The 71,923-nt window shown below is 30.8% G+C and overlaps 7 protein-coding genes, 1 long non-coding RNA gene and 2 pseudogenes across 12 annotated transcripts in view; 4 read left to right on the top strand and 6 right to left on the bottom strand.

The window, feature by feature from the left end:
* LOC126657354 (F-box/FBD/LRR-repeat protein At1g13570-like) overlaps positions 1-3,181 on the bottom strand; it is a 3,203-nt gene extending 22 nt beyond the window's left edge. Inside the window, exons 1-5 of one of the 2 annotated variants that reach the window (XM_050352025.2) lie at positions 2,981-3,181; positions 2,443-2,534; positions 1,077-1,922; positions 624-779; positions 1-452 (exon numbers count right to left, since the gene is read on the bottom strand). The exon at positions 1-452 is cut by the window's left edge and continues 22 nt beyond it. In XM_050352025.2, the coding sequence (XP_050207982.1) occupies positions 171-452; positions 624-779; positions 1,077-1,922; positions 2,443-2,454 (1,296 nt within the window). In that variant the 5' untranslated portion in view covers positions 2,455-2,534; positions 2,981-3,181 and the 3' untranslated portion in view covers positions 1-170. The remainder of the gene's footprint in view (positions 453-623; positions 780-1,076; positions 1,923-2,442; positions 2,535-2,980) is intronic. The other variant, XM_050352026.2, reaches the window with a different exon arrangement.
* Positions 3,182-8,502: 5,321 nt separating this feature from the next.
* LOC126656400 (uncharacterized) lies at positions 8,503-10,208 on the top strand. The gene is made up of 2 exons (XR_007633215.1): positions 8,503-8,721; positions 10,025-10,208. It is a non-coding gene; the product is annotated as an uncharacterized LOC126656400 (long non-coding RNA).
* Positions 10,209-10,591: 383 nt separating this feature from the next.
* LOC126656410 (uncharacterized) lies at positions 10,592-16,355 on the top strand. 2 transcript variants are annotated; one of them, XM_050350980.2, is made up of 3 exons: positions 10,592-11,082; positions 11,617-12,122; positions 15,236-16,355. In XM_050350980.2, the coding sequence occupies exons 1-3, from the start codon at positions 11,037-11,039 to the stop codon at positions 16,085-16,087; spliced, it is 1,404 nt and encodes a 467-aa protein (XP_050206937.1). In that variant the 5' UTR covers positions 10,592-11,036; the 3' UTR covers positions 16,088-16,355. The 2 variants fall into 2 exon arrangements, with proteins under 2 accessions (XP_050206937.1, XP_050206936.1); XM_050350979.2 differs by having other exon boundaries at positions 11,528-12,122.
* A 7,387-nt stretch (positions 16,356-23,742) lies between these two features.
* On the bottom strand, positions 23,743-25,756 carry LOC126656223 (protein SHORT-ROOT). Its single transcript, XM_050350736.2, has one exon. It carries the CDS (start codon positions 25,484-25,486, stop codon positions 23,957-23,959), a length of 1,530 nt encoding a protein of 509 aa, XP_050206693.1. The 5' UTR covers positions 25,487-25,756; the 3' UTR covers positions 23,743-23,956.
* A 7,502-nt stretch (positions 25,757-33,258) lies between these two features.
* On the bottom strand, positions 33,259-37,995 carry LOC126655645 (peptidyl-prolyl cis-trans isomerase CYP65). Its single transcript, XM_050349888.2, has 11 exons — positions 37,665-37,995; positions 37,511-37,573; positions 37,315-37,418; positions 36,074-36,165; positions 35,908-35,997; positions 35,714-35,789; positions 35,247-35,620; positions 34,608-34,864; positions 34,218-34,506; positions 33,807-33,914; positions 33,259-33,695 (listed from the first exon to the last, which is right to left on the bottom strand). The coding sequence occupies exons 1-11, from the start codon at positions 37,790-37,792 to the stop codon at positions 33,483-33,485; spliced, it is 1,794 nt and encodes a 597-aa protein (XP_050205845.1). The 5' UTR covers positions 37,793-37,995; the 3' UTR covers positions 33,259-33,482.
* A 10,601-nt stretch (positions 37,996-48,596) lies between these two features.
* On the top strand, positions 48,597-49,747 carry LOC126656687 (rust resistance kinase Lr10-like; annotated as a pseudogene).
* Positions 49,748-49,918: 171 nt separating this feature from the next.
* LOC126656686 (rust resistance kinase Lr10-like) lies at positions 49,919-51,300 on the bottom strand (annotated as a pseudogene).
* Positions 51,301-57,139: 5,839 nt separating this feature from the next.
* Positions 57,140-60,219, top strand: LOC126655656 (uncharacterized). Of its 2 annotated transcripts, none has more exons than XM_050349903.2 (5): positions 57,140-57,475; positions 58,069-58,216; positions 58,894-58,964; positions 59,053-59,256; positions 59,798-60,219. In XM_050349903.2, exons 1-5 carry the CDS (start codon positions 57,275-57,277, stop codon positions 59,825-59,827), a joined length of 654 nt encoding a protein of 217 aa, XP_050205860.1. In that variant the 5' UTR covers positions 57,140-57,274; the 3' UTR covers positions 59,828-60,219. The 2 variants fall into 2 exon arrangements, with proteins under 2 accessions (XP_050205860.1, XP_050205859.1); XM_050349902.2 differs by having other exon boundaries at positions 57,143-57,475; positions 59,050-59,256.
* Positions 60,220-60,398: 179 nt separating this feature from the next.
* On the bottom strand, positions 60,399-64,333 carry LOC126655651 (adenylyl-sulfate kinase, chloroplastic). Of its 2 annotated transcripts, none has more exons than XM_050349897.2 (7): positions 63,779-64,333; positions 63,226-63,366; positions 62,125-62,274; positions 61,884-62,002; positions 61,712-61,796; positions 61,522-61,568; positions 60,399-60,966 (listed from the first exon to the last, which is right to left on the bottom strand). In XM_050349897.2, the coding sequence occupies exons 1-7, from the start codon at positions 64,002-64,004 to the stop codon at positions 60,868-60,870; spliced, it is 867 nt and encodes a 288-aa protein (XP_050205854.1). In that variant the 5' UTR covers positions 64,005-64,333; the 3' UTR covers positions 60,399-60,867. The 2 variants fall into 2 exon arrangements, with proteins under 2 accessions (XP_050205854.1, XP_050205855.1); XM_050349898.2 differs by lacking the exon at positions 63,779-64,333 and adding an exon at positions 63,489-63,597.
* A 7,119-nt stretch (positions 64,334-71,452) lies between these two features.
* Positions 71,453-71,923, bottom strand: part of LOC126655647 (BTB/POZ domain-containing protein At3g49900) — a 4,975-nt gene continuing 4,504 nt past the window's right edge. The window contains exon 4 of the mRNA XM_050349889.2: positions 71,453-71,923. This exon is cut by the window's right edge and continues 357 nt beyond it. Coding sequence (XP_050205846.1) covers positions 71,591-71,923 — 333 coding nt within the window. The 3' untranslated portion in view covers positions 71,453-71,590.

Here is a 71,923-nt window from a genome sequence, read left to right as displayed (position 1 = left end):
AAGCCATTATTTAGTTATACATTTCCAAAATTGGACTAAGAAATGGCCAATTCATCAAGCACAATGCATAATATATATTACTCAAAAGAGTTTTACCATAAGAGTTTTACCATAATTATGACATGTTATGCATCGCCTTTAATGGTTACCCAACAACTCTAAACTCATATTTACGGGTCAATATAAATGATTTCTGATCGCACTGAGGCACGTGGAAAGCGCATTAACTCTTTTGCTAGCTCCCAACATCCATCACCGGAAGCTGGTTTCACAGTCATTCTCTCAAGCACGGGAGAGTTTGAAAGCAGAAAGCTAATGAAATCACATTCGCACTTCATACCACTAATGCCGACAATCTTCACTTGTCGTAGTTGGCCAAATAGATTGTTCCAGTGTTCGTCCTCCCAAAAGTTGATGATTGTTGCGATAACACTCTGTTCCTCTGGGCGAGCCTGCGTGAATTCAAAGATATCAGAAAATTGCAAATTCCTCCATATAGTTCACAGCTATAAGCACCAATGTGTTAGATAAATTAGCAGGAGAAGAAAAACAAAAAGGTGTGCTGCTAAATTGTGGATTGACTAGTGAGTTAGACAAATACATAAAATGATGAAACGGCTTACCAGCATCTCCAGTTCTTGTACGTTAGGGGAGCTTCTTAAAAGGCATAAGGCAGCTGAGTTCTCCTCCATATCATTGAAATTGATCCGTATAGATAGGTAACTAAGATTAATGCATGGTTTAGGCAAACTTCTTGGAATATTACCGATAGCCAAATACTGGTGCAAACAAAAGATAGAGTAGAACCATGGTATAAGTCTATATCACAAATAAATATAACAAGGTAGTAAATGGAGCCCTAAATCACTTTAAAGAGAGTTATTTAGAAGCAAGTGCTTGTACTATAGCTATTGAGTAACACAATTCCAAGGTACTGCTACTACAGCAAGATAGCACCAAAAAAACAAAGATGAATCTGTTGATTTGTGTGTTTCAGCTCCGTCATATAATTCAATGAACTACTTATAAGTTTTCGAAATAAAAATTGAGTTATATGAATGTAGCAGAATGATTACCTTCAGAAAGTAACTCTGGACCTCGAGCCTTCGAATGTGAGGCAAATTCGCGAAGAACCTGAGCAATTTACTAGAACTCCCATGAACCACATTTCGGTCATTTTTGACATTCACATACAGGCCAATAGAGACGAGTGTTAGCTTAAAAGTATTCTCAAAAGTAACATCATCATAAACACCTCCAATGTCAAAAAACTGGAGTTTTGGGGCATTGACATTGAGGTGAGTGAAGCCATCAAAATTCATCAAAGTCAACCTCTCAAGCAGGGGGCAGCTGAATATTAAATTTTCAAATACATTCTGGGTCAGGGTAATGTGTTGAAGGTCAAGGCTCTTCAAATTCCTAAAGCCTTTGAATGTTAAAGGGGGTTTCAGTAAACAATTAAATAGCTCCAAATGAACTAAATGCTCAAAAGTGAATAAAGAAGAAGGTACTTTATAACGCTGCCCTTTCCATATTTCAAGGACAAATTCTTTGAGAGAAACAGAACTTCTGGACAAATGAAGAATCCACCTATCAATGTCACTTACACCTAGAAGATCTCGGTGAGAGAGTTTAAATTTATGTTTCGGTCCATTATGAAGCAAAAGGACATGATCAACTATGTTGACGATCTTATTCTTAACGAGAGTTTGATCTTGAGAAGGAACTGAGATGCATTGGTTATCAAACACAAGATTTGGAATTTTAGCCCATTTGTGCCTCCACTTACTTGACAAAGCACTTGTTCTCACTGCATCTCTAATTGACAACTGTGATAAAATTTGGTCTAAAATGTGCCCAGGTAAGTTGCTGATTCTGTCTACCTCTGTCTCCAAGCATGGAAACTTGGGCGCTTCTCTCTTCTGAAATATTCAAGAGAGACAAAAAAAACTAATCAGATATTGTAAACACAGACTGTGATGACAAAGTTCATTTATTTTCTGTACATTATGGAAAATTAGAAGTATAGAACATCCTTCATCATTGAAACTTTACGAAGATTTTCCTCAATCTTTAGTTGCTTCATTAATGTAACAATGCATACAACATGTTTAATAAAATAAAGTAGAGTTACATCACTATTATGGTACATTGCTGGATGCAAAATGCAAGCATTAAGTATACAAATCAATGTCAAAAGAAGAGACGAAAAAGTGTTGGATACATGGTCCGGGAGACACATATTGAGTCATGACTCGTGATGTAGTGATAATTCAATCCTTTTTGGTTCACTAATTTAGTAGTGAAGCAATATTCGCTAACAAAAGCGATTATGTTTAGAATCTAGCAAATGTCAGTATAACGAGGATCATCACATGCCTACAATTGTCAACAATGTCCACAAAATCTTATATAAACACGACACCAGTCACAAAACCTTACCATTTGATTCATTCAAAATTATTCAAGAAAGAACGTCAAAACCATCAAGAGCTTCCTTCCTCTTTCAGCAAATACTTCCGGCGCCTCAAAACCTAATTCAAAAATGAATAAAGAAAGATTATTTGAAATGTATAGTAACCTTAAAGTCCAAACTCCAGAAATTTAAGCTTAATTACAACAAAATAACATTTTCTAGTACATATCAAACAAACAATTTCACATTCAAATACAAAATTTTGAAGGAAATTAAAATTCTTACTAACTTAACCCAAGTATTAATACAGCATTACTCTTAATTAAACTCTACTAATCATTGGAAAATACAAAAAACTCTAAAATTACAGCTACAAAATATCTGACAGAACACAGCAAAAATATAGAAAAACACAGTTAGAAGCCATCAAATTCTCAATAATAAAAAAAACAATCTAATTTTAGCTTCAAAAAAATTAAAAGAACAAGCAGAGATCAGATTAGATCCCAATCAGCTTTTTTTTTCTGTCTTACGTAAACGATCAAATAATAACAGTCTAAGCACCAAAATGTAAGAATTAGCGGCGGATCTACTTGAGGGCTAAGGTATGCTAGAGCCGGGGCTGCCGTCGTACAAGCAATGGTGGTCCGGTGGAGGCGCGGTGGAGGCGCGGTGGAACAGCAGCGAATTTGTGTTGCGGGCTGTAGTTTTTTTATGAGAAACGGCTGTCCCGTTTTATTTGAGAATTTTGTCTCAAAATATCAAGCTTCTCTAATTAATTCTTATTTTTTTTAATTTTCCAATTATCCCTTATCAACAAAATCTAACTTTTCGTGAGTATAAAACTCTTTTAAGGAATACTAGTTTTTTGGCCACGTGCTACGCACGTTAACGATATCTATATGACCCGTTATTTAATATTTTAATTGTATATTTTTTTAATAATATATTATTATTTAAATTTTATTAGACTTGTATTTTTTATTTGTTTTGTTTAATTATTTTATAAAATTTTAATTTCTTTTATTGGAAATGTTAAAAAGTTAGAATTAAGTAATAGATTTAATTAACAATAATATCAGAATCCACTAGATTTGAATTTTTTTTATTTTCAAAACGAGTTCCAAAGCATCGGATTCAACATAATTGATTAAACTGTAGCATATCACTAACTTTTTTTAATAATTTTTATATTTTATTTTGTTGATAATCGATGAAGTCATTTTATGAATTTATTTGTGAATTTTTTAAAAATAGATTGAAGAAAACTACTTAAAATGAATTCATTCAGGCTAAAGACAAAGTTTTTGCTATAATGTTAACTCTTGTGATAAAAAAAAGGATAATTCGACGATAATTTGGATTAAAAAAAAGGACGTATTGGATTTATTTCGATCGATATAATTCTAATCATGAACAATAAAATATGATTGATGAATAAGCCATATTATAATATTTATTATTAATTTTATTACTATAAATTTTGTTTTCATTTATTTATTATTTGCACATCGTTTAATACAGGCTGGAAAAATCCAACATACATTATGCATGTCCTGGAATGTAGGAAAAAAATCCCTAAACTAACCTGGTCATCTGGACAAGCATTTTTAATTTCAGGTATTTGAAGCGGGTCACTTGTACAAAAGCGAGATATGTTATGCTATAACCCTAACTAAATATTTTTATTATTTAATGTTAATTAATATGGTGGACAACGTCCACCTTATAATTTTAAAGCTTTTAAAAAAAATATTAATTTAGAATTGAATAGTATAATTTTTCCATCTTAAAGATTATGGCTGCACCTTAGAATTTATATTTTACCAATCTTTCTCATCTTATAAATTTTTAATATATCTTCTCTATTTTATAAAATATTTCTAATTCCGCTAGTGCTTTTAAGTGATAAGGCCTAATAAAAATAAAAGATTAATCATAAATTCTGTGGCACATCACAACTTTTGTGTATGGATGAATTTTTTGAAAAGACTTTTTCAATTTCTTTTACAAAATATCAAGGAAGAAGTTGCACTATGATTAGCACTTTCATGGACTTAAAAGTCAAACAATTGGGTTATCCTCCTCGTGTGATGACAACAATTTTCACCTACATTTGAGTCCTAATCAATCAGTTAAATAAGCTCCAATGTGCTACAAAGAAATTAAAAAAAGGTTGACTGTTTGTTATATATTTATATAGAACAATTAAAATTTATAATTTTTTTTAATTTAATTATTTAATTATAATTTTATATAATTGTTTCAATTAATTTAGTCAATTTTTATCTTAATATAATTTTTATTTATTTATGTTATTTATTTTGAACTTCAAATGTTTCTTTTTTCTTCAACTATTGAAAAATATTAAATATTAAATTAAATTTTATTGTTGTTGTTTTATATAAGTTTTGGATTTAAAATTAAATTTTATAATTATGAAAAATTAATTTTGCTAACTAATGAACTCAAATAAATTAGTTTACTAAAAATTAAAACAATTAAATTGATTAAACAAAAATTAAATATATTTTTTTATAAAATAATTATAAATTTATAAGTTTAAAAAATTAAATAGATATATACAAGTTAAAAGTATTAATATATTGGATCTATACATTATTTATTGATTTGGCCTAGATAAAAAAATTATATATGTCCTGTTATCGTTAATCAATTACATAATTTAGTAATATCCAAAACTTCTCTTTTTATATGTCAAAAGATAAAAATGTTCTAGATTAATTATTAGGAGAGGTTAATTATTAATAGAATTAATTACATATAAAATAACCATGTTTACACCATTTTTCAAAAATAACTCAATTAAAACGGATCAACTCAGGGCATTACCTTTCATTTCTTTTCAAAAACAACATGAGCACGTTTTAGATAAAATTTTGCTGACTTGAACACCCGATGGGTATGCCACGTATCCCGTCATATCAGCAAAACGCCACTAAAAATTGCCAATATTGTTTTTGAAAAGAAACGAAATGTGGTGTCATGAATAGACACGTTGTAAAAATTGAATTATTTTTGAAAATTCGTGTATAGGTGGTAATTTTATATGCAATTAACCTTATTAATATTATTTATTTTTAAAAACAGACGAAACGATTGTTTGTGAAGAGTAATGATGGATACCGAATCCTATTTTACGTACAATGGAGCCGAGTCGCAGGAGATCCATTTTCAGAAAACACCATACTCCCGCCTGAAGGGCAGAATCAAACAAACCCAGCGGCCGAATCCATAGAATCCGCCTCGATTAGAATATAACATCATCCGACAAAGATAAAGACCAAATTTCTGAGGACTCGGACAAAGCGCGTCGACCCTAGGGCTCTGATTGATCACTAGATCTACGCATATACGGAGTATGTTTCCTATTTGGATACAAACTCCAATTTTTGAAGATGACCTCCAAGTTAGGAAGACGAGACTATTTAGGAAGACGTTCTAAAAATATGACTCTTGTTTGAATAAGAAAAATCACTCCTAATCAGGGTCAAACCGTACAAAGTAGGATTCACTTTCCTACTGCAATTCTGCAAGGTATACATTCGACTACTATAAAAGGAGTTTGAGATATGTATAAACACACAACTTACAATAAATACACATATTCTCCTTTAAGTCTAAACTGACTTGACAAACCGTCCGATTAGCCATTTACACTGTTTTGCAAGATTAACGCTGTCGAGATGCCGAAATCCATCAAATAATAATAAAACCCCTTATCTATCTCAAGATGTGCGAGAGGAACTTAGCCTCAAGTACTTAAACTTAGACTGTTAGGCAATAAAAATATATAAGAGTAAGACAAGAACGATTCTAATATTAATTTTTTTATATTTTTCGAATCTCAATTAGGACTCATATTACTATCAAAGTATAAAAATTAGTTCTAATGTCTTAAAAACTACTCCCTCAATCTGAAATTAATAGACAAATTAGGACAAATATAAATATTTAAAAAATTAGTTTATCTAAATAAAATGAGTTAATTTATATGAAAATACGCTTATCCTCATTTAATGAAGTAGTAATTTTTGTCTTTTAATATATTTTGTTTTACTTTTAATGAATTCCACTATAATAAATGAGGTACATATGATAATTCATCATTCAAGTAATAAATGACTGCATATAATTTGGACAAAAAAATAAAAATAGTGTCTATAAATTTTGGACGAAGGGAGTAAAATTTAGATCCTTCTGTTAGACGGGGTTAAATTTTACATTTATACTAAAATTCGTTTTCACGCCTTTCAAATTATTTGGGTCATGTTTGTATCTCGGTGGCAATATTAGAGTCATTTATGTACCTTCCGCTAATTTATATCAAAAAATTATTTTTGTTAACTTATATTATAAATTTATCAGGTGAATATTTTTCCAATAAAATAATTTTCTATAAATTTTCCTCCATTATTATTTTTACTCCTTTTAGTATCCATAAAATTAAGGGTGAGGACACGCCGAACCAACCGTAAAATCAAACCAAATCATAAAATCGAACCATACATAACTAAAATTGAGAGTGATTGGTTAAAGTGGGTAGTTTGATTTGGTTTAAAAGTTATAAAATTTCTAGTTTTCCGTTTTGATTTGGTTTTAGGGTTTGGTTCACTAAACCAAACCCAAAAAATAAACTTCCATACACGTCATATATATATATATATATATATATATATATATATATATATATATATATATATATATATATATATATATATATATATATATATATATATTAAAATACTAAATTTATTATTTATTATCACTTTTATTAAAAAATTAATTAAAAAATATTACTAATAAACATTAAATTTAGTAAACAAATTAATTATAAACTTATTTTAATGACGGTTGATTGAAAATTTATGTTATATTTTTATAAAGGGAGACCAACCAAATCAAATCAAATCAAATTAAAATTTTAGTTCACCGAATTGAAATAACAGTAAATTGAACTAGTAAAGTTTGGTTTTAATTTTAATAGGGATAGTTTGGTTCAGTTTTGGCTATTTGAAACTCGAATCGAACATAACTCACCCCTACATGGAATTCACTTGTTTTTTGTTATTATTCTCAATTTTAGACACTCATAAATGACCCTAATGTTATCATCAAAATATAAAAATGACCCTCGATTTAATGATGAAATATAACCCCGTCTAATAACTGGTAATATGAGGGTACAAATTGTAATCCAAAAAATATAAAAAGGTCAATCGGAAACTTAGCCATCACACTAAACCCTCAAATATAATTACCTAAACATAGACAACAAAAATAACTAAACAATAATAATATGGTCAACTAACCAGGCTAAGTATATGCCAGCAAACATAACCAAGCATTACTTTACCTGGCAATGCTTAATTGAGGAGCAAGCTTACCAACTTATTACAAGAAACCCTTCATAATAATGTAACTTTATAATTAATAGAATGATTTTGAAGTTAAAATTGTCAAAATGAATTGATTTTTTATTTTTTTTATAATGATTTCTCTTGTACTTTAAATTACTATCGGTATTACTAAATTTAATTTAATTTGGGGTGACCAACTTTCATAATACCAAAAAAGTTAAAGGCTGATTACTTGTGGCCGAATTTCTGTTACAACTTTTACTAATGTAAATTAAAAACTTTAATTTTTTTAATTTTTATTTAATTTCAAAATTTTTAGATTATAAAATTGAGATAAAATAAATATTTTTACATACATGGCTGCCATGTCATTTATTTTTGCTTGTGTGGTTGTTATTTCAAAATAAATTAATAATTGTTAGTACAATAATATGAAAAATAAAAATAAAATTGATGTACGATGAATAAGGAGAGCATAAAAACTAAACTGAACCGTAAAATCAAAATCAAAATTAAAATTATAGTTTGGTTATTTAATGAATAAAGTTAGATTCGGTTAGTAATTGTATAAAACTTCGGCGTTCGGTATTTTAAAAAAAAAAAAAAAAACAGAAAATCCAATTAAAAATAAAAATAAAAACTTAATATAAATATATATTTTTTCGTTGCTAAAATGTTTAAGAAAAAAGGACCGAGGTATGACAACATCTGACATTCGCCGCTAATATTTACCAAGTGCAAACCAAAGGAGAAAATGCGATCGGAGACGGTTATCTCTCTGGTATCATTTGCCTGCCGGAATCGGAGACTCAAGATTGCCACTACCAAGACCCACGTTCTCTATCTAGAAGATTCAGCAGAGACATCCATCGTACACAAAGAATGAATTAGATAACTGCTATGCGAGGAATCCGGAGATAATGGGTTAGTGATCTTGCACCATATTTTTGACATTTTAACTTCCTAAATTGTTAATTTAATACTGGTTTTTGTTCGTAATACTGATTAATTGTTAATTTTCCTTCCTAATACTGGTTTTTATTCTTCACTAATTTATTTGTTAATTTAATACACCATTCCCCCACCGGCCGGCGAGACATCCAGTAATTTCGCTGGAGATTTTGAAACCCGATTCACCCCATTACCTCTCTTGACCCACTGAACTGAATTTTCTTTTTTTTTACTTTTTAATTAACTGTGATACCTATTTCACACTCTCCCAAACAAAAACCATAACTGTCAAAATGGAAACAGAATCCCAATTGGAGCCTATTGCCCTCTGCAAGTTTGTTGAAACTTATTATTTCTATGAGCGGCATCTATGAATATTTAGCAGCGGCAGCGATGGATAGCGTGCGGCAGTAAAAGGTTAGAGGTTAGAGTTCAACAACAGCATTTTCGGTCACATGGGATTTCCGGTAACCGCCATAATTCTTACTCTAGCGGCCGTTTCAACAACCTCTGTTCTTCAATTCACGATGATTTTATCGATAGCAGTTTCTATTTATTGTCTAAGGTGTGGTGCAATTTTATTAATTGATCATTGCAATTTTGGATGCACTTTTGTTTATTTTTGGTACAGTGGCAGAAAATAAGAAGGTAATTTCTTACTTAATATATCCTCTCAAATAGATTCATGATAATTTCTTCTTCTTTCTCAAATTTGTGAGATATTTTACTAGTTAGTTAGTATGTTTATGAATGTTGAACCACAGTGAATTATTAACAAAAAAGAGATTTGTTGTCTTCCTCCGCCGTTATATTATCCATAATATATTCAATACTTTGGTTATATATTCATTTCATATAATCAAATTCTTGATGGCGGCAGTTTCTAATGGTGGCAGTTTTTTTTGTTTTTAAAAAAAATCTGAAAATTATCAAATTGTCCATATATTTTTTAAAAATATTTGTATACTTATATATTATTTTTTACTCTATTTAGATTTCATTAATTATACATAAAATTTGTCATATCAATTTGTGAAGTTAAAGTACTCATTGTGAGGTTAAAGTACTCCTTGTGAGGTTAAAGTACTACTTGTGAGGTTTTATACTCTTTGTGAGGATATTGTACTCCGTGTGAGGTTAAAGTACGTCGATGAAGGCCTCTACTGCAATGTTCAAGATAAGTTCTGATGCAATTATAAAATAGTAACACTTATTGGTATGATTTGTATGCAAATTTTGAGTTTTATTACTTATTGTAGTTTTTATTATCTTTCAGGAATAATATCACCCGAAGTTGCGAAGACACTGGAATAAGTCGAGAAAGATATTCCATCAATAATAGAAGTCATAATTTTATACCGTTCGCTTACTTTGCATATGTTAAGCGAATGTGTACTTGGATGGCCCATGAAGTGGCTAAAAAGTCCTTAAAGCCTCCTTTTTAGGAGTTATTATTGTAATATTTGTTATCTAGTTCTCACAAACATTATGTACTTCTATTTACCGAAATTAATACAATTGCTGCTTTGCCAAAAAAAAATATAAATATATATATTTATATTTCTTATTTTTATTCTTAGTTATAATTCACATACAAGTTGGTAAATTCCATATACAACATATAAATATGCTAATAAATATATAATAGTTCAGTAGACAATATTTTTAAATATTTTTTTAGAATATTTATTTGTTAACCAAGTCATGGACTACATAGTAGGAAATTTTATTTTTTTTAATCAGCATTTTTATAAATATTCTTTTTGGGATAGTTTTATAAAAAAAATACCCTTTTTGATTATATAGATTATGGAAGTGTAATCTAGATTACCAAAAAAATTGTATAGTTTTCCCATTTGAGAGACAAAAATGGAAACAATTTATGAGACAATCTAGAAGTGATAGAAACAAAAATCCAAGAATCAAAGAAATAAAGAAATTCAAAAGCAAAACGCAAAACCCATCAAATCATCAGTTCACAATTTACAGAAAGAATTAAAACCCACAAAAATCAGTCGACAAATCGTATTTAGACACTCACCTCTTAAACACCCAACAACCGCTGTAATACATTTAACTATAAATTATTCTTTGTTTAATTTGGGTCTGAAGTCATCATCAGCCATCAAACCTCGTCAGATCCAAATTCAGCCTCAAATTAACTGCCCAACTTCTCTTCTTTTGTTTGATTCTTTTGTAATGAAATGAGATTATGAACTCAGCTAAGGACTGAATGTGGATGAGTTAGTTTGATTTCTGAACTCAAAACAGCATCAGTATTTATACCCATGTCTGCAAATTTTGTTCAACTCATGGTTCGTAGTAATTGGTCAGGTAACTTGCTGATATTTTGGCATAAAGTTAATATTTTGGTTTTCCAACTTTATTGGTATTCTTTTAGATGAATTGGGAAAATTAAATATACCTTTTGGGTTCTTGATTGATGTAATTTTAAAGTTTTCTATGTAAAAAATGAAGTTGGGTGTCCAAAAGGACAAGTTTCCGACACGTTTTTGAAACGGAAAAGGTTTATTGAATGAAGTGTCCGTGCTACCTATGATATGAATGAAGAGACATTTAATTTTGTAGATTATGAACAAAATGTTTGATGAAAAGTTTTAATAGGTTTGGCAGTTGAAATTTTGGATTTGTGAAGATTTTCTTTTTATTGGTAGTAGTATTGTTTTTGAGTTCATTCTGATAATGAAATTAGAAAAGTGTATGGCTTTTGTTGTTAGAGTTCATTGGATCCCTATATATTGCATTTTGTTAATTGCAGCATTGTCTTGGAGATAAAAAGAAAAACAAGAGAGAAAATGAGGCTGAGGAACAAATTCAGAAAATCAACAGCTTTCCCTTGCAATGCAGGAAGCAGATGTTCGATGTCTGCTGTGGTCTGGAGCTTGGTCGGATTTTTAATTTTTCTTCATTTATACTCCCTTGTTGGTCACACCAGTGCCGGAAAAGGTGGAGAAATTCAATTTCGTGCCACTCATCGTCCTCTTATCCGTGAACTTGAAGAGGTGGAAGAGGAAAATATCCAAATTCCTCCACCGAGAAAAAGATCTCAACGTGCTGCCAAAAGAAAGCCTTCCAAGAGGTCAACCTCGTTGATTGATGAATTTCTTGACGAGAATTCCCAACTTCGACACATTTTCTTTCCTGGTATGAAAAGTGCTATTGATCCGATGAATGATGCTGGCAACAATAGTTTGTACTATTATCCTGGGAGAATTTGGCTGGACACCGAGGGAAATCCTATTCAAGCTCATGGGGGAGGTATTCTATACGATGAGAGGTCGAAGACTTATTATTGGTATGGAGAGTACAAAGACGGACCTACTTATCACGCTCACAAAAAAGGAGCAGCACGGGTAAGTTAGTATTCTTGTTATCTCCATCAGTTTTTTATTTTTGGTAGCAGTTGCCATATCTTCCAAGTATCGTGTCTTTACATCTGAAATTGCAAATCTATTTGCATGTGCTGGAATGATAATGCTAGTCAATGGTGTTATTCTTGATGTGTTACTATAACAAAGCTTAATCTTGGGAAAATGCTGTCTTTTATACTGAACGCAATAAATTGTCAAGGGCTTCATTTCTAGACATAGAATCTGTTCCCCCACCTAGATCAGTTTCAGGTAGCAGCTTCCATGGCCATTCCTAAGAGGTTAGGGTCATAAATGGTGTTCTGTAAGTTTTGAACAATAACATAGGATAACCTTTCTTGCAACTTTTTCGGGCTTAATTAATCATGTTCCTGATGTTTGGGGTAAATATATTGACATATAAGAAACTGTGGTTGGTATATTTCTGTGAAAGCTGCTCGGCCTCCTTTTGTGCAAGTTTAATCCAAGTATATTTCGGATTGCATAGGTCAGAGTACATTATTGAATTTGTGTGGAAGGGAATTGTTGAAAAACTGGTACTTGACTATAGTACTACTATTATGAGAGGAGTATGTTTTATAAAGATCCGGCCTGATACTCCTCTTTTGATTATCTTGTCCTTTCCATTTTGTATCTATCAAACAACATAGTGTATACCCTTTGAATATAGCTTGCTAGTTGACTCTTAGCATTTCCCCAAATATATCAAGTTTTACATACCCTGTTTACTGGAGAATTATGCAGTTATATTTCTGATCGGACATCTTAAGTATACGGGGTCTAGAAATTCCTATCAAGTCAGAGTGCAATAGTGACTTTGTAGGAAGGAAATACTTTCATTGGAAGATACTGTAGCCATAAGAGTAACACTGGACATTCTAATCTGCAGCAATGTTAATGAGCATGTTTAAGAATGCATTTATACAAAACTTGTATATTTTTCTATGGGATCTTCATTCATTTAATGTACATGTAGATTACACATAATGTAGTCCATGACTTTCCATTTTTTAATTTGGGGCCATTAAAAGTAGCCAGTCTAAGTCCTTGGAAATGACAGCTGCTTCGTTTTTTTACTAGGGCATGATAAAACGACCTGCTAACCACAACACTGGGATATTATTTGCAAAACATGTAAAAGAAGTTAGGATACATGCTTCTATCTTCTTATATATGAAATATAAGTATGTCCCATCTATTGTCTTAATTTTTTAGCACAAAGATTGACTCAGGCCTCTGCTTATTTTATTTGCTCATTCAAATCTAATTGGCTCTTGTATAGGAAAAAAGTATTACAGAGAGTGCTTGTGCCCTTGTAAAGTTTGAGTTATTACTAAAAGATGTTTATGCAAATTTGAGCCTTTATATCGAGCATTTCCTTATATGGTTTAAAAAATTCTTAGTCAAACTCAAATCCTCTTGACATGCTGTACTAACCAGTATTGGTTGTTTATTTTTTGGGGAGTGTGTCAATAGCATTTAAAGAAGTTGCTTTTGTCTATCGCGTGTTAAATAGTCATTTTGACATTTGCTTAGTTATATCTGCCATCTTGACGATGGATCCTCGTAAAATTATTTTAAAACTTAAAAAAGTAGCATCTGTGAGGATTGTTTTTTTGAAAATAAAAATTTTTACCTAGACAAGATGTCTTATTTGCAAGACCTGTAGATATGGTCTTCAACCCATTAGGAGTACCTTCACGAATGAATGTAGGACATATATTTGAATGCTCAGATGTTTGAAAGTGTAGAAATGTTATGTTTTTTTTACATATATTGAAAAAAAAAGATATATTTTCCAGTTTGAAATAGTATGTTTAACCTGATATTGTTCGTTTTGTAGAGTTTGATAAAATGTTATTGTGCAGTACTAGTTTAAAAATATTGTGAAATTATCTTCATGCCTGTGAAGGCTATCTCATTTTGATTGTAATTAAATTTTCCAATTAAAAGATTTTATATTCTGATTTTCATCTGTATATGTGAAGTTTTATCTGAGGGTGAGTAAAGTGATATTATTTATGCTTAATACTCTTAAAACAAAACCATTATGTGTTTGTAAATGCAGTATGATTCTATTGCTCATGTGATAGCTTTTATTTTCTTCAACACCTAATAATGTAATTACATATGCTTGCTTAGGTATAAGCATCACAATGATCATATTGTAGTTTACTTAAATATGTCCAGTGACGATTTTGATTCATCTATTTTGCATCTGACACTTAAAAGTCCAAGTTCAACACTATACTCACTCCATGCATATAGGCAGCATGAAAATGGGCTTTGATAAATCAGATAAACTGCCGTCTGTCAAAGTTTAGCCAGGGACTGTGTAAGATAGGCTTTCCTTCTATCTTTTGTTTCTTCATAAGGCTTAGTTGCAGTGTGCCGCGTAATGCTGTTTTTCTTAATCGGATTTGAAGATGCTTTTGTAAATCATCGTGGGTGTTCTGTCTCAGGATTTTCACGTGCTTGAAATTTTGGCTGCTTCTTTTGTATCACTTTTGATGTCGTGGTTGTGAAATGTCCCTACTGTTTTATACAGCGATGTTTCTAAAAATAAAATTTAAGAAAATGAACTCGGATTCTTAGTAAGCATTTTATTTAACCTTCCCTATGTCTGCAGATTTTTTTGTCTTGTACATCACTTACTTGATGTACTTTGTAGAATTTATCTAGGCATTTAATGGTTTCATGACATAGATGTGAGTCCTGGTATATCATTAACTACATGCATATTCACGATGTCAGGAGATATCTGTGAAAGCATTGAATTTATATCCTCTGCAGTTTCACTACATGATTGCAATTATAGTTTTAACTGTCTGTAGAACGAACGGTCCACTACATTCATAGTTTTTTTACGATTCCCTATGATGAATTTAGTCCTTCAATACGTGCATGCAAATTTTAATGATGTTGCAACACATTCTAGAACTTATCATGCTAGAATTGTTATCTTGGTTTATCCGACTGTGTTTCTCGTAAACCTGTTTATTATGTGTCTTAAACTGTTCTTGGCATTCTTATTAGCACAGACGTCAAAGATTTTGTTCTTGAAATCTACTTATGTAACTCGTTACGGCTTTATTCAGGTTGACATTATCGGTGTTGGTTGCTACTCCTCCAAAGATCTGTGGAAATGGAAAAATGAGGGGATTGTATTGGCAGCAGAAGAGACAGATGAAACCCATGACCTGCACAAATCTAATGTGCTCGAGAGGCCAAAAGTGATATATAATGATCGGACTGAGAAGTATGTGATGTGGATGCATATTGACGATGCCAACTATACTAAAGCTTCCGTTGGTATTGCTGTTAGTAATTCCCCCACTGGTCCTTTTAATTACCTCCGAAGCAAAAGACCCCACGGATTTGACAGCAGAGATATGACAATATTTAAAGATGATGATGGTGTTGCTTATCTTATATATTCCTCAGAGGACAATAGCGAGCTTCACATGGGACCTCTTACGGATGACTATCTCGATGTCACCCCTATTATGAGAAGGGTCCTCATCGGACAACACCGGGAAGCCCCTGCATTGTTTAAGTATCAAGAGACTTATTACATGATCACGTCCGGGTGCACCGGATGGGCACCAAATGAGGCCCTAGCACATGCATCCGAGTCGATTATGGGGCCATGGGAAACTATGGGAAACCCGTGTATCGGAGGTAACAAAATGTTTCGACTGACAACATTTTTTGCTCAAAGCACATATGTGATTCCATTGGCAGGGATTCCGGGTTCTTTTATTTTCATGGCAGATCGGTGGAATCCCGCTGACTTGAGGGACTCGAGATATGTATGGTTACCGTTGATAGTTGGCGGACCTGCCGATCGGCCTCTCGAGTTTAATTTTGGATTCCCAGTATGGCCAAGAGTATCTTTATACTGGCATAGAAAGTGGAGGCTTCCTTCTGGATGGAGAGGGTTAAAATGAGAGGTTTTTGCATCTTATTTAATGTATAATTAGTGAAATGATGTTTGCTTATTCATTATAATTGGCTTAATAAATTTTGAGAAGCCTTTACTTTTACATTTAGGTGATGTTAATATTAGGCAGGAGGATTCTCATGTTTGTTGGAAGAAGTAATTCCTGAGAGTTGGAAAATTTGGCAATAATAAGCATTACTCCACACTGTGTATAACAATTACTAAAAATGTTACTTATATCAATTTTGACAATGATTTGAAGAATTTTATTATAATTACTGTTGATTTTTATAAAATTTAAATAAATATAGTCTTTATTGATGTACTTGTTAGTTTGATCAATTTGTATGCAAACGTAGTATCCACTTTTTTTTTTTGATCGCTCACTTTTACTTTTCTCCTAAACGACAAATTTCTTTAAAGTGTAAAAATAAAATAAAAAAGTAAGATTTTATCATTATTTTTTATTGTTTAATTTTTTATATCATTCAGTTATGAATTATAAATATATACTGAAATGACAATCATGTAAAATATATGACATGTCATCCATGTAAGCAAAGAACATATGTCTCTCTTGATTTCTGCAATTGGAATATAACTACGAAATTCTTCAAGTCAAGCTAAATTAACAAATTAATTTTTGTAGTTAAATTAAAAACTGTAAAAGTTTAGATTTTTTTGGTACATTAAACATATCCTATAACCGACTTGAAAATTTCATCAATTTTTACTAAAATTTAAATAGATATAACCAGCTTTATAGAATTAAAAAAAATACAAATATTATAAATATTGAGATTTTTTTAATATATATTTATACCGAAAACATTTCAATATTAAATAAAAAGAGTTGGAAATGATGTGATATGGGAAAATGTTAAAAATAAAAGAAGTCTATCAGCTACCTAAACTTTTGATAGGGACCATAGGAATAATTAATTTAAACACCAAAGGAAAGAATTGGTCCCAAATTCTATGTCAATAAAAAAAAACATTTAAAATTACCATAATTGATAGATGGTTCCACAGAAAATGACCCCATTTCAGTTCTGACCCCATGGGAGTGATTAGATTGAAATTCGTTTTCAGAAAAATAATATTCTTATATGACTTGAGTATCAATGTCACAATGTGCCTATAAACTTGTACACGACGGCCATTAGTAACAAAAATTAAAGTTTTTATCAATTAGATCGAATATAGTAATTTTGAAGCAAACAATAAGGGATTGATTGATAATATCATAATTTAATTGATTAGAATTTGAACTAATTGATAAAATTACATATTCATGAATTAATTAATTTATTGTTAGTTTTTTTTATTATATATAAATTTAGGAGTAAACTGATATTTAAGTTTGTTTACATTGTTTTTCTTTTGATTTCATGCAATAATATCGTCATACATCTTACAATTTAGTTGACGTGTGCCTCAATCTAAGTAAAGAATTAGGTTTGAGTGGGTTTTTCTTTTGAGCTAAAGATCATCGTGATTTCTATATTTATATGTCGGAATCTACTAATTCATACTAGATAATTTTAATCAATTAAAAACAATATTTTCTAATATTAATTTTAAATTGTACAAAAATGAACACGTCTAAGGATGACCCAATTTAGAGGTTAATCGACTTAAAAGGAATATTATTTTTAAATAATTAATGTATTTAAGTGTGCATTAATTAATACTAATTTATAAATTCGGGAACCACCCAACCTTTATTCCTTTTATTTTGTACAAACTTATAAGAGATAGATGCCTCATTTAAGGTGACAAATTTGGGTTATTGGCTTGGGCCAGGTCACATATGTAGAACACTGAACACATATGTATCCCTTGTTGATGAAACAAAGTATGAGGATCAAACAGGGGCGGAACTAGGGAGGGTCGAGGAGGGTCGGCCGACCCTCCTCGCCGGGAAAAAATTAAAAAAAAAAATAGAATTTTTTGAGTTTTTTCTCGTAGGGGCGGTTATAACCGCCCTAGAAACCGCCCCTACATGTGTTGGGGGCGGTTTTCCCTTGTAGGGGCGGTTAAAACCGCCCCTAAATCTATAAATTAACAAATTTACACGTATTTGCTGCTGTTTTATTTTTCTAAATAGCCGAACATAAAAATTTCGACCCTCCTAGATTGGAGTCTTGGTTCCGCCACTGGGATCAAATTACTCCATTTACCAATAAAAATGAATGATACATTGAAAAGTATATGGATGAAATTAAATTTAATCATCCAAAAATATTCAAATTTTTTTATTTTTTTATTTATGATTTAAATATTAAAATCGTCAATTTTAGTCTATTTTTCAATTTCCAGTTTCAGTTTCAGTTGTAGCCACTAGTTCAAATTAGAATGAAAACAGTTTAATTATACCCTTTAAATTGCTTTAATTTTCCTTTTAACTATTAAGAATTTTAAATATGAAGGATATATTTAAATTTTTTTCCACTCTAATTTTAAAAAATAATTATAACTGAAAATTATACAATATTTAAAATTGACGATTTTGAAAGTTCGACTCATAAATAAAAAATTCGAAAAAGTAGAATACTATTTAATGATTAAACTATTAAACTGGTTATATTAACTACAGCTTGAGAAAACTGTAAGCCTATTATCTTACTCCACAAATATCACTATTAATCAATACATAGAATTACACTCTATCCACTAGTTGGGATGTTGGTCAAGATATAAAACATTTATCGCATTACTTCCAACTTTCAAGAGTGAATTAACCGGTTCATGAATCGTTTGGTCTGAGTTTTTTTTGAGTTTGACCATAAAATGTCCTGAACGGACGCTAACTATAAAACGACAGCTTTACATTTTTTACATTCATATTAATTTCCAATTAAACCGGGTAGGTTTTCTACGCGAGGCAAAACTCTAAACTCAAATGTCCAGTCTTATTCTTTAATCACTACTTAAAAGTTCAAATTACTCTTCATCAAAGTTATTGTTAGAATATGCTTAATTCTAATTTCTATTTGTATTAGGACTCTATTGTAGAGTATTTGGGTGAAGGATAAATTTATTGTCATTAGGCAATTAGGAAGATATAATCCAATTAGAATTAATATTCCTAATGCCATATAGACTATTTATTCACTATAAACACACTACCTTATTCACCTTTTAGAATACACCAAAACCGAACACACAATGTAGACATTGATATGAATAAGGGGAAAAGGGTGTGCATGTGATGTGAGGAATATAAGTTAATTCTTACCCTTTTGGGTTATTTCTTGTAGAAAGAGAACCATTTTGTGGGTTTTTCTTCTAAGGGCTTATTTACTAGATGTTCTCTATTTGGTAATTTTCTATCAATTTTGTACTCCTTTTGATGATTAGTGGATGACTCGATTCTTTCGCTCGTGAATGTACGTTTTAAAGCAGAATTACGTAAATTTCTTGTGTTATTTATTTATTTTGCTACATTGTTGTTAGTTGATCAAATCCATGATTAAATATCTACCGAATGGTTTCGATTCCGCTGCGTATACCAACTCGGTCAAGAACCGCTCACGATAATTGATACCAAAAATTCAACATCAATATTAATGTTACAACATTTATAGATTTTGTAATATAAAAAAAGGTTTGGCCAATTGTAATTCATCTCTTCCACCAAACTTCTACATGAAATTGAACCAATAAAAAGAGCATGGATTGCAGAGACAGCTAGCTAGCTGGTCAAATTCAATAGTAGAAAAGATCGAAACTTTAAGCTTTAAGCTAAAGAAGGGTATGGGTCCAATACCACCTTTAATAAAATCTTTAAACAAAATGTACCCAAACTGCAAAACATTAGTCAAGAAAAAGATTCATAATTTAATTAAATGATTCAAAAGAGAAATATAATTAAAAGAAAAGTTTGCAGTAGAAAAGGGAGTGGGTGTGTTAAGATGGAGGGGGCAAGTCTCATCACAAGATTTATTTATCAAATTATGGACCCTTAAAAGATGTTCCCATTACACAAATTATTCAGCTTCCCTTTTTCTTTATTTCATTTCCTTTTTAAAATATGTTCACTAGCTATCATGGTCAGATGTAGGGTTGTGAAAATATTAAACCAAATTGAATAAGAGAACTGAATTTAACCAATAAATTAAGTATAGTTCGATTTAATATTATAAAAATATTAATTTTAGATTTACTTCAATTTTGAACATGGATACCGTTTGAATTGAAATGTTTTAAAATCAATAAATTTTATTAAATAAATGAAATATGAAATCCATAAATTTATAAATTTTACTTTTTTAAATGTATATAAAATCCATATAAGAATATATTTGAAATTATTTAATGTTAGTACAATATATCATTCATAAGAAAATAATGGATTTTAACTTTTCCACTTATAAGGTGAAAATTTAAATAAGGGATTTGGAGTATGAGTGAATTTAAAAATTCATGGATTATCATGTCATTTTTTGTACATGAATTGTGCAAAATCCATGAATTTTGTTCCTCCAAAATCCTCAATCCAAACGGTGTCATAATTGTTTTTGATCAAGTATTCAATGGAGCTAAAATAACAATATTTATTAGTTTAGTTCAATTCGATCTGATTTTTTAGTATCACTTTACGTATTTTACACGTGACTCGTAATGCAAAATGGCGGCGAAGGAATTAAAATTTAGAATAATTTTTTTTTCAAAATAAAAAATTAAATTTCGAGATAAGTTTTATTTAATATATTTATTTAATTTAGATTTAATTAGATTTTAAATTTAAATTTAAGTAGATTTTATCTCAAAATAAAAATAAAATCTTGAGACAATTAACATTCAATTTGAATAAATATACTTTTAATAAACTTATTAAATTTAAATTTAAATTTAATTAGATTTTAAGATTTAAATTGGATTTGATTTTGGTTTGTTTGTCATGTGGTTTACTTAGAGATGCCTCTGATTTGGTTGAGTTTGTAGATGATGCCAATTCAGCTTCACTCCAATGACTTTTGTTGAGTTGGCGGTGATTTGGAGAGTGAGGCGGCAATTTTATTGATTTGATTCACAAATGGATAAAAATGGTTTAAATATACCAAAACTGGTTAAACTAGCTGATTTTAAAATATTTAGATATAACTGATAAAACTCGCAAACGTTTGGTATTTTATTCAGTGAATTATGCTGAATTGGTAGCGATGTGGCAAGTGAGGTGACAACTTTTTCGGTCTGATTCACGAATGGCTAAAAAAGGTTTAAAATATTCCAAAATTAGCTAAATTAACCGATTTTAAAAGATTTGAAAATAACAGACGAAACTCACAAAAATTTAGTATTTTATTGAGATTAATCCCTGAAAATAATATAATTTTCCGTGTCCTTGTCTAAATGTTTAATTTATCTATGTTTATGTTCATGCTACCTAACTTATAACTACTGAGGAAATTAGAATATATATAAAAAAGTTATTAACTAAAAAACAGATGAAATAAAGAAATAAAACATTCGCCCACTTATCCGTTAGTTTTCATTCTGCTTATAAGTTATAACTTAATTTAATTTCTTATCTATGACATTTTTTTTGATGGAAACTTATCTATAACATTTTGTTATGAGTAAATAAATCTTATTCTTATTGTTCACATATAATTATATCATAAATCATATAATTCAACTATACATTCATTTATACTAATTAATTTATTATATATATGATAAATAATTATAATATATCACAATAATCTTAACAAACAAATTGGTTCAAGTCCATATAATGTATATATTTATAAAGAACGAAAAATCAAAAATTATATCAGTGATATCTAACATTTATAAAATTTTATTTTTAATACGTGATATTTTTTTATTTTAAAATTAGTATTTAAATTTATTAATTATATATTACATAAGTGTTTTGAGCTATTTTTAATTATCGAATTGCTAATAATATCAAAAATAAATTTTAAAAATTCTCATCATTTTATTATTTTTATCATTCTGCATATGCTAGTATGCCATTTTATTAAATTAACATTATTTTCTTTGCTTGTACGATATAATTTTAATATTTTTATTTTTAAGCACATGATAATCAAAAGGCGGTTAAAATTACTTATTTCTTATATTTTAAAAATTAAGACATAATATAAAAAGAACTAAAATTTCAGATACTTAAATAATAAATTTTATAAAATTAAACACAAAAGGTATAAAGTTTTCCATAAGAAAAATATAGGACCATATACTTAAAAAGATAGAGGAAACCATATATATACATAAATGCAGGCCACTTAGAACCTTCAATGTCACTATTGACCAAACACCCTTTTCTTAATTTTCAAATGAGATTTTCCCAAACAGACCCTAACCCGATTGCCGTCCTAAGATTCTAAGGACCCATTTTAGATAACGACCTCTTTAATCTTTATACATTAATTAATTTGATGATATCATGAATTTAAATTATTAAATACACTTTAATTTTCATCTTTATGATAAAAAGCTGATATCATACATACCAACCCCATTCAAATTTGAACTTACATATAAATTTCAAATTAAGAAATCATAATTTAATCGATTAACGAATAGGACTAACACCAACCATTTTATATTTAGAAATTAAATGGAAATTACTTATTAATTGGCTTCTTCTGATCTACTTTTAATTTGTTTATGTTATATTGATTGTGTCCTAATAAAAATCAGACTTGATGGACCCTCGATCATCCACACTTTTCGTGTTATATGTATTCTAATTATTAAAGCAATTAGGTTCTATTTTATTAAACGGGATAGAGGGGGAATTATTTAGTAAGATAAATATATTAGTGCTATTGCGCAATTGGTATATGTTAAAATCATAAAGAGTATATTTCATATTTTTATATTAAAGAAATGTGTCTCACATTAAATAAAAAATCTAGTTAAATTAAGTTACATTTCTACAAAACAATAAATAAAAAATAAAAAATAATATATAAATTATGATATAATCATTGATTTACTCACAAGATTAACTAAATTATAACTACTATTATAAGGTATTGATTTTTAATTTCTCTAAATTTTTAATATAATTAGCCACCTTTCGACCTAATTGCTCCCATTTTCAACCAGCTTTGTTGTTCTTTATTTTTTGGGATCCAAAAGCATAAAAACTCAAAACTCTGCATTGAAATTTTATGTATTATTGATTGAATGCCATAAACATATAAACATCCAATACCTACTATGCAATTACTTAACTTAAAATTTTCCATAAAGTTATTTTGGGATATTAAACATGCTGAGTTTACTAGTAACTACAGAAAAATCAATATGTTTCATTTTTTTTTTAAAAGTCAGTTAATTATATTTTTTATTATAATAGAAAGTCACTGCAGCGATTCAGTTCGATATTGTTATAAAAATGCCACCGAACTTATCGTGTATTACAAAAAGATTATTAAGTTATATCTATTTTATAATTATGGCTTGCCACGTAAGCAAAACGATGCATTTTAGAGGTGAAATCGGCGAGTTTTATACGGGTGACTTCCCGTTGTAACAACATGCTAAATTCGGTGATTTTTTTGAAATAAAATGAGACATAATGACCTTTCTGTAATTACTGATAAATTCAATGATATATGATGTTTAATATCCGCTATTTTTCCCATAAAATCAATCATAAATGGTAAATGATAATAATAATAAAAAGATAAATTTAAATTACTTTACTTCAGTTCTATTCAAAATAATTAAAGCAAATTCCCCTACGCTTTTCTCCTCTATCACCTCCACAAACCATCCCTGCGCACGTGCCAAAAAAACACACAGCACGTGGCAATCACTCCACCAAAATTTAATTTGGTTTTTGCAAAAATTAAAATAAAAAACCCAAAAAAAAAGGAACAACCAATCATCAAGGTCTCCATGCACTAGCCCACACTACCGGCTGTTCCTTCCAACACAGGAATATTCCGGCGTCGCCGCACGGCGTCATTGACCAACAACCTTCCTTATACCTTCTCAAAAGAGCGCGTACGTCATCACACACCTCATCGCTAAATAAATTACCGTTAAACCCGCATGCATGCAGCCGTGAAGACCACCGTGCCGCCGTTTCTCTCCGTTCAACTGAATCGGCCGGCTGACGTGCCAGCAAGTCAACTATTGAACGTCCGGCACTTCTCTCCAACATCAATCTTTCATTACTTGTTCGTGAAAAACTTTCTTCTAATGACTCAAAGTAAACCCTAAACCACCTTAAACATTCTTGAAAACCGCTTACAAATTCTAATCCATCAATACCTAGATCAAGATCAGCTTCTTCTTCAACTATTGTGATGAGTCTTGGATTTAATCTTCTAAAATTTGAGATTACGTGATCCCTACGGTTCCCAACTGATGTAACGGAGTGTAGAGATCCAACGCAGTTTATAGCTAAAGCTTCGTCTTCTTTAATGTCTAATTCTGCTAGGTTTAGGTCATATAAATCACCTGAGTGATGTATAACGTTAAATTTAAACGGTACACCCATAAGCCGAGCAAATTTCTCCATTCTGCTTCCAATTTCTTTCATTACTCTCTGGACTGAAGCTAAACCGCCACCGCCACCGCTTGTATTTCCGGCCACTACGGTGGTTATCCGCAAATGTGGTGTCTCATCAGTACGAGTAGCTAGGGCTTCTAACAAAGTTGGCCATTGAGTGCAATATGTGTTACTAATATCAATAATATGCAATTTAGATTCACCTTCAAATGCTTCCATAATTGCACCATTACAACTTACATGGCCAAAAGTCGTCCAAGGACTCACCTCTTGAAACTTCAACACCAACTTTCTCGTAGATTCAAACGAGCATGTTTTATCCGAAGCAGAAGCTAAAGTCCGGTAACACCGCTCGCCGGAGTCAGTCATCCGGCTAAAAAGAGCTTGAAGAAAATACGAGGCAAGCTTTTGATCCGTATCTCCATAAGGCGAGCCAACTTCATTAAGCATCCACATCAATTGCTGGACACGGCCGCTGTTCTTATCCGCAACAGCACGAGCCGTTTCGAGCAGCAAATCGGAGGCCCACTTGCCGGAGAATTCAAAATTTAGGTCATGAGAAGGGGAGAAGGAGAAATGATCGGTGGATTCTAGGGCATGGTGAGTGGTGGGAGTACTTGTGGTAGTATTGGGAGTCGTGGTCGTGGTAGTAGTAGTGGTGGTGGTGTGCTGTTGATGGTGATAAGTAGGATAGTAATGTTTAGAAGAAGACGAAGAAAAGTCTTCTTCATCCATGAAAAAGTTGAAGCATTCTTCGTCTTCTTCTTGATGGTAGTGATGGTGGTGGTTTTGTCTTGAGGATTTAGAGCTGCTAGAGGTTCTGCTTGTAGTAAAAGATTGATCAGATTGTTGTTGCTGTTGCTGTTGTTGAAGGGTAACTAACCTAAACAAGGTATCCATCTAATAATTTAACATCAATTGAGATGAGTTTGGATTTGATATGTTTATGTTTGAGTTGGTGTGGGTGTGGGTGTGGGTGGGGATCTTATTTTTTTATTTGTTTTGCTTTAAGTGTAAGAGAAGAGAGGGTATGTAAGTGTGTTTTTAACAGTGGGAAATAGTGGATGGAGAATCATTAAAGGGTGAGGATTTGGGTTTCATTTTTTTAACTAAAGATCATTAGAGAGGTGGAGAATATAGAAATTTTAGGTAGAATGTTTCCACCATATTATTCGGACTCCAAATTCTTATCTAAATATGGGTTCATATTTTATTTATGAGTTCGACACAATAAGATATTAGACAATAAAATGTCATTGACAAATATATATAATTTTCCAAGTTATGATTATGGTGAGGAATTTACTTCGTCGCTAAGTCGTCGGTAACTGATAAATCTATCGGTCATATTTTATCGTTAAATTTGCTTTTGTATAATTTATCGATGGATCTTGTTGTTATTGATAAACTCCGTCGATAATTAGCTTTCTTTAGTATTATATGATCATTGATTAGATAAAAAGATTATGGGCATTAATTATGTAGTATATTGTTTTTAATACAAACACATGTACATTTTAAACTCACGGTCTCATGTAAAATAGAAGAACATTTCATCAATTCATCTGCGTTTCGAGAATTTGTAGTATATTGTTAAATGATGTGTATGAAATGATGTGTTAATTAAAAACAAGGCAAAATAAATATATTTATCTATAATTTTAGAGTTTTTGCCAAATATAAAACAATCTTTAAATTTTATCAGTTTAGTCCATCATTTTTTCGGTTTTTTCCAAATATTTTAAACTAACGTGACGCAATGTTGTTGGTCTTATTGTACAAAATCTATCATACGCGGTGTATACAAGTTCATTTTGTCAAAAATAATTGTGAAATAACGTTTCATAACTTTACAAATTATATGTAAAAGAAATTGGAGAGTATGATAGAAGAAAGGAATCTATTAAAAAACAAGTGGGGCTTGAAACATTTCTTTAAATAACTTGAACATGAAATAAAATAGTTAAATGTTAGGAAATAGAAATTGAATCTGACAAAAAATGAACATAAAAAAAGAAGATGAAGATGAGGTTTATGGTGAGTGGATTAGCTTTTGATGAAATGTAGAGAGAGAGAGTGGGAGCAGGCGTGAGGAGAGAGAGTAAAGCTGGTGGCTGCCGGCGTGGCATGATCGTCATCATCAAACCCACCATCACTAAAAATTCTTGCCTCCTAATCCATCTCCAAACACTGCCAAAAATCCTCCACCATACACACTCAATTTCACTTTTTTGCCTTTTCTATACTATATTACATAAAATCCCATTACCATCAAACACACACTTTATATAATAATAATAATAATAATAATAATAATAATGCCCCTAATTCCAATGCATATATATTATGCTCTTCTCCAATATCTAGGGCATGCTTTCTTCTACTTTTTTATTTTCTTCCACTTTCCTCATAATATATGGAGTAGTACTTCCTATATCTACATTAATCCACTACTTTTATAGCTAGATATAATTTGATTAAGTTGATAATATACACTAAAATGTTAATTTATGTTGGTTTAAAAATTTAAAAAAATTAATGGAAATCAAACCAATATGAAAAATAATCGAATAATTTTATTTGTCTTGATTTTAAAAAAATTGGTTCGATTCTATTATACCGATAACATTACAGGTTAGGTCCAACTTGTCTCTATTAACTTTCAAACCTAATTCATTGGGTCAAAATAGTTAATCTAATTTAATTCTAAGCACATTCACTTTCCTCTAAATTTATAATCTTTACATCATGACTGGTGTCAAATTCAAGCCCAAACAGCAGATGAGTGTTCTGGTTCATCAACACACTTTTTTAGGTTCAGTATACTACAAAGCACTCAATTTGGCTCTAATGCCAACTGTTACGATCCAAATTCAACTGATCGAAAATGATTAACCTAATTTAATTTAATATTTGATTCTAAGCACTGAAAACAATTCAAGACATCCTTACATTAATTTTTCATGTTGGATGCTATAGATAAATTTAATTTAATTTATGTTTATGTTTATTGTTTGATTAGGTTTAGTTTTGACATAACCAACCCAAATAAATCACCTAAACCGACTTATTTTATTCGGTTCGATTCAAAAAAAATGTGTATACACAACCCTATATATTAGACCATTTCTCAAGATAGGTATTGGCCCCATTGTTGTGTATATAGATAGCTAGCTAAGCTCTCTCTCATCTACATGTCACTATACACTTACCCTAAATTCTTTTATACCCAACTTGACTACACAAAAACTCATTTTTAGGTTATCTTTCATTGGTTCTTTATGATTGCTCCACTAAGCACTACTTGTCCTTTTATTGTCTCTACCTTATTGTCCTTATACATATATACCTCCAACCTTAATTCTCTCTAGAAACAATATCTATGTATTTATGTTCCAAAACATTATATATCTAAATGTTTCGGTTGCCCTACACATATTTATATGCAATAAGCCACATATATCTTTATTTGTTTCTGTGTCAGCTTCTTTGAATCCAACTCAAATTTTGAGAGATCGTCAAAATATTTTTGGATTTGATGGTTCATGCATATATATATTACTAGTATATTTGTGTTTCGTGCAACTTTTTGAAGCTTTTGGGTTGTATATATGGAAAAATTAAACCTTTAATATATAGCATTTTTATGCTATATAGTAGCTATTCAATTTGCATAATTTCTAGGGAATAATTGTGTTTGGGAATATTTTCTTCTTGTTCTTATTTTTCTATATCAATCATTAGTAAAATTCCATGTGTGGATTCTTTGTCTATTGCAGATAACTTGGTTGTGGAATTTTTGTTTAATTTCTTGGAAAACATCATTGCTTGCTGGCAGAAGCAGCTACATGCCTCTCAAAGCAAAAAAATATATATATTTTATAATCCACCGTTTTATACTACTATTTTTTATTTCCCTCTTTGCGAGTCAAATTTTTATTGGTTCAATTTTTTAAAAAAAAATTAGCTCAATTTTTTTAAAATTTCTCTACTCAATTTATTGTCATGTCAAATGACACACAAAAAAATATAAAAAACAGTCAAATCATATTACCCGTAAATTAAAATATTTGTCTATTTATATGTGTATCAATTTATCTTATTTCAATATTAAAAAAGTTCAAAATATATCATTTATCTATCAGTTATGATAAATAGGTAAAATTATTAATTTGTATATTCATAATTATAATTAAATTGATAGAAGCATCATTAAAAATAATCTTAACTATCTAGCCCATCAATTTTACGAATCATGATAATTATATTCAAAAATAAAATATTTAAAACAATCTGATTAATAAAAAAATTAAGATATTATCCCGCTATTTTCGTGATAAATTAGTGTGTATTTAGATGATTTTATTATGAAAAAAACAATTATAACAAACTTTTATTAATAATAGCATACAAATTTTCATAAAATTATTTGACAGATAATTTCTTAAATTTTTATGTTTTTTCTTTAACTATATATACTCTATCATTAAACTAAAATTAAAAGACTAAAATATATTTTATTTTTTTATTTTTTTATTTTTTTTATTTTTAAAATTTACTGTTTGAATATAATTAAACAGACTCGCAAAATTAAGATACCAAATTTCCAAAATTATTTTTTTAAATTATATATATATATATATATATATATATATATATATATATATATATATATATATATATGATTGTTTCTTCTCATTATAATGCGAATAAAAATCCATTTCATCAATTTTTTTTCATTATTTACAATAGAGAAAATTATTATGGCTCCCCAATCTACATATGTCATCATTCATATTTTCGTCTTTTTTATTTGAAAAACTAATGATATGATCTTTTATTTTTTTTTCCATCAACAACAATTTAATCCTTCTGTTGATCATTTTTTATATTAACTGAGTCAAATGATTTAACTAAAACAATTCAAACTTTAGTTTAGTCTTTAAACGTATTTTAGACATAAATACAAATAAAAATTATGAATTAATAAAAGTTAATAGTTTAATATATTTGATTTTTACTTTTCCTACTTTTAAATATTATTAATTTTATTTTTTTATTTTTCACACTTCATTTAAATTTTAAAACTAAATTATTTAAAAAAAAGTACACATTAAAAAATATTTAAAAATTAAATTAAAGCCGTTAACTCACTAAATCTCATAATACTATAATTTTAATTTAAACATATTCAAACTATAAATTTAAAAATTAAATTATTATTTTTCTAATTTAGTCTTTTAAATGATTAGTTGATAAATATCGAAGTTGGATAGAATGAGTAAATAGTTGAAAGTCAAAAAAATGAAACATCATACCGTTTAATGTCAAAAGAGACGAAAATATAAATTATAATATATATGAGAACATTTAAAAGAATTTGTTATATACAAAATTGCTCCTTTTCTGGTATTGATTATTTAGTCAACTCGTCACCGTATTTATTAACAAATGAGACAAAAATATAATATCAAGGCTTAATATAAGAGATGCTTGATGATGCAAATTGGACCCAAATTATTGTAATCCGTTTATTTGGGGATTAATTTATATGAATACAATTTGACAAAAAAAAATATATGAATACAAAATGTTGTCATCACAAACATAACAGATAGAAATATTTAACTATAAATTTTGATGCGCGTCGATTTTTTTTTTTAATTACAAAATAGAGTGTTTATAAAGAAATTAAATCTATAGCCTAAACAGTTTGTTGTATAACATTTATAATATTTAAACTATAGCTTTTTGATAAAGTGGTCATTTTTTGAAATTTCAACTTGCTCTATAGTTTAATTTGTACAATATAGTAAAGAAAGATGGTATTAAAACATATATATATATTGAATTAAAAATAAACATATATAAGTGTGGGTATATATATATAGTCAATTTTTTATCTATATTATTATAATAAAATAATAAACTTAGTATGAGTAATTAATTAAGCATAGGCTGATGATTTGAATGGAATGCTTAAATCAATAGTTGTAAAACTAATCAGTATGAAATTTAAATAACTTTCTTCTAATCAGAAGAAGATAACCCATCTGTCGATGGATGACTTTTTTCTGATGTGGCGTGGTGGCATAAGGCCATTAGTCACAAATTGATTGTTCTACGGTCGTCCCACCTGAATTAATTTGACCGGGTTCACTTCATTAAAAACAAAAAACAAAGGATTAATTAATTCACCCCCTCTACAAATATCAAATGAACCAATCTGGTCGCTTTTGATACAAACAGATGTAAGACTAGCATTTTCGTATTAAAAAAGCCCTCGGAGAGTGAATTTTTTAATTTTACTTAATTAATTAAATTAACTTACTTAATCATAATTAATTATATTCTAATTAATCAAAACTCTAATTAACTAGTAAAATACAATTAATTATACCCTAATTTATCCTAATAAACTAATAAAAAATTAACCATAATCATCTTCTCTCTCATATTTTTATCGATGTCACCATAAATTCCGACCACCTCATACTCCGGCCACCAGCCGTTTCGTCCGGAAAACCCCCAACCCGTTTATCCTCCAAGAGGATGAACAAATATGTTCATCCTCTTGAAGGATGAATCGTTCATCCTTTAGAGGCTTCATCCTCAAAGAGGATGAACATCTGGGTCCATCCTCTTTAAGGATGAAGAATGGACAAAAATATAAAAATGCCCCTTATTTTTTTTATAAATTTATTTGATGTTTGAAAAATTTAGAATAATAAAGGTTAGAATGAAAAATTAATGTAATTAAATATAATTTGTAAAATTGATTAAATATAGGGATTTTTTAAAATCTTTTTCATGTTGTTAATGAAGAGTGAAACTCACCCGAGAAGGTGAAATTGGGCAAGGGGTGAAAAGGGGTCTTTTTGATACGAAAATGCAATTAGGTCTGTTTGTATCAAAAGCAGCGAAAATGACTCATTTGATATTTCGTACCAAGTTGAGAGGGTGAATTGATCCTTTGTTCTAAAAAAACCTCCAATTCTTGTATACATTTCAATCTTCATTAATTTATATCTAATAAAATAAATTGTTACAAATTAAATTTTATAAATTAATTTATCAGGAAATTTATAGGCGTGGTATTTAAGGGTGTACACTTCGAGGTTGGGAGTTCGAATTCCAACTCTCGCACATGTCATGTTTGCCTGATTTGAAATTTGGTTAATACTCTTCTAACTCTCGCTAACAACTAATCGACATATATACACTTGAAGTTGATAATAAAAAAAATTAAAAGGTGTGAGACGAGTTAGTAAAGATATTATCTAATATAATAATTTTTTTAAGTAGAGAAAAGAATGACATTACTAATTAGTAAATGGGAGTTAATTTCTTCAAATCTAAAATTTATCCATTTTTTTAATTCCACTTACATAGATGACACAAACAAAATAATATTGAATATAAATATTTTATTGTTTACTTATATGTCATCCATTTAAATGGATTCAAGAAAAATAGAAAGGGAGTCATTCTCGCTGTCTCATCCTAATTCTCTCCCTTTATAATCAAAGAAAACACATTTTAATTAATATTCTTGACAATCACTTTCTTTTCTTCGATCTCATGTGTTCCTGGGATTTAGTTAAAAATCTCTTAATTCAAACTAAGTTAAAAATCTCTTAATTCAAACTAATTATAAATCCTGCATTATTGGGTGTAACCGAGTAGAAAAAACTCACAAATTAACTACACAAATTTGATTCAAAATCATTTTTAGTTAAGTGTGAAACTCGTGTGCCAGCTACTCGAATTAATTTTTGAGCTGAATTCAAGTATCTAAATGCTCCACCCGAGTAAAAGAGATATAAAAAACAGTGGCATTAACTATTCAAATTTGATTTAAAATCATTTTTAATTGAGAGTAACACTTGAGTTCCAGCTGCTCGAATTAATTTTCGAGCTGAATTCGAGTATCTAAATGCTCAACCGTGTAAAAGAGATACCAAATACAATGCATAAGTGGCGGTAATGGTGACAACTCAAGCGAAAGGATCGACCGCACCTAGCAGCAGCAGCTCTCAACTTGACAACAACATCAAGATTATGGTTCCCGGTTCAAATGTTTTTTTACGTTTCAAAGTGGTTGAGCCGATTCACGATTGAACTGGTCGAACCGGTTGAACAAGCAGGCCAGCTCATGTTCTTAAAACACTGGGATAGAACAGCTAGAACTGGGGTCACTGAGTTGAGAGGGAGAAAGAAAAAACACTATGCACAAAAACCATCAAGAACAGTCATAGAAATCCATCATGAGATTATGACAATTCACCATCAAATTAATTATATCAACAATGTAAAAAGCTACACTATAAAGGAAGATGGAATCCTCATTTCACCTTTACACATGTTCATTCTAACCCTTGCACTCACATTTAGGTATGTGCATTCGGTTCAAATCAAACCAGGCTCATTTTTTTTGAAAATCAAACCGAATCTAAGCAGTTGGCTCAGTCATTTTTGAGTTCAGTTTGCACTAAGAAATTACCTAATTCTTTTTATTCAAAATCGAACCAAAAGATAAATTTTCTTATAATGTCAAACTAAACCAAACCGAATTATCGCGTCAGTTCACTTATTTGGTTTGATTCGGTTTTTTCACATTCCTATCACATTTGTGTCTGAGAAAAAGGAGAACGAGAATGCAGTCCATGGACTGGACAAAGCCTGCATCTATTTGTTATCAGAATTTAAAAACTATTCCTGACTAATAATACATTTTGGGAAAAACATGAATCAGTTCAGTTGAATGAAATGCCTCTTCAAACAGTATCTGTTTGATTCTCACCACCTCAAAAGAATATTATCTAGTTACACAGCTGACCCACATGGCATTCATGTTTTTCAGTTTCAAGTATTTTACAGCAATTATTGGGGATTCTCACCAGCCGGAGAAGTTTTTGAATTCTACTGTTGAACCTCCCACTTTTCTTTTCTTTGTCGTTGTTACTGTTGATAAACCGGTATCTATGGCAGCCGATTCCGGTTGAGAATTCCTTGATTTTAAATATTTTCCAACACCTCTACCAGCCACATTCCCGGATTCTGATGCTCCTGTGCCTGGGTAGTTGCTATACCATGACCCCACTTTGTCCTGAAATGTTAAAAAAAGAAGCAAAAATCCCGTAATTTTTTTTAAAAAGCCAATATCAATGAAAAAAAATCAAAGGCAGCCGCCCTGGACGGAGAGAATCCAGAAACTAACATTTTCTTCATCTACATTGTCCTTTTCTTTCTTGGCCTTCTCTTCTTCTTCGTCAGGTTCCGTGTAAGGATTGACAAATATTTCTACGCTAATTATCTTTATCTCCTCCTGCATAAACAATAACACAAACCTAAATGAGGCACAGAATAAAAATGCTCAATCTCCATTTCCTCAATGACGCTGAAAAAATTATAATGTTCAAATATTGAAGTCTATATGCATTCAAAAACTTAGAATCCCATTCCAAGAATTGGGATCCACTCTCACCAAAGCCTTTTGAACATGAACTAAATATTAACTACATTTTCAATCTGCCATGGCATATATATTCCGATGTATATCTAGCAAAACCAATAAGAATAAGGAACTAATAAATGAAATTCTACCAAAAAGGAGCTTCAATTAACTAACCAGAGGCCGATCATCGTCATCAACAGGAACTTTGTCCATTGCTGCCAATGTAGTCAAGCCACCAACAACCCCGCCAAAAACTGTATGCTTAAAGTTCAAATGATTAGCAGATTTGTAGAGGATAAAGAACTGTGAACCATTGGTATGAGGGCCACTGTTTGCCATACTAACGACACCTCTTCCAGAATGGAGTAACTTTGAATTCAGTTCATCTTTGAAAGGTTTACCCCATATAGATTCACCACCTTTCCCAGTACCAGTAGGATCCCCGCCTTGAATCATAAAATTCCTGCACAAAATAAATGAATAGTTCATTATTGTGCATCCTTTCTAATGTCATGGAAACAGGATTGAAATTTACAAAAGTTGATTTACACACTCTCAACATACCGAATATTTCGGTGGAAGGCAACTCCATTATAATAACCTTGCTCACAAAGAGTGATGAAATTCTCACACGTCCTTGGAGTCATATCACAGTGAAGCTCAATGTTCAGATCACCATGTGTTGTATGCAGCTTAACATAGCCTTTCTTCTTTGGATTTTTCTCAACTTTAATGTATTCAAAATCATTTTTGGTGACAGGATCAAAAGAGGTCGAAGTGAACGATCGTGAAGCAGCACCGGTGGTATAACGGCTCTTTACCTGAAATAAATCACAAGTCAAAACAGTAACCCCCTTTCTAGCACTTCATACATTTTTACATATTTTCTTATAAAATTTAAAAATTAAGACATCTAGAACAATAAGCTAGAAAAAAAATTAACCAGCCATAAGTAATTTTCTCCATTACTCAGACTATGACTTTGAAAACACAAAAACTATTAAAATCATGCATTTGTCATTATTGGCATAGACAACAATGCAAGCAAGTAGAGCAGCAGTCAATTGTTTGACAAAAAAACATTGAATCGCAAACAAAGAACAAAGAGGCACATTCGATGTAGAGTTCAAATGATCATTATGTTTAGTTTCTATAGCATGGACTGTGGAGTGAAAAGAAAGCTCATAATTAGGAAACACTAACCAGCTTGGCATTTACTGGTGCCCTTTCACCAGCCATGTGCATGGCTATGCGAGCAGCAGTTTTATCACCTGACGCGGCTTTAGCTGCAGCAGCACTTCTTCCGTGCACTGCAGCAGATGCAGCATCTACAATACTATAAGCTTGTGGAGGTTTAGAATTTCCATTTGAATTAGATTTGGAATCCTCCTTAATGCGTGACCTTGCAGCCAATATGGCCTCCAGGGCAGCAGCCCTTTCCTTTTGTGCCTTACCGCCACCTCCACCGTGAAGTGCAGTTTCTTTTCCCTTTTCAGTTCCAAGCTCCTCTAGCATTTGCTTGATATCTCCAGATACATTCATATTACATGTTGGATCTGAACTAATTTTCTTTAACTCTGAATAATTGAAACTGAAGAAGGTCATAATGATAAAACAAATAGATAAAAAAGACTTGATTTGATCCAATAAATTGCAACAAGTATTAATACCTTCATCATCCAATTTCAACCCTTTCTTAACATGGTCGAAATCCAGAGTTACCCTAGTGTCAAGTGCATTAGGATTCTGCAAAGCACAACTGCAGAGATAAGATTGTGTTGATACATCACTATATTCATGCCAGGTAATACTGGTAGCACGCTTCAACATGTTCAAATAGAAAGCATTACAGAGTAGTCAATACCTGAATTGTTATCAAGTCTTCCTTACTGAATGGCTCATCAGTTAGTAGCTCCTTCCAGTTCTTGGTCTTGATATTTAACTCTTTAATTGCCTATAAGATAAAAGCAAACAAATAAAGTCTTGTATAGCATTTAAGGGAAACCCACTTATATCAGCATGCAACGAACCTCATAACAGAACACATTTCCTGTAGTTTTCACAGCGACAATATGGGTGAATTCAGTAAAGACCTTGTTTAGCACAGGGCAATGGTACTCTCCTGCAGGAAATACAGATAACAACAGCATGATTAAGATTTGAAAGTAAATTATAGTAGAACACCAAAATGTAAAGTTGACGTCTGAATTCAAGGATTGAAAGGACAACCTAAACCGCATAAAGCACCCATGTGTTTTAGGAAATAGTAGTCATGATGAAAGTTCCCTAAATATAATTTTGTGAGAATAGTACTAATAATAATAATAGGATTACCGAGATTAACATTTTCTTTGAACAAACAGCACTATCAGTATTTCTCTTAGCTCTGCAGCAACAATAGTGCTCATTGCAGAAATACAAAAACCTTCATTTACTTTGATGACATTAACTCAACATAAAACATTTATTTAAAGCAGCCTAAAACTAATGTACTACCCAGAACGCAAGATTACCCTAAAGGACTAGGTGTGACTAGGGCTGGTCAAACTTGATCTAGTACATAACTGATCCATAAAGTCACAATCTTGACCTGCAAGGCTGCAACACATCTCACATTTCATCTATATTTCCCCTAAATAAACTTTGAAGTTATTAAACAACAACTAATGATAAATTGATCAAACTTATATCAAATTCAAAAATGACAGACAGGCAACGAAGGCAAATCTGCAAAACATGGTTTTCAGGACCAAAGAGATGAAAGCAGATTTCACGACACAATAGCTGATAAAACAACTATCTATGCCTAAGTAGCATGAAAATGGAAAAGTTGAAACAGAAAACGGCGAAATAATATTTTTCACAAGAACAGTTATATATGGAGTTTCGGAGTTTCAGAATTTCAAAAAAACAAAACTGCTCAACATAGGGCCCCAGAAGTTTCCATGCAACATGAACAACTAGTGAATCAACGATAAAAACTGGAAATAAAAAACATATTTGGTGACAGGCTTGCTCCATAAAATGAGTCGATAATTTACACGGATAGTCAATATTTTAACGACTAAAGACTAAACCTCCCTTCACAACTTCATCGTTCTCATATAAGCAGCAAATTTTCAGGCTGATAAGTGCTACAGACTATGTTTGAAGCAAAAACTTAAGTCTTACATGCGGTATGCATAGATAGAATTCAGCTCCCCATACTAAATAAATTAACAAAAGGTTACAAAACTTAAAGATTAAAAAAATTAAAGTAGAAAACCCTAACCTTCAGAATTCTTATGAAAATTGAGTGTAATAAGATCGTCCAGCTTGAGCGGAGTTCCTGTAACGGGATGCCTCCCGTACTTTCGTATATATGGAGTAATGTACCTGCACATACAAAATCCACAAATCAAAATAATAATAACAACAATAAAAACACATTTAAATTAAACAAAACAAAAATTAGCAAAAACACTAACATTATATTGAAAACACTTCCATCTGCAGTGCATACTGGAAATTCAAAGGGAGTGAATGTAAGTCTGCATCAACAAATTAAGAATAAAGCATAATTAATTAAACAATAACTAAAGTTTGATTAAAATATAATGATTAAGAGAAAGAGTAACTGACGCGCAGCAATAGAAAGGGAGGCGCTTGAACGGAGTAAGGAGCTCTTTGGATTTAGCGCCGCCCCATTCGGTGGCCCATTCGGTTTTTGTTATATACATTCGGTCTTTGCTGTGTTGTTTTTTCCCCATTTTTTCTGTTGCTCGAGATTAGATTTTGATTTTCAATTTGATCTTCTGAATTTAGGGTTTGTGGAAAGTGGGATGTTATTTTGACGGAGTTCAGATCAACCAGTATGATTTTTCTTTGTATTTGAGAGGTTTAAAACGGTGGGGCGAAGACGACAGCCGGTGACGGTGATGGGGGCGGTTGCTCCGATTTGGGCTGATCCCAGCCCAATTAAGTTCTTAACGGAATAATGGGCCCATTATATGGCCATAAAATGAGAAAAGTAGGGAAAACACTCTATTTTTTAAAATAATAGTAAATTATACCTTAACAAGAAAAAGATAGAGAAAATACCTCATCTTTTTAGCACTTTTATTTTTTTACTCTAAAATCTTTTTTTATTATAATAATACTCATTTCTTATTATTTTTTATTCTAACCATTTTATTTTTACTTTAATATGAGTATCTCCCTTTTTTTTCCAGATTTTCTACTCTTTCTTTCTCTCTCTCTCTTTTTCTCTTTTTTCTTCTTCTCCATTTTTTCTTCTTCTTCGTTTATTTTTTTATTCTTTATCACGCCGCCGCCGTTCCTTCAACGATCCGTCATTGCTCCGCCTTCGGCCCGCCTTCGCTTTGTTTTCACGTCGCCGTTGATTTGCCGTTCTTCCACATTTTAGCGATTTTTTTTTCTTAACTCGTGCTGATTATTACGATTTATTTTAACTCTCAGATCTAAAAAAATTATTTTTGAATTTTTTTCAATTTAAGATCTGAAAATCTGCATTAAAAACAATTTTATGATGAAAGAAAACAATTTTCTGCAGAAAAAACGATTTTCTGCAGAAAACAGCTCCTGGTTATTATATCGTTATCACTATGACGTTATCATATCATTATCATAACACTGCAGAGAAAAATATTTTTCTATAAAAAAAAACAGTTTCTGATTATCATATGAGTATCACTGTATTATCATGTAGTTACCATAATATTGCAGGAAAAAAAGATTGTTTATATAAAATAATATTTGATTATCATATTGTTATCATAACATTATCATGTCGTTATCATAGCATTATCATATGATACCGAGATGATAATATTTATGGTACCTATATGATAATGTAATGATAATATTTATGATACTATTATGATAAACAGTGTCTGATTATCGTATCAGTATCACTATATTATCATATCGTTATCATAACACTGCGGTGATAACGATATGATAATGTAACTGTTGCTTTTTATAAAGATAAGTTATGATAATAGTATGACAGAGTTGATGATAATAGTATGATAACGTACGAAAAATAATTTTTTAAAAAATATTATGATACTGAGATGATAATGTAACTGCTGCTTTTATGATAATGGAGTAAAATTAAAATTATTTTAATTCCGAGAGTAAAAACATAAATATGAAAAAAAGGTGAGGTATTTTTTGTAACTTTTCCTTATTGAGGTAAAAAGTGCAAATATTTTTTTTTTTAGGTAAATACCCAAATTTCCCCCATAAAATCTCGAAAAACAACAAGGGCTGTTTACGTATTTACTTTAAAAAATAAAAAAATTATCATATATCTCAAAAAGGAAATTTTTTAGAAAATACTCCATAATTTTTTTAGATTTATATTTTTATTCTCAAGTTTAAAATAATTATGATTTTACTCCGTTATCATATGGTTATCATACTGGTTATCATACTAGTATCATGAATCTTTCTGTAATTATTTTTTTACGTTCGTTATCATCAAATTATCATAACCTTATCATACTTCATTATCATCTAGTAATCATACTGCAGTGTTATGATAACAACATGATAATGTAGTAATACTGATATGAAAATCAGACACTATTTTATCATACATTATCATAGATATTATCATTATTGTTATCATAACATTATCATATAGGTAATATAAATATTATCATCTCGGTATCATATGATAATGATATGATAAAGACATGGTAATGTTATGATAACGATATGATAATCAAAAATTATTTTCTGCATAATATTTTTTCTCTGCAAGGTTATGATAACAACATGATAGTATAGTGATACTAACATGATAATCAGACGCTGTTTTTTTATAGAGAATCGTTTTTCTCTACAATGTTATGATAATAATATGATAATGCAAACTCACATGATAACCAAATACCGTTTTTTTTTGCAGAAAATTGTTTTTTTTTATCATAAAATCGTTTTTAATGCAGATATTTAGATCTAAAATTAAAAAAAAAATCAAGAGTAATTTATTTAGATCTGAAAGTTAAAACAAATCGTATTAACACCACGAGTTAAAGAAAAAAATTACTAAAATCAAATATGAAAAAACGGCGGAGCGACAATAGAATGATGGCGGAGAGACGGCCGAATGATGGCGGAGCGACGGCGGAATGGTGAATTAATAATGAAGGAGAAGAGGAAAATTGGAGGGAAAATAGGGGGAAAAGGAAAAAAATGGTGAAAAAGAACAAAGAAGAAAAAAAATAAGCGCAATGGAGAAGAGAGATAAGAAGAGTTGGAATGTCGTTTTAGTCATTCAAATTTGTCAAAATTACATCGTTTTTTTAGGAAAAAATATTTAAAATGGCACTGAATTATGAGATGAAAAGTTCGAAAGAGTTGAAATGTGAGATGTCATGTTAGAGTGATGTGTTTAAATTGCGAAAGACGCTAAAGATGGGAATTAATTTATACTTAAAGAATGTACAAGGAAGTAGGTTAATTTGATTTTTTTTTCTAATTTATAAATAAATATTTAAACCTATTTAATTAATTATGTTAATAAATTAATTTATTATACTTAATTTAAACATATTTGTATAAATACATTTGAAAAACATAGATATTTAATAGATTTAATGTCTTAAAAATACTAAAAAACTAGAAAAGATGAATATAGAATCTAGGGTATTAAATCATTATAAAGAGAACAGTAATAATTATGACCTAAATACTATTAACATTAAATAAAACATCTTATATGATAATAACGACGGTATAACTAATAATTTTATTGCAAAATTTAAAAGTACAATATGAAAGAGGAGAGATGAAGAAAAAAAATAGAAAAGTGAGAAGAGTGTAAATTTCTAATCTAAAAAAAACAATACTATTTGTCTAAGAAGACAAGAAGACGAACCTAGATGAGTTCGCCTCCTCGTTTGAGAAGACGAACCTAAATGGGTTCGTCTCCTCGTTTGAGAAGGTGAACCCATCTTTTCAAACAAAGCTAGTCTGAGAGGAGGTGTCTAGTAATAGTGGAGAGGTGAATGTAAAAAGTATAATAAATTTTTTAATTTTTTTAAATACATTATTTAATACGTGGATTTTTGAAATTATAGGAATTATGTTTTTTTGTAAATTTTCAAATACCAAGTTGAAGGATTAAAAGAATATTAAGAATTATTTTAGATTTTTTTTATCATTGTTAAATGAAGAATATTGTGTTTCAAACGCGGATGAGAGTGATGGAAAGGTGTATTTAACCAAAAACGGGAACTATTAGATTTTTTTATCCACTCTTACGGCCTTGGTCCTCCTTAATCTTTTATGTCAAGTTGAGGGAGTGAATTGATCCTTTGTTCATTAATCTATCTATCTATCTATTTATAACTATTTTATATGTGGGAATCCGGGGTAAGGAGGTAGACAAAATTACATTATGAGCCTTCAATAATTATAAATATGTATGAAGTAATAGTACAAATCTATCTAATAAAAAAAATAAAGTCTTAATTACTTTAATTAGATGTGTAAATAGTTAATAATGTAATAAAAGTTTGGTGTTATTAGAAGTTTAATTGTGATAGGAAAAGTCAAGTAAAATGCGAGTATAGTGTACAACTTGGGTTATGTGGGTTATGAATTCTAAAAAACTCATTCTTTTAGTGAGCCAAAATTTTAAAAAACTTTTGAATGATCAATTTTACACTAGAAGTTCTAATTCATCCAAAGTTCATGGGTTGCATAACCCATGTTTGAACATCCCTTAAATTAATAATATTAACCGGATGTGTAAATATTTAAAAGTGTAATAAGACTTTAATGTTAATAGAAGTTTAGTTAGAATAGGAAAAGACAAATAAAATACGAGATTGATGTTAATAGTGATAATATTAATAGAAATATACGAAACCATTGATTGAATAGAAGAATAAGATACAAAGAAATAGAGGCTAATAATAGAAGAGAAAAGCCTAAATCCTAAAATAACATAGGAGGCCTTTATATAGGCAAGGCTAAGCAATAATAAAGGAAAGTATCTTATACTTGGCCACTACTCCAAGTCATATATTTGGCCATTACTCCAATAGCATATTAATTATGCTAACATTCCCCCTCAAACTCATGATGCGATAGCAATAAGCATCGAGAGTTTGTCAGTCAAAAAACGAAAGCGCAAAGAGGACAATGATTTAGTAAACAAATCTGCAAGCTGTAAGGAGGAAGAGACAAATGGCAATGTCAATGTGCCATTCTGAAGATGATGGCGAGTAATATGACAGTCAATCTCAATATGCTTGGTCCTTTCGTGAAAAACCGAGTTATGAGCAATCTGGATAGCACTCTTATTATCACAGTGCAAAGGAGTTGGTCGCCGCAAAGAAACGCCCATATCAGCAAGCAACCATCGCAGCCAGACGATTTCACAAGTAGTAGAAGCCATAGCACGGTATTCGGCCTCTGTTGAAGACCGAGATATAACATCCTGCTTTTTACTTTGCCAAGAGATAAGAGAATCACCCAGAAAAATACAAAATCCAGTAGTAGATTTGCGGTCAGTAGGATCACCAGCCCAATCAGCATCAGAGTAAGCACATAACTCCAAAGATGAAGTAGAGGAAAGCAAAAGAGTCTGAAACTGAGTGCCACGAAGATATCTCAAGATGCGAATAACAGCATCCCAATGAACTGTAGTAGGAGAAGTAACAAACTGACTGACTATGTGAACAGCATAGGCAATATCAGGGCGAGTGACAGTGAGATAAACCAAACTTCCAACAACCGTTCTATAAAGACTCGGATCTGGCAGTGGAGACCCATCAGAAATAGAGTACCGAGCATTGAGCTCAATTGGAGTATCAACAGTCTTGTTATCCGAGAGGCGAGCACGCTCAAAAATATCAGAAATATACTTAGATTGAGAAAGAAGATACCCTTTTGGAGAAGAAGCAACTTCAATACCCAAAAAGTAACGAAGGGGACCCAAGTCTTTCATGGCAAAACTTCGAGTCAACTTAGACTTCAATAAGCTAATACCAACAACATCATCACCTGTAATAATCATATCATCAACATAAAGCGAAAGCGAAATTCGACCAGCCGAGGTACACTTGACAAACAAAGCAGAATCATGGTTACTTGGGCAAAAACCAAGAGAAGTAATCACAGTAGAGAATTTCTCAAACCAGGCACGGGGAGCCTGTTTGAGACCATAAAGAGCCTTCCTAAGTTTGCAAACTTCACCAGGTTGGTGATCAATACCAGGAGGAGGAACCATATAGACTTCTTCATGAAGGTCGCCATTCAGAAAGGCATTTTTAACATCCATTTGAGTGATATCCCAACGACGAACAGAAGCAACCGCAATAAAAGTTCGAACTGTAGTCATTTTTGCAACAGGAGCAAAAGTCTCCTCATAATCCATACCATATTCCTGAGAATAACCCTTAGCAACCAAGCGAGCTTTATATCTTTCAATAGATCCATCAGCCTTAGTTTTAATTTTATAGACCCAACGAGAACCAATAGCACGTTTTCCTGCAGGAAGAGACACTAAATCCCAAGTATGGGTTTGGTGAAGAGCAGTGAGCTCCTCAGCCATAGCACGTTGCCAAAGAGGATCAAGAACTGCCTCTTTGAAAGATAAAGGCTCAGAAAGACAATGAATAGAAGCAAGGAATGAAGAAAATGAACTGGAAAGACAAGAATAAGCAAAATCAGGTTGTTTAGTAGACTTACGATTTCGTACAGGATAACGGTGTTCAGTAGTATCCGCAGTCTCAGAAGATGATTGGGTAGTGACTGTAGTTGAGGGGCCAATAGGAGTGTCAGGATGGCCATCATGAGGTATCTCATCATTATCAGCAGTAAAAGGATCAATGTGAATAAGATCAGGCATAGATATACTGTGAGAACGGTCAGGAATTGTAAAATAAGGAATATGTTCAAGAAAGACAACATGACGAGAAACATATAGCTTATGACTGACTGGATCAAAACAACGATACCCCTTTTGTCCTGCACCATAACCAAGAAAAACACATATGGCAGACCGTGAAGTTAACTTACTCTGCTGAACACGAGGAAGAAGAACAAAACAGGTAGAACCAAAAACACGAAGAGAAGAATAATCTGGAAGACAACCATACAATCTCTCATAAGGAGACAAGCCAGAATTATGAGAAGTAGGAATTCTATTAATCAAATAAACAGAAGTAAGAGCTGCCTCCCCCCAAAATTCACTAGGAACACTAGCAGACAATAAAAGTGACCTAGCAGTCTCAAGAATATGCCTATGTTTTCTTTCAGCAACCCCATTTTGTTCAGGAGTATCAGTGCAAGAAGTTTGGTAAATTGTGCCATCTAAAGCAAGAAGTTCCTTAAAAGCATGAGAAGTATATTCGCCCCCCAAATCACATCTAAAACATTTAATAACAGCTTCATGTTGAGTTTTTACAAGAGAGCGAAACTCATTATAAATGTCAAAAAAGTCTGAGCGACGTTTCATAAGATAAATCCAACAATAACGAGTGCAATCATCAATAAAAGAGACATAATAACGAGAGCCCCCCTTTGTAGGAACAGGAGAGGGTCCCCAAACATCAGAATGAATGAGATCAAAAGGTGCAACAGAAAAAGAATTACTTTTAGGAAAAGGCAAAGCAGAGAACTTTGCAAGTTTACAACCACTGCAATCAGAAATATCATGAGTTTTCAAATCTCCTAAAACTCCTGTAGACGCTAAAAATTGTAACCGAGATCTAGAGACATGACCAAGGCGAGAATGCCACAAATAAAACACAGAAGAAGACTGACTCAAACGAAAAGACGAAACATCCACACTAGGAACAGCAGCCGCAATCTTAGGAGTTTTGAGCTGATCCAATATATAAAGTCCTCCTTCCCTATGGCCGGTCCCAATCACTTCCTGAGACTTTGGATCCTGAACATAACAAGCAGAAGAAGAAAAGGAAACTAAACAACCATTATCACAAATTTGACCAACAGAAGCAAGATTTAAAGTAAGACTAGGAATATGATAAACATTAGATAAGGACAAAGAAGGTGTAGTAACTGAACCAACACCTTGCAAGGGCATAGGTGTACCACTAGCACTCATGACAGGAACAGAAACTTTAGGAGTCAAAGAAGTAAAAGATGACAAATTAGGTGACATATGATTCGAAGCACCAGAATCTAAAATCCAAGAGGAAGAAGATATACCTGAGGAACTAGATGACAAACCTATTTGAGATGAAGCTGCCATGGCATGTGACTGAGATGCAAGAAACTGTTGAAACTGCTCAACCATTGATGGATCTAAAGAAGAAGTCGTCAATGCATTGTGAGGGCGAGAAAGAAGAGGAGGTCCATTATGAGGAGCTGGTGGTCGGTAACTCCATTGCTGAGACTGCTGATGGGGCTGTTGCTGAGTATACTGCTGCTTTCCTTTACCCAACTTTGGACATTGTGATTTCCAATGACCTTTCTGTTTACAAAAACTACATTCGTCACGAGCAACAGTTCCATACGGCCTGACTTGAGAATAAAACTTTGGTCGTGGAGGCATGGCGAAGACTGATGGAGTAGAGACCGTAGAAACTTCCTTTACAACAGAAGGCTTAAGACGAATTTCCTCAGCCAAAAGTTTACTAACAACAGAATCAACAGAAGGCAGCGGATGACGATGCAGAATGGACCCACGAAGTCCTTCAAACTCATCACGAAGAGCCATTAAGAACTGTACCAATCTCTGCTCCTCTCTTCGTGCAATATAAGGCCCAAAGCCTCGTAATTCAGCAGATTCTGTGAGAGCCATCTGATCCCACAAATCTGTCATAGCATCATAAAATTCCTGAATACTCATGCTTTTCTGCTGCAGAGCACGAATATCAGACTCCAATTGGTATTGTTTTGCAAAGTTAGACTGTGTGTACAGTCTAGATAGATGATCCCAAACCTCCTTAGCTGTCTCATATTTTGCTAACTGGGTACCTATCGAGTGCTTAACAGAATTATTGATCCAAGTAATAATTTTGGAATTAGCAACTTCCCACTTATCTAACAAAGACACATAATCAGCAGTTGTGCCATCCTCAGGCTTGACAAAATCACCCGAAATATAACCCCACTTTTGTTTACCCTTCAAGAAATTTTTCATCACATAACTCCAATATGCATAATTTTTACCATCTAACTGAACACTAACTGCTTGAAGCGAATCATCTCGAATTTCAGCCATATTAAAAAGAAATCAACAGAATACTAACAAATTAAATCAACGAATTAGAGAGGACAAACTCAAAGGAGGAGTAGAAAAGACTAACAACCAGACGAATAATTTGGCTCTGATACCATGATAACATTAATAGAAATATACGAAACCATTGATTGAATAGAAGAATAAGATACAAAGAAATAGAGGCTAACAATAGAAGAGAAAAGCCTAAATCCTAAAATAACATAGGAGGCCTTTATATAGGCAAGACTAAGCAATAATAAAGGAAAGTATCTTATACTTGGCCACTACTCCAAGTCATATATTTGGCCATTACTCCAATAGCATATTAATTATGCTAACAAATAGGAGATACAAATTAGTTAAAAGTGTAATTTTTTTAAAAAAATTAAATATTTCTAAAAAACAATCTAAATATGAAAAAATTATACTTAAAATTAACATAATTATAGATTCCATTAAAACATAATTATAGAAGTAAATTTTTGTAGTAATATGTATCTACTTTTTTTATGTAAATTTTTTTAATTTTGAAGACGCGGGAGTGAGATGTTTAGAATTAGCCTCTTATACAATTAAACAAGAGATTGATGTTTAATAAGAGATTAAAAAAAAAATTAGACAATTATATCTACTTTTTAAGAGTTACATACTAATCCTCTGAAAAAAACTATGTACCAAGAAAATAATAGAAAATTTATAATTTTTATATTTTATTAACTGAAATTTACTTAAATTAGTAAATAAATAAATTAATAAATAAATTATTTATATCGGTGAGATACTGAACCTTCACCATTTCAAAATGAATAAAACAAATTTAGTTCATCAATTTTTTTATCATAAATATTGTTCATACCGTGATTTCATAAAATTATTTTAAAACAACAATAATTACAATATAGAAATTAAATTTTGGCAAATAAAAAGGTGCTAGAATCAAATAAATTTGAGTCCAAAATAATTTGTATAGGCGATTTTAAATGGTTCTACATAATTTTTTTTGCAAAATGTTATTATTCCATAGACACAGTTTTAACCGTCCCTAAAAATCGCCTTACCTACCGCGAAACTTGTTACAACTAGACCTATTTATGGGCTTGGCTATACGCTCAGGCCCGGTGCTAAAGGCCGGGTTTGGACAATGATTTTTTGTTCCAATCCTGGCCCGAGTCCGAGCCCGTAAAAAGTCTGATATTTTATGGGCGGGCTCGTGCTTTTATTTTTATAGAATTTACATGAAAGATCGATGAAGCCCAAACCAAGCCCGTAAAAATATACTGTTGGAGCCGGGCTTGGGTAGAAAATGTAAAACCCGAGCCGAGCTCGGGCCAAGTTTAAGCTTGTATAAAAAAAATTAAAAAGCCCGCCGGACCCGGCCCGAGCCCGAGGTCTAGTTACAACTAGTCCATGCTTCCACATCTTGAAATATATCATTCGGTTTGATTTTGTCCAATTACACCATAATCAATATCTACAGCTGTATTAAACCATAAAAGTAGAAACATTTTTTTTTAACAATGAATTTTTTCATTCTTTTTTTATATATGACAAAGGTAAATTTGAGATGGAAAATAATTCAACTAACTTCAGTTTGGTGAATCCTATAATAAAAAAATATGGGTATACATCTTTATCGATTTTTTTCAGTCATTTTCATGCATTAACTTCTTAACATTTAAAAGTCAAGGATCCTCCATAATATTGTGGGTTTAGGTCCAAAGTTAGTACAAAGCAAGAAAAATTATTTTCATTTTTTATTTTACTTGCAGTGAAATAAGATGCCAATGTCTAGACTTTAAAGAAAATTAGAGATAATTTACCATTTGCAACTTATTATGTGATAATCAAGTCCAGTAACAAAAAAATCCTAACGCATCCAAAACATTTGGTTGTTTTTGTTGAATCCAGATATAATTTTATGAATTTGTAAGATTTAAATATTTTTGTTCATTTTATTTATATCGGTGAAATATTGAACCTTCATTTCAAGATGAATAAATCATATTTAGTTCATCAATTTTCTTATCATAAATATTATTCATATTGTAATTTCATAAAACTATTTTTAGAATAATAATAATTATGACTTAGTAATGATATTTGTTGTTTAATAAAATGATTAAACTTTCACTAGGTCAGCTGAAGGCTTCCGTTAGTAGACAACTCCAGCTTTGAAACTTAAATTCCACAATACAGTTTGCTAAGTTTAAAACAAAATTTTATGTTTGCTATTGAAATTGCAAATGCCATTGATATCTCTCCTTTTTTCGAGAAGTCAACAAAACATATAGCAAGAGGTTAGTATTCTATTGAATCAACAAAATTAAACAAAATAAGAAATGACATCTGAAGATGCGTTTGTTTATAAGTGCAGGTGCAACTCTAGGTGCAACTCTCGGTTTAGCCTTGTGGTTGTAGCTACAATTTTAGTTGTAGTGTACCGCAAATACAGCTCCACCAAAATAGAGAAAGAGTATGAAATTAAGATTGAAATGTTTCTACGACGTTACAAAAGACTCAAACCCATAAGGTATTCCTATGCTGATATCAAAAGAATAACTAGTCAATTCAAGGATCAGTTAGGGCAAGGCGCTTATGGAACTGTGTTCAAAGGAAAACTATGTGAAGAAGTTTCAGTAGCTGTTAAGGTCCTTAATAATTCCGGAGAAAATGGAGAGTAATTCATCAATGTAATGGGCACAATAGATCGAATATGCCATGTCAATGTGGTTCGCTTGGTTGGGTTATGCGCCGATGGGTTTCAACGAGTACTTACCCAATGATACACTACACAAATTCATCTCATCCAACAATCATATCCTTGGCTAGAAAAGGCAGCAAGATATCGCAATTGGTTATAACTAAATGGATTGATTATATCTTCACTAGGGGTGTAATCAGAGAATCCTCCATTTCGATATTAAACCACATAATATTCTGCTCGACAATGACTTCGATCCTAAGGTTGCAGATTTTAGTCTAGCTAAGTTATGTGCCAAGGATCAAAGTACAGTGTCCATGACAACGACAATAGGAGTAGTTGGTTACGTAGCACCTGAAGTATTTTCAAGGAACTTTGGAAAAGTTTCTTATAAATCAAATGTGTATAGCTTCGGAATGGTGGTACTAGAAATGGTTGGAGGAAGGTATTGCTGAAGCAACAACGGAAGAGAATGATGAGAAAGATTTACTTCCCGGAATGGATTTATCATCTACTGGAAGAAGAAAAAGAATTGCGGTTGGTGACTGAGGAAGACGAAGATGCTAAAATTGCAAAAAACATGCAATTGTGGGATTATGGTGCATTCAATTGAACCCTATTGATCGTCCTTCCATGAAAATCGTACTTCGTATGCTAGAATAGGAGGACGGGAATATGTTAATACCTCTGAACCCTTTGAGCTCTATAACTCCTTCAAGAATGAGTGGAAGAATAAGACCAGCGAGACAGATTCATCAAGAGTTGGGTGTTATCTTGGAAACTGAGTGATGTCATAATCAACGTTTATGTGTCATGCCTTCATGTTAATGAATTTGTTTGAAGATAATAATAAAAAGAAAGTATAATTGTGCAATTAACTCGATTTAAAACATTTGATTCAATGAGGGAAATTTGTATGCATTGTAGACTACACAATTATAATATTTCATTTTATGCCATTTAATATGTATTTTGAATAAAACTACTTGATTATGTTACATCTATTAAATCAGATGACATCTTTGTTTCATCATTTATGGGCACTTATTCAGCATATAGAAAAGGCATAGGAGGAAAATTTAATCTTTCCAAATATGCTTCAAGCATCTCAATCACTTCATTCATTGATGGATGACCACAGTGTTTCATCTGTATGCACCATAACCCAACAATAACCATCTTCTGATACTCCTTTTACATCTTATGTGGCATTTGCAACTATAATTACCTTTACATCAGAAGCATCATTATAAACCCATAATGGAAAGTAAGTTTCTTCAGAATTCTCCATCAAAGCATGCAATTTCTTTCTTTTTCCTGCCATTTTTAGCAGCAACATTCCAAAACTATACACATCAACTTTATATGAAACACACTCAATATTCATGTAGAATAACTCTAGTGTCATGTAGACTTATTCATGGGCTTGGGTACCAGCCCAGGCCCGCCCAACCTCGGTGCTTAGGGTCGGGCTTAGGCAATGATTTTTTGTACCAAGCCCGGCCCGAGCCCGTTATTTTATGGGCGGACTCGAATTTTCATTTTTTTAAAATTTACATGTAAGCCCGGCACTAATCCCGTAAAAATATAGTGTTACTATTAGGGCCGGGTTTGGGTAGGAAATGTAATGCCCGAGACGGGCTCGGGCCAGGTTTAGGCTTGTAAAAAATTTGAAAAGCTCGTTGGGCCCGACACAGACCTGGCCCATGAACAAGTCTAGTGCCATGTATCTTATGGTTCCTCTTACTGTAGTTACAGACTTTATGCTTTCGTTAAATGCGTATAATCTGGCCAGCCCGAAATCAGATATCTTTGGAATAAGATTTTCATCAAGAAGAATATTGTGGGGCTTGATATCAAAATGTAGGATTTGCATGTCATAGTCTTGGTGTAAATAATCAATGCGACGCGCCACGCCAAGAGAAATTTCGTATAGGTTTTTCCAAGTTAACGAGATAGATATCCCGATTAGATATAAAACTATTCAGAGATCCATTATACATAAATTCATATATAAGAGCACGTGTTAAACCCTCGACAGAAAAGCCGATCAGTTGAACCACATTTGTGTGATGAATTCTTCCAATTGTAGCAACTTCGTTCATGAAATCTTGACAATTACTTTTAGACTTACCAACACTTTTACTGCTACTAAACGAATGTTGGGAAGTTTGCCTTTGTAAACACAGCCAAAGCCTCCTTCTCCTAATTTATCGTTGAAGCCTCCATTCATTTTTCTAATATCATAATAAGAATATCTTGCTGGCATCAGATTACTGCAACTGTAAGAATTCCTCAACTGCATTATAGCTTGATAAGTGCCTCCTTTTCCATTTCTACATCAATAAAGCAAGCACCAACAGAATTCCACAAAAACTTTTACAACAAAGTGAACTAGTCTTCAATAATAAAATATTTATTAAATTAAGTACGAGTTTAATTTTAATAAATTAGCCAACAAAAAAGTCAATTCTAATACAAATATAAAAATTCAGAAGTTAATTACAAGTTTAATATTCTAATATACACATAATTTAAAAGTTTAGTTTATTAAGGAATATAAATTGGAATACGAAATTGGAAGAATTTAATATTGAATAGAAGTATAATAATAAAGATAATATAACAGAAATAACATAGGTTTTAAGTCGTAAACTGCTAGGTAATTGCAATATAAATGTAAAATTTTAACATTAATTTTGTTTTTAAATTCAGCTTATAAGCCAATATACAGTAGTGTTGTCCAACTAAGAAAACATTTGTTTTCATATGTCGTGCTTTCTAACAAAAATATTTATTTATCTGAATGATTTAACTGATTTGTAGATAATAATTTAATAAAGAGTTTAAATTCAAGTAAACTACTACGTACTATTAGTTTAATATAATAATTTATTAAAAAGTATAACTAATATTATATCATAAATTACCACTTACGAACATATTCCTTTAATTAAATAACAACGTGCAAAATTTACTAAATTAATAATCAAACCATAATTAGATTATAAAATTATTCTAAATTAATATAATTTAAAAATGTCAAATAAGTATAGCATACATAATACAAATTAAAAATTATGGGCATTTTACAACAAAGAGTTTTAATGAATTGAAATACTATCTAAATATTAAAGTAATAGAGATTTTATAAAAATTAACTATCATATTCAGATTCATCCGTATTAACGATTATTTGATAAAACTTAGCTATATAAATAGTTAAGTTGGAGTTTAATTTTAATAAATGAAATTGCATTTTTATTAATTAATAATATCTATTTTAATAAGAAAATAATTTGTACTTTTTTTTAAAAAATTGCTAACAGATTTCCTATATTATGTCTTTTAAAGTAATGAAAAGAGCGATACAAAAAAAATAGTGAAAAGAAAATGATTATCTTTTAATTAAAAAGAAGTTCTAATAGTAGTATTTGACTTGCTTAACAATTCAATTTCATGAGTTTGAATTATACAATAAATGGCCTAATTACTTAAAAACCACCCACCTTATAACTTTTTTTCATTTATACCATGACCTAGGAAAATTTTCAATTGTACCATATTTTTTATTTTTATGTTTCATCTCTACCCTAATGAGTTGAATTGACATATTTTCTTTTAAAAAAGAGTTTAAATTATTCCTTCATTTTTAACCTATATTCTAATTAAACGTTAATGTTAATCATTTATATATCTTGTTTTTAATATTTTCATCTTTAAATTAATTAAATTATCAAAAAAATTACTTTTGTGGTACAAACGAAACATAAAAATCGAAAATAGGGTACAATTGAAAATTTTCCTAGGTCATGGTATAAATGAAAAAAAGTTACAAGGTGGGTGGTTTTTAAGTAATTAGGCCTACAATAAATAGAGTAATAAGAGTTTGTATATTCATAAATTGTAATGTGATGTGATATTTTTAGTGAACTAAGTAGCTTTTACTCCCTCCGTATATTTTATTTGTTCATTTAGTCAATATTGCACATGTTAAGATAGTGTCTTTTTTATTTTAACTTATAAAAAAATATACTAGCTCTACTAGTTAATAAATGCCTTTTAAATAAAAACATGGAGTCATTTATTAGAAATGGGTAAATTTAGAAGATAATAGCTAAAATCACATTAAAATTTTAAATAGACAACTAATTAAAAATAAATATTTTATTAAAAATAGACAACTAAAAAAAAGGGAAAAAGTACTATCTAAACCTAAAAGTATTGTGGGAGACTAACTAGTGGCATATTTTCTAATGCCAGCAAGTCTTATGTTTCTTCAAACTTATTTCAAGGTTAGATTTGTTTTTTCCGAAGATTTCAAGGTTAGATTGATTGTTTAATTTTATCAAGTTTCTAAAGAAGCATTTATTTTATGTCTTTAACGCTAATATAATTAATATGTTCAATTTGATTTTTAAATTCGAGCAAGAGAATTGTTAGTTATAATGATAATCTTGCTCTAACTGAAAAAATCGCCCTCTCTAAAGAGCAAAGAGGTGTATGTTACTGTCCTTTTTATTTTTTAGGCTTAATCACTCAAAAATTCTCCATTTTTAAATTTTTTTCAATTACATCCTAATATAGAAAAATCTTTTTAAAATCTCCCCACCTTTAGATTCTTTTTTAATTGTACCATAAAGTATTAAATTGACCTCTTTTCACATAAAAAAAATTTAAAATATTTTTTTACTTTTAATCTATAATCTAATTAAATACTAATATTGTTAATAATGTAAAAAATCATTTTTTCTAAAATTATATCCAATAACTTTTTAAAATCAAAATCATAAAATTTCCAATTTAGGGTATAATTGAAAAAAAAATCTAAAGATGGGGGGGATTTTGAGAGGATTTTCCTATGTCATGGTGCAATTGGAATGCAATTTAAAGGTGTGAGGGTTTTGAGAGAGTTTTTCAATGTCAGGATGCAATTGAAAAAAAAAATAGAAGACTTTTGAGTGATTAGACCTTACTTTTAAATCAAAATCTATCAATCAAATCGAAATTTTATATTGGCTACATTTTAGTCTTTTATATGTATCATATAAAAAAAACAATAAATTCTAAGAATAGTGTTTCACTTTGAGTATAAATGTAATTTAAATTTTTAATCGATTAATTCAAGATTGATAAGTTGATTATGCCCATTAAATTGAAAAAACTGTTTATTATTAATAGTATATTTAGGATTAAAGCAAATTTTATAAATTAATTAATGTAAAATAAAAATAATAAAATGGTTATTATATTTTAAATATAATTTACCATATTTAATATAGGTGACAGGTCATGTAAATATCAATTGCGTGCTACAATTTCAATCTAAATATAAAAAAAGTACAATAATTTATTTATAGCAAAAATACTATATTTAATAATTTAATAATATTTAAATTAAATAACGTGTCATATAATTGTTATTTACATGCATATCACATACAAATAAAAATTTATTATAAAAATTTATTAACAATTAAACTATTTTATATTTTATTTATTATTAAATAAATAGGATCATATGTCGCTCACGTGCGTAACACGTGACTACACATTAGTACTATATATATAAAAATATGGATAGTTTTAAGGGAGCGTTGGGGGGGAGGTTACATTAATGTCTTTTTTACTTTATAAAATATAATTATTAATTAAAATATTATTGAGATTATTATTAGAGTCTAATAAACTAATTAAAACAAACTTTTTATGATATCTGTCAAGATAATTGTCTATAATACTAGTTAAAATAGATTACTTAAGTATTTAAGTTATTATTTTAACTATTATTTAATAATTTAGAATTTTAATTATATGATAAAAAATTAGAATTTTAATTAAGATAAAGGGAAAAATGTCATATATGCTTCTAAGGTTTGATACTAGGATCAAATAAGCCCTTAATGTCCTTAAAAATTCAAATATGTCCCTAACATTTTAAAAAATGAGCAATCAGACTTCCAATTTTGACAATCAGACTCCAGACGTCTCATTTATAAGTCAAAATCAGAGGCTGTTTGTTCACTTTTTAAAACGTTGCAGGCGTATTTGAACCTTTTTAGACGTTGAGGGCGTGTTTGATCCTAAATCAAATCTTAAGGCGTAAATGACCCTTTTCCCTAAGATAAATTACTTATAATAAATTACTAATTTAATTTTAATTTGATTATATTCTCCATAAATAAGATAGACTACTCATAATTAACTACTATTTTAATAATTACTTTATATTTGATACTTAAATACAATATATAATTATAAAAAATTAAACATAAATATAATATTTTGACGAGTTACAATACGAGACACGTGTGAAACACGTAATTCACTAGTTAATTATAAAAAGAGTAAATTATTAAACCTCTTATGTATTTTAGTGAAATACACTAACTCACCCATTAGTTTTTGTAAATCTACTATAACACCTCTCATGTTTAGATATATTGTACTATTACTTCAATCTGTAATTTTTTTGTTAGTCAACTCTGTTAAAGAGTTAGATTTGAACCTTAATCTTATTTTTTGTCCAGTTTCATCTGAAAATTGTCAATTTTATTTTTTAAAAATTAAATAAATTAATTATTTTTTAAAATAATAACAAATTGTTAGTTAATCTCCATGTTAAATGTTCTTTTATTACATATTGTTCTTAATTACTTTTTGGAACAATCTATTTTTAAGTGTTAAGATTATAAGCGATATTTTTTTTTTATACAAGTTGTTTAAATAATTGTTCATGATTTTATGGGGTTCTCGTATAAGGACAACGGACTATCCCGAAATGTCACCGCTGTTTATTCTCCCAATTAGTAAAAGTTACTAATGACCGGAGATAGCGAGTCTTATACTACTCGGAAATCAAAATAAACATGTGAACACTCAAAAATCAAGTAGATCGAATATTTGTGACGTTAGATGATACATGATAATTCATATAAGTCAATATTATATCATAAGTTTGTGATTGTACACATATTCTTTAACTTGTGGTAACACAATTAATTTATATATTGGTGATTAGAGTTTGATTTTCCTTATCACTAAATCATAAAACTAGGATATTGGGATGTATTGGCCCTAGTTAGGATATCGCTATTGTGATCCTGACAAAATATGTTTTTCGTTTCACTAAAAAGCAATGTTTTTAAAACCGGACCGGAGATCAAACCGGCTTCTCCGAGGGTTCATGATTCGACCGGTTCAACCGGATTTTTTAATTATAATAAATATAAATTATTTAAATTAAAAATACATGTATTATAAATTAAAAAAATATGATTAAATATTTAAATAAATAATTTTCAAATTTTACTATATAAAATATAATTATAAATAATAAATATTTAAAAATATATAAAATACTTACTCTAAATGGAAAAACTAAATTTTAATTTTAGTAAAAATTGTTATCAAAATTAGACAATTATTTACTAAATGCGTGAAATACATTTATAATTGAGTAACATTTAAGTGTATATAGAATAATAATATTGTATGAGAAAGAAAAAAACTTTTAATTTAACATGTCATCATATTTTTATTTTAAAATTTAAAAATAATTTATTGTATAAAAATACAATCATAAATAAGTATATAAAAGAATTTTTTTTATATGGAAGAGAAAAATATATAAATATATAAATTTTTAAGTTTAATAATTAATAATTATTAAATTTAAAAAATATAATATGACATTTTATAAATATAATATATGATTATAAATATAATTTTTTTATGTATAATAGTAATATTAGAGAGAGTATAATTATTTATTTGAGTGAAAATATTATTTTATTAAAGTTGAAAATGACATGTGAGAGAGAGAAAATAATTTGTGTAAGAGTCATAATTAATATGAGAGATAAAAAGGTGCACATGGGTGAGAGAAATAATGAGAGAGAAATAAAAAGACACATAGGTAGGGGACCACACATGCATTTTTTTATCAAAAAAGTACCTTTTTGGCTAATTTTTTGAAAACCGGATTTGTCCGGTTTTTATGAAAACCGGATTTGTCCGGTTAAATCCGGTTTTTGACCGGTTTTGACCGATTTTTATAAAAGACGATTTTCACCATAAACCGGACCGGACAGGCAGCCGGTTCCCGTTTAATCCGGTCCGACCGGCCGGTCCGGTCCGGTTTTCAAAACATTGCTAAAAAGTTATTCCTCAAAAGATTTTAATTAAAGGTGGTAAAATGTACCAATCTTATTATTGGAGGGCTTTAGAGTATATTAACCAAAACCTCGAGAATGTAATAGCAAGAAGAAAGCAGGAGTTGGGGTTTTAGCAGCTAATCGCAAAGCTCTGAAAAAAATGGGAGGTCGTCCGGCCAATAGCGGAAGCAGCAGTGAGGAGGAGGACGCCAATTGGAGAGCGGCGATTGAATCTATAGCCGCCACCACTACTTTCGGCAGCAAACTTTTTGGTACAATTAGTAACGGCTCAACATCTCATTCCACTTCAAATGGAAATGATACCCAGGATTCCAAAAAGATCAAACACTGCCAATTAAAGGTTAAATTATACCCTTTATGTTAATTCTATTACTATTAAAGTTTTAAAATTTTAAAATTCGTGTTGCAATTGGAAATTGAGCTAGAGTTTGTGATTTAATCTGCACATAACCCTTGTTTTGTTTCAGCAAATTATATTTTCTGGTTTTGTGTGCTATAATGTTAGTAGAAGTGTGGTTTCTTTCTCCGAAAGGCTTTAACTTTGAACTCTGCTCTGCAAGGCTTAACGATGTTTTGTAAGCTTTTCGAATTTATTGCGGAATTCACCTTATAACTCGTGTGTGTCTATCTTTCAAAGAGTGCACTAATATTGGAAATGTTGAATTACAAAAATAGATTAAAAATATAAAATTTTGGAGTTTAGAAGTTATAAAATTTTCGGAGTTTCGTAAGCGTTATCTGAAAATGGAAATGAAACATCCAAACATAAGTTTGGGTACAACATAGAGATAGTTGGAGGCTATAAATGTTGTCAATTTTATGAGGACTAGAAAGTGAGTTCTGCCCTCAAATTTCGCTGCTTGAAATGTTATACTGCGTCAATTTCTTTGTCGTTGTTTGCATAATAGTGTAAACAGTAAAATTTAATGGCAGGCTCAAAAGCTTTTGGATGACATCATAGAAAAGACCTTAGAAGTTGTGAGTGAGCCTAGCCATGTCCGAGATGATCCATCGACTATTGTGGATGAGGGTGTACGGCTATTTAAACATTCTCCAGCTGGGATTGTATTTGATCATATAGGTAACGTCCTTTCTTTCTATTTTATAAAATGCTATAAGTTATTCTTTGATGGAGTTGTGCAGACTCCTCTAAATTTGATTTTCTTATTTATATTATGCACTGCTCAACCAACTGATTTGACTGTGAGAAAATAGATAATTGAGTAACCTTTTTGTTGACTTCTTGATGACATGCTGGACTGAAAATCAATGATTGTCTTATATAATGATGACCACCTAAGAAGCACGGAAATTTTGAGAAAAGTGTGTAACCCGTTTCTGCAATATTTAGAAAAATGATGACTCCCGGTATCCATTTCGTCTCATTTTATTTTTCCCGTTTCAGTGCTACTTCGATCACCACAGTCATCAGCCAGACATTATATTTAGTGCAGATGTAATACACATGGAACATTTAATTTGGATATACCATCAGTAATAGCAACATACTTGGTGAAAAATGTTCTTTATATACTGATAATCTTGTGTGGGATATACACATCTTATTTATGGAACCGATAGGAGACTAAAATTACTAGACAATATTCTGCTAAAGAGCTGAAAAATTGATAGATTGAACATAATATTGTCTCTAGAGGAGTTTAAGAAATTCTCAAGTTATCATTTTTGCGATCCGTTGCACATGCATAGAATATGTACGATGTATGCAAGGACTAAAGTTTCATGTTTTACAACCAGATGAAATACAAGGCCCCAAAAAGCGACCAAGAATCCTTCCTAGATATGACATTGATGAGAAATCAAAGAAGGTTAGCTTCTTACTTTTTAGTGTCTTCCTTCTTACAATTTGAACGTTAGAAACTTAAAAATAGAGAAATCCTATTGAAAATTCAGCAGTTTAGACGGAAAATGAAATCTATTGCGGTGGATGGCCTGGACATCATTGCTGCTGGAAGAGAGGCAGGTCAAAAATCATTAGCTAGAATGGAAGCCAAAGAAGCTGCAGCAAAAGCCAAAGCAAAAAAGGAGGAGGAAAGGGTTTCGGAGTTGAAAAGAATCAGGGGAGAGAGATGGCTACCTTCTATTTCAAGGGAGATGCAGGTATTATTTTAGGGCTTAAATGCAGCTATCATTAACAATTTGGTTCTCAAGATAGTTTTTCTTTGAGCGTTTGGACTTTTGATTTGTGGTACGGGTTCATATAAATCAAAATTGCTTATTTTGATAATTTAGTCCATAACTCTTAAAAATAAGCCTAATTTTCATCCAACTCGTTTATTTTCAAAGCTCAGGAAAAGCAACGGGTAATTGAACAAAAATTTCTTCACAATTGCTTTCAATGTGCTTTGAAAACTCAAGAGTTGATGTAGTCGACCTTATTCTAGTGAATTATGGACTAAATTGTTAAAGTAGGTCAAGTTTGACTTACATGAACCCGCCTGATAAGCTCAAGGACTAAGATGACCTTTTACTCACTTTTCTTTCATAAGCTCTTAACATTTTCTTTCCAAATTATTAATTTCATCACCCTGGTTTTGCATATTCTCGGATTCAAATAGTTCAATTATCTCACTATTTTATCAGATCCCTGAATTTATATTGTTTTATATTCTCATATGTTCCATATTCTCTTTTTGCTCAGTTAAATAAAAGTAGTAAGCAACGAGTATAGACAGTGTGCTGCTGATTTTTGTTTCACAACTTGGGCTGACATTGCAATTGCTTCCTGAAGTAAACCTCCATGGTTTGACACAGAAAACGCCACCGGTTTTTGGATGTTTTTTCTTGTGAAGGGATCTGGAGGTTTCAACATGGATTTCTGGAGTTAATGAATTTCAAAAATGTAATGCTCGTGATGGCAAATGTTGCTGCTAGCTTTGGAAAGCATGATGTATATTGAAAATCCCATCATTTGCAAAAAAAAAAAAAATTAGGCATATGTTTTGTTGCCAGCATAATTTGTGCGCATACTTAATTTTAGCAAAAACTATCTGATTTCTATTTGAAGTTTTAGAGCTGCATAACATTTCTATTTAGCGTAATGAACTCTCTGGAAATTCTTTACGAGAGTAGAATTACATGGAATTGGAATTGCTGAAGCGAGAAATGGCAAAATGAACAAGAATAGATTATAACTTAAAGTTTTGGGGTTTCAAAAGTGTTTTTAAATAAAAATAAAATGTTGAAACATAAAAGTCGAGAAGTTTTCATGCAATATAGACTAGAACTTAGGATGACAATGATTTAATGTTTCAAAAAAATATTATAAATATGCACAAATCATGGATTAAATTACAAATATGCACAACTATAATTTGACTAACACATTAACAATGGTACTTAACAACATTTCTCTCTGTACAAAATACAACTTAGAGAGAGAGACTTTCTAAGCAAACTAAGAGGACCTAGAATTTGCTTCAGATTCTTTATTCCAATATGGACAATATTTTGCTACAACATACAAGCTATACACCAACTCCAAACTATTTTAAAAATGACACATAATTACTAACCGGAAACGAGAAATTTCCTTTCACACAGGACACAAGCAGTTTCCTTTGCTGCAGAGTAACAAGTTTATTTTCAAAGTTGCAGCTTTTTGTGTTGCATTAAATATAAGTTTCAGCAACCAGGCACCGAAAGCTTTATCGATAAATAAAGCTCGTCTTTTTTTTTTTTTGCTTCTTTTGTTAATATAGTTTTTGCATATTAAGCCAGCAAGTAACCTTTCTCTTCCAAGTAACTTATAACAGTTTCAGCCATATTACACGGAGAAGCACAATTGTCTCCATCTTGTTTTAGTACGATCTGCAAGCATGGATTGGTGGGTGGTTGTCAATTTCAGATTTGATATGCCCAAAGAAAATAAGTTAAAAATGAAAAATGTAATATTCATTGAATACGACGATCTAAGAACCTTAAGTCTAAATTTTAACTTTTTAAGTCAGAGCTAGTAAGATTTGGATCGAGTTTCAAATTTACTTCATACAAGGAACCTTAATTTTAAAGGCTAAACTCTCTATGTTGGGGGAATTGGATCATGTCTCCAGTCCACATCAAGCTTGAACTTGGAAACAATCCATGGATCAGAATCAGATGAGAAAAGGTTCTAGAATCTACACGACTGAAACAGTGCAACTTATAGAATTTCACATCTATCAGCTCTATCTTTGTATTTCCTTCAATATTTATTGAGTTTGCAGGTTTCAGAGAAATTACTGCTAAAAAGCTTATTTATGGTTGCTTGATAAAGCATACCTACTTAATTAAGTTGCATTCTTATGTTCGATAAGTTTTAAACTTGCACATCATGCTGCTATATAAAAGCTCACTCAAGCATAGTTATAATTAAAGGATACACACCTCACAATTTAGTGGTGGCTCATATGGATCATCAATCCCAGTAAATCCTGCAAAATCCAGTTATGAAACTCGAAATGAGAACTAGTGATTTCTAGCATGGTGTAAAGCAAAATATTGAAGAGCACCCAAATAAATCCAACAGCACAACAAGAGTGATAAAATCTAATATCAAATGAACATCCAAATGCACCTTTGATCTTTCCAGCGCGAGCAAGTTTGTACAGACCCTTCGGGTCCCTTGCCTCACACACCCTGAGTGGCACATCCATGAACACCTGTACAAGGGAAAGGTCATGCATTTCTCACTACCAATACAAATATTCATCTTATCAGGTAAGTTTGTTAAGTTTTAAATGAAAGACCTCAATGAAATCTCCATCAGGTAATAATTCACGACAAGCATCTCGGTCTTTTCGGTAAGGAGATATTAAACAAGCAATGCAAATTACCCCGGCATCTGCAAAAAGCTTTGCTACCTCTCCTGCAAAGCATTACAAGGTAAAGTCCTGTCATTAAAAGGAAAATAAAAGAAGATGCACAGAACAAGATCAATAAATGAAAAGAAATTTATCAACGAAGATAGGAACAAGTACAAACACTTACCAACCCTCCGAATGTTTTCAATCCGATCTTCTGCTTTAAAACAAAGGTCACGGTTGAGACCATGTCGGACATTGTCACCATCAAGGACGTAGGTCAACTTTCCTCTTGAGTGCAAGCCTTGACTCAGAGCACATGCCAAGGTACTTTTGCCTGAAGTTTCAGTTTCACAAAGAGAATGATTTTACATTAGACTGAGCAGAAGATAAAATGCCCAGTACAAGATAGTCTCATTTATATATATTTCCCACAAAAGAACTGTAAGAATAGATTGCTATGTTGACTGTCAATAGACATATTTAGAATCCCAGAGGAAAATGTACCAAAAGGTTTAGAAAGTTCCATTTTCTATAAAGATATTTGTTATGATTTAAGTACGCTCTAGAAAACAATCATAAGTTCATAACTATAGAATTAATCGCCTTAAATATCTTTGTGGTGCATCTGAATACATCAAGTAAATTCATATTTCCTGTAGTTTCACATTCCCTAACATTTTCACCCCTTAAAGTCTTATAGCCTAAATCATGGCTCCCAATATTCGGATCCACTTATTTTTTCGAAGAGATCAAACATCATCAGTTAAAAGATAGCATGTGAAATATATACACTATAACATGCTAGTAAATTACAACCCTTTTTTATGTGAAATTCATTATAACCTTAATATCCTTTCTGAACAGCATCTTACAGGGCCAGCTACAGTCCCATTCGGCAGTTCTAATAAAAACTCAACATATTAACAGTCTTATACATTGAAATATCTTAAAAGTACATTATTACAGCTACAAACTTGGACAATTTCAAGGCTTCCACCCAATAAATTAGCTTAGCAGAATTAATTAACACCACTTAGATCCACATTCATAAAAAAAAAAAAAAAACACTTAGATCCACATCCACTATTTCACAAAGAAAAAACGAGCATGGAATTGACAAACCACAGATTGTAAAAGACGTTCGAGTCTCAACATAATCATTACTCAATTTTCGTGACAAAGGATGCAACGGGAAAGAAAGGTAGTAAGATACCATTTGTTTACAGAAAGCACTAGAACAGAAACCGGTTATCATTTAACAAAACCAACAAGAGAATGAACAAACCTGAGCCGCTGAGACCAGTAATCCATATAACACAACCTTTCTGCTGAAGCAACTCCTGCCTATCACTTTTATCAACTGTGCATTTATGCCACAAAATATTTGTTGACTTTCCATTGCAAGGCATCATTTGCATAGCTTTCCCTAGTCAGATAAAAGTAAAATTTAGAACTTCGAATCCACATCCAACTATAAATTTGTCATTCATGCTGAACAAAAACCTCGACATAGCCACACACATATCAAATCCATAATTGAATACCTACCGAATTGTTTCGATTCGGCTGCACATACCAATCCGGTCACAACAATTTTAAAGAAACCTCTACCTGTGAAGCTAATGATAACTATGAAATAAAGATAATGATCTACAGTTCAACCGAATAATCAAATGTTGACTTTAGAATATATTCGTCTTGTTTAAAGCATATACACATTTACATATAAGCCTGTTGCGTGTAATATATGTAACCATATTAATTATTTTAACGAAAGTTTTAAAATATTTTATGATTCTAAAAAACTGATAAATTTAAAACTTTGGTTAAAATTTTACCTGAGGAATTAACAGAGCGATTCTTGGTCAAAGAACCTACGGCGGATTCCTCTTCCATTGCCTTAACAACTAGCTGAGAAGATCTCAGCCTCAAACTACTCACGGCATTGTCACCGATTGAAAATCTCAAGAACCCTAACTTCGAAGCTGACCGGGATTGGCCGGATTTAAATTCCGGCGAGTTACTAGAAATCAAAGCCCTGCTAGCTCCTTCTAACGTAACCATCTCAAAAACAACCACCGACACGTTCACCAATTTAAGAGAAAATTCAAAAGGAATAGCTCCAAATCCGCCATTAACTGCCAAATTTGGCGGCAAAAACAAAGATTCCTTCAATTTAGCTCCACTTATAATACGTTACCGTGAGATTTTTGGTGATTATACGGCGCAGTTTTGTGTTGGCAACAGGAGAAATCAGCGAGTGGCGTGCGTTTTATTTTTGTTCCTATAATTAGTGGTGGTAATTATTGAGGAATGAGAGGCGATGAACGTGGCAGTGACGGTTTTATAAAATCTGAGTGCCGGTTGTATTTATCATGGCATGTAGTGTCTGTCTGTGGTGGCAAGCTGGCTAGTTGGTGATTTATTTTATTTCTTCAACTAAATTAATTCAAATAAAATAAAATAAAATTAGCACATTAATTAAAATTTTAAAAATACAAAAATGAGACAATTGTATTAGTCAATTATTTAGTTAATTCATTTAAAATAATAAAAATGATAAAAAAAATAGAAAATAAATAAAAATTAAAGTATATACTTAATAAAATTGATTGCATTTGAGCTCTTAGCCCAGTTGGTTAGACTCTATGTGTGTGAGGTTGGGGTTCGACCCGGACTCGCCGCAGCCCGTTGTTCGGCTGGTTAAAAAAACGATTTATAGCTCAATAATATATTAATAATAATAATTAATCACATTAACTTCCGTTAACGAATCTCAGTTAAAAATATTGATTATCAAATTTTAATTTTTTTTTTAACTGCAACCTAATTTAAAAATATTATTGACTAAACCCATCAAGCTAATTAAAGTAATCGAAAATCATTAACCGAATTAATCAGAAGGTATTGATTTGTTATAATTTTATTGAATTTACAAAGATCAAACATAATTTTATTATTGGTCAAATAAAAATACTATAGCATAATAACTATTTTAAAATAGAACGATTCAACTTGAAAATTTAAAATATTTATTTATAAAATATAAAATAAATATATAATCGTACATATTTTTTTCGGACATTTGAAAAAACGATAAAAAAATCAAGACATTAAATAATGATTTTCGGAAAAATATATTTGAATGACGAGTCATTAATCTTTTTAAAAAAAATAAAGAACTATATCAACGAATAATGACAGCTTGAGAGATAGAATAATAATTATCATCAACCTAAGTAAATGTTAGGCAAAATAATACGCAGACAGAAATAATAATTTATTGATAATATAAATAATAAATAAAAATAGTGAATTCAATTGAAAATAAAAAATATAACTAAATTTAATCGAGTCGCGTGTATCACACACTTTCTTTATGACAAATTTGCCCTCACCATATGTGAATTGCAATCGTTTTCTAAAATAAAACGAAACACAACAACACCGAAGCGTTGTTTTCAATGAACTAAAATTATCGTCCGAACTCTAACACAAAGAATATAATTTTGGAGAGGAAAATAATTTTTAAACTCTTTTTTGATATATCTTTACATTGGAATTGATGGCTTTATATAGCCATCAAAATTTCATAACATGTATCTCCTTAATTGTATAATAAAGGAGATATGTTACAAAAACTAAATAGCAAGTTATAAATTTAAATTGATATGTTAAAAAAAATAAATCGGGTGTTATATAATTTTTAAAAAAATGCAAAATAAAACTTACACAAGACTAATTTTTTCGTTGCTACACACTCATTATCCCGTAAACTTGGTTGATCAAATTATGAGTCCTTAGTCTCACTAGCTTGTAACTAAATTAATAAATAATCAAATATAAATCACATCAAGTGAAGTTTCTCAACCAATGTGAGAATGAATAATTTTCTTTTCAAATTCATTTTTCAAGGTGTGACTTTTGAGCATCAATTCTCATTCACTTTTTTAAACTATTTTAAGCATATAAATATACGGTTTTGATCTATTCATGGGAGAGAATACAAAACCATCAATATCCAACACTATCAGATATTGGATTCAGCTCAAAATTAAATATTAAAATAACAAATAATTATATGTCATTTTAACACTCATGTTTAATATTTTCCAAACAGTAAAATTGAATATATCAAATTTGCAGACCTGCTCTCTCCACTTTCAATAATTATCAATTATCAAAGGTATGGTTGCAAATAAGAAAATTGTTAAAAACAACAAAAGACAACTTAAAACATTTGAAAAGAAAATGGCCAACAGGTCGAAATGGAGTCATATTATGCTATCAATTGGCTATGGACCTTTGGTGGTTGAAATAATTTACGACGTAAAGAACTGGATCAATTATTTCAAAAGTTATATCCAGTAAAAAATTATTTTATTCTTTTAATTTAGCATAAAATATCAATTAAAAATAAATTTATAATTTCGAATAAAAACACTTACAACTGAATTAATTGACTTATATTATAAATACCTTTTAATGAGATGGTATAAAATGATTGAAAAAATTGAAATTGAGGTGATAATAAATTATCGGTCCACATAAAAATAAAGGGGCCAAACAAGCAAAAATGTCTAATTTGATGATGTTTTGTTTAAAACGCCATTTTAAAAGGTGTTTTTGTTTAAAACACCATTTTTAAAAATATATTTCTTATGCCAAAACGTCTGTTTTAAAATTACAAATTTAACCTTGTTTAGTTTTATTTCAAATTGAAGGGCTAAAATAAATTTTTATTTAAAATTATATCATTAAATACGTAAAAAGATTAGTAAATATAGTTATATAAATGTTTTTTTTGAAGAAATATAAATATATTATTTAATGATATATTTTAAATTGGTCAGTTTTCAAATGACGTGTAGAGAGTTTTATCTAAACAATTCTGCTATAATGCGTTCTTCCTCCGGTAATGAGTTTGATGGATGGAGACATAAGGTAACACGTGTTGTTCATTCCTGAAACATGACAAAAATATTTGTTTTAATCAATTATTCAGTGTCCAATTAGATGGATTTTAATCTTCTCTGGATTTAATGTGTTCGTCATGGATTTCACTAGTAACCGCTAGAACAGAACTGTTGACAATGTGGGCCTAATCTGAATGACTAAGACGTCTCTAAGTGCATCGAGAGATTGTGGGTTCGAACCACGCCTCGGTAAGTAACAATTAACATGAGACTTTAAAAAGTCGATTTCCACCTTTAATAAAAAAAAACAGCTAAAACTGTTCACGGCTGGGTCTAGACCGGATTTTTAAATTTTTTATACAAGTTCAAATATAGTCAGAGCCTGGCTCGACTTTCATCTTTCCTACTCAAATCTGGCCCAAAAATTTTATTTTTGCAAATTCGGACCGAAGTTGAGCGGAATTAAATGTAAATTTTATAAAAATGAGAGCTATAACCCGCCCATAAAAAATAGTGGGTTTTTTCGAATTCGAACTCGAGTCGGACTTGGGACGGAAAATCATTGCCAAGCCTGACCCTAAAGACCGAACTTGGACGGATCTAGCCGAATACTCAAGCTCATGTACAAGTCTAGCAGCTAAACCGTTTATTTTCATCTTCTTCTTTTTTATTGATAACTTTCTTGAATTTTATTTCGGCCTGTAAACTCTGAAAGTCTCGGTTTGATTATTAGTAAAAGAAATTTCATCCAAAATTCATTTATGCCGTTAACATACGATAACGTGGCGTTTAAGAAAACTAACTCCGTATCACTTGGCATGTCATCAAAATACCATAAAAAAACTCTAAAACTAGTTACCTAACTGCCGTCACCCGTAGTTCTAGCTGCTGCCGTCTAAACCCGCTGTCGCCAGCCCCACTCCTAGCCACCAGCCACCTACACCAAAACCATCGTCACCCCCACCCCTGACCGCCTCCTCTCAAACGAGGTTCGTGTGTCTGAGAAGATAAACCTATAACTTGGTTAATCGTCTCAGATGAACTGAAACATTCGTTTAAGAAGGTGGGTTCGTCTTCTCAGGCGAGAGACAAATCTCGTTTGAGAAGACAACCCTCAATTCTTCTAATAAGACGAGCAGACTGGGTCTGTTTATCTAAGACAATGGCGGTGGGTAGGGTTCAAACGACAGCAATGAAGGCTGTAAATGTGGATTCAGGAGGCAGAGATGGAGGCCGAAATTATAATTATTTTTAGAGTTTAGAGTTATTTTGAGCGTTTTAAAATTTTAGGAGTTTATAATGCTGTGTCAAATGAGATGAAACTAATTTGTACGTATTTTTCTTATTCTTTTAGGTGCCACGTCATTGAATATCCACGCCGTCAACCAGGAAATAGACAGTACGAGTTTTGATGATAGTCAAACTGAAATTCAGGTTGTTTATAGACCAAAATAAAACTTAGTAAAGTCGGTGACAAAAAATGCAAATGTCAGAGACGAAAAGTGAAAATAAACCCAACTAAATTAAAAGATTACTTACATCCATCTAGTAGATATTATTCTATTGAACAACTTACTTTCATGCTCCTGTTGTCTTACATATGTTATAATTTATATTTTTTATCTAAAATTTAAATAATATAAATTTCCATTTTTTTCTTTAATATTTTAGTCATTTTGTTTATTTTTAATGTTAGTTAAAAGACTTAACAAAGAATTAGTCCTTAAATTTATTTTTAACACAAGTATACACAAAAATTATATTTTCATGAGATTTAATAATTTAATAAATTAATTTAAATTTTTTTCTTCTTTATTTTGTTTTTAAACTACAAAAATTAAAAAAAAAATCATTAAATTAGGAAATTTACCATAATAAATTTTTTATTTATATATACTAGAAATGTAAATCATCTAACTTAGCTGACTAGGATAAAAATTAAATGAAAATATTAAAGGACCAAATATTTAATTTTTTAAAAAGAGAGACAAAAGTATGAACTATAACACATGTAAATATGAAAATAATTCGTTCTCTCTTCTTTATATTTTATCCATTTTTCCATAATATAAAAATAGGAAAAATTGATATTAGCAGTGTCTCACAAAAATAAAAATTAGATCCCATCTTAATTAAAGACATGGTTAAGGTACAAAAATTACTCGAATGTTTACTCTGCGGTTCAAATGGCTCCCTAATGTTTTGAGTCTAAAAAATAACCCTAATTTTATCAAATAGAACAAATATATCATCCAAATAACCCTACACTATTAAACGAAGGGTATATTTATTCCACTTTGATAATATTAGGGTTATATTTGGTTCACTTTAGTAACGTTGGGGTCATTTTTTAGACTCAAAATATATTAGGACAAACGGCTAATTGTATGCCACATTAGTTGAATTAACGTTCAAACACGCTACAAATAGGAGGAGGGTATATTAGTTCCAATTTGGTAACGTCAGACACTACTAGAACTCCCGGTGTTACCGACAGAATTTAGCGACGGATACAAAATCCGTTGCTAAATCCTAATTTCCCAACAAATTTTAGCGACAAATTTAGTATCCGTCGCTAAATATTGGCGGGACACTTCCCGCCAATAATGCTGACAAATTCCCCACGGACTAGAAAATTACGTTGGGAAATGTACCGATGGATATTGCTAACCGTCGGTAAAATTGTTTGGCCCTTAGCAGGAACTCTCCCGCTAAGGGACACAAGTAAGTTACCGATGGATTGTTTAATCCGTCAGTAAATTTACCGACAGATGTTGTAATCCGTCGGTAACTGTTTAAATGAAACTCTGTGTTTCATTTAAAAACATTACAGACGGATTACCGACGGATATATCCATCGGTAAATTTGTACCGTTATTTAAAACCCGATCCCCCTCTTCTTCTCTTTCAGTTTCTTCTCCTCCCTCACTCCCGTCGGCAATTTCTTCTCCTTTTTTTTCTCTCTTGCCGTTTGCTGCCGCCATTTTCACTCCTCCTCCACTGCCGCCTTCCGCTGCCTTCCTCCACTAGCCGTTCTTCCGTTATGCGGTGAAGGTAAGTGTGTTTTCTCTTTTTTTATTATTTTTAATAGTTAAATATTGTTTAATTTTTTTTAATTAATTTAAACAGCATGTCGACTGCCGCTGCCCTCCACTACCGATGCCGCTGCTATTCTCCACCGCCGCCGTCGCCCTCCACTGCCGCCCTCTACCGGTAAGTATGTTATTGTAATTTTATTAAATAATTAGGTTAATTTAGGTTAATTTATTAAATATTGTATAATTAGGTTAATTTAGGTTAATTTATTAAATATTGTATAATTTATTGTAATTTTATTAAATATTGTATAATTAGGTCAATTTATCATAAATAACTAGGTTACTTTTAGGTTAGTTGTCAAATTTGATTAATTAGGCTAAATTAATTAATTAGGCTCATTTAATTAATTAGGCTTAATTAACTAGGTTCATTTAATTAATTAGGCTAATTTAATTAATTAGTCCATTTAATTAGTTAGGTTTAATTTAATTAATTAGGCAAACCCTAGTCGTTTAGAGTTTTTCTGTTATTTTTTCTCCGGCAGCCGTCAATGGTTTGATTTTGCTGTTAACGGTAGTCATCCTTTTATATATGTTAATTTACTTTCATAGATATAATAAATAGACACTTCTTTTCCATTTTTTCTTGATGGATCAAAATTTATCAATAAAGCGCAATTCAATTACCAAGAAGCGAAGATAAATTAAAGATCATCAACAACAAAATAAAATCGTTCATGAGCTATATTAGGTTTTTCTTTTATTGTTTTGTTTTTTTTCTGAATGTTTTATTTTGTCCTTTTTTTGTAAAAGGTTTATTGTCCTTCCTCTGTGGAAGGTTTATTGTCTCTTTTTTATGAAAGAGTTATCAAGTTGTGGTTGAACCGGATGATGTGAGTTTGCGGGTGATGGGTGATGGATGAAGTTTGATCGAAGATTAATTGAAGACTGCACTTAATTAGCGAAACAATTAATAATTTATTTTTGTTTTCGTAAGTAAGAACTGCGAATCAGACAGCATGTTGTCTGTTCCATGTCAAGTCATCGGGTTTCATTTTCGAATTATCCCGAATTTCTTACAAATGTAAATGTTTCATATTCGATTTAATGAGATTTGATGAATTCAAAAAAAAAAAAAACCTTAAAGATAAAATTACTAAAATATATTTAAAGTTGGGTATATTTTTTATAAAATCACAAACTTTACACTTTTATCATTTTAATCAGTCCTTTAAAAAGTGTCAAATAAAATCACCACCTTTTATTTTTTACAAATCTATCATAAATGTGAAAATTCGGTGTATTTTTGTTGACTCTACACCGGAATCAATAAAAAAAGAGTAAGAGGGAGATATTTTTTTGTGTTATTAGAGTATTACTCAGATTAGGTCAGGGAGGAAAAAAAACACCAAATTTTTTCATCGGCAATAGATTTGAATAAAATGTGGTGATTTTATTTGCTACTTTTTAAAGAACGCGATTAAAATGAAAGAGTAAAAATGGTAATTTTATATGAAATTAACTTTTATTGTATGAGCATTAAATTGCATTATTATGATAGTGGAATTTTGATAACCATAAAATATACCAGAATCTAACCTCAATCAACAAAACATGAAGTTCAATCAAAAAATACAAGTTAAAAAAGAAAAAAAATAAGTTAAACCAACTCCTAAAATTAAGAACACGTCCAAAATCAGCTCTTAGAATTGCATTTCGAAGCAGATTTTGAAACCCATAATCTACTTTTTAATCTACTCATCAGTCCCATGCCACTGTTCTTCTTCATTCTTGGACTATCCTCAATCTTTGATCCTCTAAAACCTGCGAAAGAACTCGATCCTCTTTCGCCTTTTTCGATCTTGTTACTACTAATACAATCCCTCGAGCCGTAATGAAAACTTGCTGATCTAGACGAATCGATTAAACTTTTTCCGCCATTATTATCGGAATCAATCAACAGTTTTTTCTCCATTAAAACCCTATCTTTCTCTGCTTTCTCCAAAATCATCTTCATGCCGGCGAGTTC

Source organism: Mercurialis annua, linkage group LG7 (assembly GCF_937616625.2).
Source record: "Mercurialis annua linkage group LG7, ddMerAnnu1.2, whole genome shotgun sequence".
Classification (NCBI taxonomy): Eukaryota; Viridiplantae; Streptophyta; class Magnoliopsida; order Malpighiales; family Euphorbiaceae; genus Mercurialis; species Mercurialis annua.
The sequence above is the reverse complement of the archived record's forward strand: the minus strand, read 5'-3'. Positions and strand labels throughout refer to the sequence as shown.

Excerpts from the sequence above, each read along its gene's own strand:
- LOC126656410 (XM_050350979.2), top strand. The coding sequence starts at position 11,565 with ATGAGGCTGAGGAACAAATTCAGAAAATCAACAGCTTTCCCTTGCAAT. Across the intron at positions 12,123-15,235 it reads ACAAAAAAGGAGCAGCACGG|GTTGACATTATCGGTGTTGG; the intron begins GTAAGTTAGTAT and ends GGCTTTATTCAG.
- LOC126656223 (XM_050350736.2), bottom strand. The coding sequence starts at position 25,486 with ATGGATACCTTGTTTAGGTTAGTTACCCTTCAACAACAGCAACAGCAA.
- LOC126655645 (XM_050349888.2), bottom strand. The coding sequence starts at position 37,792 with ATGGGGAAAAAACAACACAGCAAAGACCGAATGTATATAACAAAAACC. Across the intron at positions 37,419-37,510 it reads GGAAGTGTTTTCAATATAAT|GTACATTACTCCATATATAC; the intron begins GTTAGTGTTTTT and ends TTGTATGTGCAG. Across the intron at positions 33,915-34,217 it reads ATGACGATGATCGGCCTCTG|GAGGAGATAAAGATAATTAG; the intron begins GTTAGTTAATTG and ends TTGTTTATGCAG.
- LOC126655656 (XM_050349902.2), top strand. The coding sequence starts at position 57,275 with ATGGGAGGTCGTCCGGCCAATAGCGGAAGCAGCAGTGAGGAGGAGGAC. Across the intron at positions 58,217-58,893 it reads GATTGTATTTGATCATATAG|ATGAAATACAAGGCCCCAAA; the intron begins GTAACGTCCTTT and ends TTTTACAACCAG. Across the intron at positions 58,965-59,049 it reads TTGATGAGAAATCAAAGAAG|CAGTTTAGACGGAAAATGAA; the intron begins GTTAGCTTCTTA and ends TTGAAAATTCAG.
- LOC126655651 (XM_050349897.2), bottom strand. The coding sequence starts at position 64,004 with ATGGTTACGTTAGAAGGAGCTAGCAGGGCTTTGATTTCTAGTAACTCG. Across the intron at positions 62,003-62,124 it reads TGAAAACATTCGGAGGGTTG|GAGAGGTAGCAAAGCTTTTT; the intron begins GTAAGTGTTTGT and ends AATGCTTTGCAG. Across the intron at positions 61,797-61,883 it reads CTGATGGAGATTTCATTGAG|GTGTTCATGGATGTGCCACT; the intron begins GTCTTTCATTTA and ends TCCCTTGTACAG.